The sequence below is a fragment of the Dama dama genome, chromosome 4, assembly GCF_033118175.1.
Source record: "Dama dama isolate Ldn47 chromosome 4, ASM3311817v1, whole genome shotgun sequence".
NCBI classification, from domain to species: domain Eukaryota; kingdom Metazoa; phylum Chordata; class Mammalia; order Artiodactyla; family Cervidae; genus Dama; species Dama dama.
In genome coordinates, this window is record NC_083684.1 from 65305321 (window position 1) to 65370732 (window position 65412).

The window sequence follows — 65412 nt, forward strand, 5'->3', positions numbered from 1 at the left end:
AGGATCAGGAAGCCCTTCCGTACATAGTCCAGCCTGTTAGAAAACATAATATTCTACCAACTGACCTTGAGAAGAGTAGGCAAGATGTTAAAAGGACTGGGCTTTTCATAGGAGGAGAGGGACAGTGACCAGGGACTGATGGTGTGCTAGGAACAATGCATAGGAAAAGGGTCATGTTCTCCATTGGATAGAAATAACTGTTGTATGTATGATCAAAGAAGAGTTACTCTTATCTGTGGAAATTGAAGATAGAGCTGTCACAGTCCTTGTAGACCGGGACCTGGGGACTGGAGTCGATGAGAAGAAGGACGCAGGGGACCCAAGTCTCGAGTGAAACAAGGATGCTTTATTTGCAGAACCACATGTTTATATATCTTCATACAAGGCAGCTTTAGGCAGTAAAAAAATTGAGCAGAAACAAAGCCAAGCAAATAATCTTCAAAGCGCCAGAAAGCATTCCATATCCTGAGTAAGAGGGGCATAACTCAATAGATTACCTTTAAGTGAAAGTTCACTGAAGGGAGTCTCTGAAAGGAATCCAAGGAGGTGCCTTATCTCGTGATCTCAGTCCTGAGAACTGCGTGCAGCTCTGCTCTTTCCTGTTTTCCGGGAACTGATAAGGAATAGAGAGTCCTTGAGAAATTGGCCCACAGAAGAAGAAAATAGCATATTGGATCCCTTAAAGTTGAACGTCCCCTGACAGTTCCCCCTTTTTTATTTTTTCATCATTGGGGATGACTGTAGACACTTTTGTGAAAAAGGCCCTGACGAATTGAGTTTGTGTAGTTTGAACAATTTTAGTTGAAAGGCACCAGTACATTACCAATATAATCACGAGGATAATTGTCAGCGTTATAGTTCCAGATCCAGTACTATGTGTAATGCCTTGAAACCATCCTCGAGGGTCTAACCCAGATAATTGAGCAGCAAGCTGTTCAGCTAAGGTTTCCAAATTGTTGGAAGAGAGTAGACTCTTAGAGAAGGTTTCAAGGATTTCCTTTTGCAACAATTGTACATTTAAGGAAGCATTATTCTGTATATCTCATAAATGAAATTTGATTTGTTCCCACTTGTAAGCACTGTGGTTGAACCGAAGAGGAGTGATACAAAATTGATGTGAATTCCAATCACAATTTAATAATACTTGTTTTTGTAAATCTATTAATTGATCTCCAACCCATTGGATGGCTGTTTTTAATTCCTGAATTTTATCTTCAACTTATTCATCTACCTGTACCTGAGTGACCCATATAGTATGAGCATCTTTAGTCAAATTGTGAATAAAGTTTTGTGTTTGAATTGAAGTTTGTAAAGCAATGGCTGCGATGGCTATTAACCCCGAAATGCCAAGAATCAACCTTCCAGTGAATCGCTTAGATCGTCGGAGTAATTTAGTGAGTAACTGGGAGGCAAGTCTTGCCATGGGACCGTCTTTCCAGGGTTGTTGGCGATCTACTGGCAACCACAGACTATGTCGAGATCAAAGAATCCAAAGGGATTTGTATTTTTAGAGAAATAGAAGAATTAAGACAAGTATACAATTTGCAATCTATACAAGCCACAGAACATAAAGTCTTATTAAATTGTAAGTTCCCTATGGCTATAACAAAAGGAAGGGGAACACAAGCTTGTATGAGATACGAATGATTATAATGAAAGGAATAGCTACTATGACTACGGCTGGTCCCCATGAAATAGCCAGTCCAAGTTCCAAGTTCTTTGGCGCTCACGGCAAGTTTCCAGATGTCCCATTTTTCAGGCCCAATCCATTTATTGAGGACGATTCGAGGTGAAGGGGTGCCATTCCACCGTCAAGCCAGCCGAGAAGTCCTTTGTCATGGTAATGTTCCATCATAATATTAGTAATCTTCTATGCTACTTGAGTAGCATAATCACATATAGTGTTGTTAATATCATCTGAGCAGTTAGACAACCACATACCATGGGTTCCCCAATCAACAATGGTGTAATTGTCCACAAACATTAATTTCCATGTTAGCTTGACATTTATCTCAATACACAGGAGTATATTTAAAATCCTTATAAGTAAACCTCTTACATTCCAACTTTTGTCCTTTTCCTAGAATATTGGTACTATTTACTTGGTTCTCATAAAAGGACAGGGCAATGAACAGTCTAAACAATGTGCAGAAGTTCTTTTTTGGAGGCAGGATGAAAGCCCACGTTTATTGACTAACATTAATACATAATTCTGCTTGGCCCATGCATATAGGAAGGATTTCATAGCCTAGAGAAATGTTAATTAATCTTCCTTCTTCCTTAGGATGAGAGGGCCCCTCCAAGCTCCAAGGAGGAGGCATATGCAGTGAGTCATTACTGGATCCAACCGGTCCTATATCTGTCTGTTCTGCAACCTGCCATAAAGGGGGGTTAGGTATATAAGCCCAGTAAGTGTGATTAATCAAGTCAGCCTGCACGGGGGAAGCAAAAGCAAGCATAGCGACAAAAATCTTTTCTGGATTCCAAGGCATTCCCTGTTGAGAAACCAGGTTTTCAGCTTGATTAGTAAGGGTTTTTATCTGTCCCAAAGCGGGGAGATCATAAGGTCGATGATGTCGAGTGCGGCGTTTGTTGTAAATGTTTAAGGTCGCCATTGCTTGTACTAGAAACTCCTCTTCCTGGGGATTTTGCCATTTCTTCTCTATCTTGAATGCCAGTAGCTCCCCTGGGGCGGATCTTCCGAAGAGGGAGCCAACTGATTTCATTGGTTCCATCTGGAGAAATACAAGCATACCCCTTTCCTTGTAATATTAATTTTCCAGATTTCCATTGTTGAGTGAACCCGTCTTGATAACAGATGGGCAGAGGAAGGAGGGTATCCTTCAATGCTTCAAAATCTTTTTCTGCTTTTATCAAAATATCCCTTTGCAGTAAGTTTAAAAATTTTAAAACAAAGCTGTATTAACAATAGTTATAGGATTAAAGAATATATTGCGTTGGAATCTGTCGGGGTCCTTTAATGGACCAGAACCTGGCAGTCTGGAGTCAACGATAAGAAAGTGAAAGAGAGAGAAAGAAAGAAAGACAGGGGGACCCAAGCTCTGATGGAGCAAAGGTGCTTTAATGATCTTTCTGTTGTATATATAAGCTGTTGTACAAGAAATTTCTTTCGATAATGATAAAGATCAGAAAACCAAACATACAGCAACTGTTACCAAGGGATTAATAATGATCACAAGGTCAGGAGACAATCCATATCTCAAGAAAGAGGATGGAGACTAAGCAGTTTTGTAAGGAGAATGTTTACTGAAGGAGATTCAAGCCTGTCTCATCCAATGACCTCAGTCCTGGGAGCGGGTGCCGTTCCACTGGTTTCTGACAAGAGAAACTGCTAAGGAACAAAGGATTTCTGAGAAGCAGCACGTAGGAATCCTCCTGTTAAACATTCCCTGACAATTCCCCCTTGTTTATTTACAATATTTGTAAAAATGGCTCTGACCATTTGAGTTTGTTTAGTTTTAATTTTTGCATGAAGGCAACGGTCAACGAGAAATATAATTGTCAAGACAGTCACCAAAACTACAGTTCCAGACCTGATGCTGTGAGTAATGCTTTGAAACTATCCGTGTGGCTCCAGCCCAGATAAGCTAGTTATTCAGCTAAAGTTTCCAAATTAGTGGAAGAGGGCAGATTTTTAGAAAAGGTTTCAAAGATGTCTTTTTGTAATACTTGTACATTCAGAGAGGCATTATCATGTATGTTTTGTAAATGAAATTTTATTTGTTCCCAGTTGTAGGTACTATTATTGACTTGAACAGGAGTAACAGAAAATTGAGTAGAATTCCAATCACATTTTAGCATCACCTGTTGTTGTACATCTATTGATTGATCTCCAACCCATTTGATGGCTGTTTTTAGTTCCTGTATTTCATCTTGAATATCCTCATCTCTCTGAGCCTGAGTGGCCCACATAGTATGAGCATCTTTAGTCCAATTTTGGATAAAGTTATGTGTTTGAACTGAGGTCTGTAATGCAACGCCAGTGACGGCAGCAGTGGTGCAAATAGCTGTTAATCCCAGAATGCCAAGAATCAGCCATCCGATGAATCGTTTAGATCGCCGGAGCAGTTTAGTAAGTATCCGGGAAGCAAGTCCAGCCATGGGACCTTCTTCCCAGGGCCACTGGAGATTGATTGGTAACCACAGACTACGTGGAGATCGAAGACTCAAAAGGGATTCATTTCTTAAGGAAGTAGAAGAGTTAAGACAAGTATATAATTTGCAATTTATACAAGTTACAGAATGTAAAGTCTTACTGAATTGTAAACTTCCTATAGCTGGAATACAAGGAAGGGGAACACAGGCTTGTAAGACATATGATTGATTATAACGAAATAAATAGTTTCTATGACTACGATTGGTCCCTGTGAAATGTCCAGTCCAAGTCCCAAGTTCTTCGGAGCTCACAGCAAGTTTCCAGATGTCCCATTGTTCAGGCCCAATCTGTTTATCGAGGATGATTGGAGGACGAGGGGGTGCCATTCCACCGTCAAGCCACCCAAGAAGTCCTTTGTCATGGTGATGTTCCATTGCAGTGTTAGTAACCTTTGGTACTTGAGTAGCACAATCACACACAGTGCTGTTAATATCATCTGAGCAGTTAGATAACCACATACCATGGGGTCCCCAATCGACAATTGTATGATTAGCCACAGACATTAATTTTCCTGATTTGGCCTGACATTTGTTCCAATGAACCAGAGCAAATTGAAAGTTCTTATTAGTAAACACTCTGCATCGTGTTCTTTGTTCGTTCCCTAACTCTTTCCCTAAAGTTTCAGTAGTATAAACATGGTTCACGGACAAAGAAAGGGCAGTAAATAATTTAAGCAACGTCGTAAAGTCCTCTTTTGGAAGCAGGGCAAAAGCCCAAGTTTGTCGGCTAATGTTTATGCATAATTTTGCTGGGCCCATACACAAAGGAAGGACTTCATAACCTAGAGAGATATTAATTAGTTTCCCTTCTTCTTCAGGGTGTGAGGGCCCTTTAAGGCTCCAGGGAGACGGCATATATATGGAGTCATTGGTTAATAATATGCAGTCATTGGTTAATTGGTCCTCTCTCTGTCCATTCTATGACCTGAAGTAAAGGGGTGTTGGGTATGTAAGCTCAGTATGTGTGATTAATTAGTTCAGCTCGAGCGGGGAGGGCTGGCGAGGGTTGGGGGCGAATGAGGGGGTGAGGCCAAAGCAAGCAGGGCAACAAAAATATTTTCAGGACTCCAAGGCATTCTCTGTTGAGAAAGCAGGTGATCACCTTGATTAGTAATGGGTTTTTATTTGTCTTCAAGAGGGGAGATCATAAGTTTGATGCCGCTGAGGGCGGTGCTTTCTGGAGATCTTTAGAGCTGCCATGGCCCATATTGGAATTTCTTCCTGCTGGAGTGTTTGTTGTCTCGCTTCTATCTTGAAGACCAGGGGCCCCCTTGGGTTGGATATTCCGAAGAGGAAGCCATGTGAGTTCGTTGAATCCATCTGGGGAAATACAAGCAGACCCCTTTCCCTGTAAGATTAATTTCCCAGATTTCCATTGTTTATTCAACCTGTCTTGGTACCATATGGGCAGAGGAGGAGAAGAGTCCTTCAATTCCTCAAAATGTTCTGCTCTTGTCAAGATAGCACCTTGCGGTAAGTTTATAAAATTTAAAACAAATAAAGCTATATAACAATAGTTATAGGCTTAAAGAATATATTGCGTTGGAATCTAGTAAAGTCTGCTGGATAAGGAAGATAAAAGTGTTCCTGTGTTTTCCCCCTTATTTAATTTTTTATTTGTAGTTTCAGTGAGTGATGTCTTTGTTTAACTATGTCTTGTGTTTGTGGATTATAAGGAATATCTGTAATCTGTTTAATAGAGAATGGATGTAAAAATTGTTTGAGCTACTTAGAAATATAGGCCATAATCTGTTTTTATAGTATTAGGTGTTCTCATTATTGCAACGTAAGCTCACAGGTGGGTTATAACTTGTCCCGTACTTTCACCTCAGAGAGGTGTGGCCCATATAAAAGAAGAATTTGTATCGATGGAGACATGTAAGAAGGAAGAGGAAGAAAGTTCAGGGCAGTGAGTTACATCCATTTGCCATAAAATTCTCTTTCATTTGTCATAAACCTTTTTTATATATTTGTATTCATCATCTTATTTGCCATTTCTTATATCTTTTTATTAAAAGCATACATCTTTTTTTAGCAACTATGAACTGTTATATTAGCAATTTAGCAATTATGAAGTGTTATATATTAGCATTTTATAGATTGGTGAATATATTTATTATATATATATTTGTTTTATTATATAAATATTTATATTGATATATATTTACTGATAGTCTAAAATCTCCTTAGTTTTCCTGTAAGAGAAACTTTTTGTAAGAGGAAGTTAGTGTTCAGTAATTAATCTTTTAAAATCTTACTTTATTTGGAAATGATCTAGCTATTTAATAAACTTTTATTATTTAGTTTAGTACAATTTTAGGAGTTTAAGTTACCCATCCTAAGAGATTATTTTAGATAGACATTTAAAAAATATAATTATTTTTAATAGACTTTATATAAAATTTTTCATCTCATTTATATATTTATATATATATAGTTACTTTTTTGTTGGCAAATTTAGTTTACCTTAAATCTAGGCACAGTAAAAGTATTATATAATGTTGATGATGTAAGACCTGTCTTAATTAGATTAGCAATTAATTATATTTATATTTAAATAAACATTTAATATTGAATATTTTTCAGTTCATGTGAACTTGAATTTAAATAGAGCTCATTAATTTCATATCCAAAAACAAAGACATACATTGAGACCTAGATAATTTTGCATAGACAGATACAGTTTTCTGCTTGAAATTTAAAATGTCTTTTTGATATATATATATATTTTTTTTTTTTTTTTTTTTTTCTGAGTTCCACCAATTTGTTTATGGCTGGAGTCCCAAATTGAGTGGTCTGTGTATCCCAAGGACATGATAAGGGTTAACTTTAGGTTTTTTCTTAGGTCTATTTTTTTTTCCCGTCCAGAATTGGAGCTCCAAAAATGTATTTTAACAAGTTAACCTTTTCCTAACTGCACGTGTAACAAGAACTTGTTTTGCAATTTGAAAAAAGATTTTATTTTAATCAGTTTTTTGTGGAGTCTAAAGAACATCATGGCCTTTCAGTGTCAAAAATATCATTTTTCCTTTTTGTAGTTACAGTATATTATTAATGATATATGCATGAGAGAATTGCTGTCCCATTGGATGTAAAGCCTTGGCTACAGAATTTTGACACATAGTCGGACTATTAAGCATACCTTGAGGTAACACATTCTATTGAAATCTCTTATGAGGACCGATGTGTTTAGGAAAAGGGAGAGAGAAAGTGAATCTCTCTCGGTCTAAAGGGTGTAACGGTATATTCAAAAAGCAATCTTGTAAATCAGTACTAATAATGTGCCACTTCTGAGGAATAGTAGTAGGTGATGGGATCCCTGGTGGTAGTGCACCCATAGGTTTCATAGATGCATTAACCTTTCTAAGGTCTGTAAAGAGACGTCATTTGTTAGATTTCTTTTTTATTACAAAAATAGGAGAGTTCCAAGGAGAGTAAGATTCCTCAATATGTTTTAATTCTAATTGTGTGTCTATAAGTTCTTTAGTAGCCTGTAATTTTTCTTTTGTAAGGGGCCATTGTTCTGTCCAAATAGGCTCATCATTCTTCCCAGTTATTTTAAGAATTGCTTTGTTTGTTAAATGAGCAGTGGCCCCTAGGAAAAATGTGGAATGTGTATCTGAGTTGTCCCTTCCTATTTGATTAAGGGGTGCATCTATCACATAAGGTCTTAAATGTTGCAGGCTTGCCTTTTGGTCCTTCATATGGGTAGATTTGAACATTTTGATAAATTTCTTGTACTTTGGTTTGAGAAATTCCTGCAACTTGGCAAGAGATTTTTTGTATAGGCCAGGATTTGGGCCATAAATGTTTGGAAATAATATTAATATCAGATTCAGTGTCTAGGAGATCAGGAAATCTTTTTCCATTAATTTTGATATTTATATTTGGTCCGGCATATTCAGATACCAATGATGTCCATAAGGATTGTTTCTGATCTGTACTGCTGAATCCGCCTGTCCGTACATAATTAGAGGAGTTAATAGAAATGTAAGGCAGTAAGCACTGCCGGATGTTGAGGGTTTGAGGGAAAAGATAGAATTTGCCCCTGGTTTTTGTCGTCGGGGACCTGGAGGGGTTCCCTGTTTGGAGTTTCCCGGAATAGGTTTTCCCTCAATATCAAATTTAGATTTACAATCTTTGGCCCAGTGCATTCCTCTATGGCAGTGAGGGCAGATTCTTGAAAGTTTTTTATTAGCCTTCTTATGGTAGTCCCTTTTTAAATGGCTTTTATCTCCACATGTAAAGTATCCTTCATTTCCCATTCTAAAGGCAGCAGCCATTGTCTCAGCGAGCATTTGCATCTCTTGAGTTTCTGATCCTAGATTGTGACAAGCCTTCAAATAATCAATAATAGTCCTAGTCTCAGGAGTTGGAGCGATAGCTCTTTGACATTCCTGATTTGCATTCTCAGAAGCAAGTAATTTCTCTAGCTGATTTTTGGCTTCTTCTCTGATTACAGTATGGGAAATAGCAGTTTGTAATCTAGCTAAAAAAGGCAGGTCAGGTAGTCTGCTATTCTCATCTCTTTCAGAATTTTCCACAGTTTATTGAGAGCCACACAGTCAAAGGTTTGGCATACTCAATAAAACAGAAATAGATGTTTTTCTGGAACTCTCTTGCTTTTTGATGATCTAATGGATGTTGGCAATTTGATCTCTGGTTCCTCTGCCTTTTCTAAAACCAGCTTGAACATCTGGAAGTTCACCGTTCACATATTGCTGAAGCCTGGCTTAGAGAATTTTGAGCATTACTTTACTAGTGTGTGAGATGAGTGCAACTGTGTGGTAGTTTGAGCATTCGTTGGCATTACCTTTCTTTGGGATTGGAATGAAAACTAACTTTTTCCAGTCCTGTGGCCACTGCTGAGTTTTCCAAATTTGCTGACATATTGAGTGCAGCACTTTCACAGCATCATCTTTTAGGATTTGAAACCGCTCAGCTGGAATTCCATTGCTTCCACTAGGTTTGCTCGTAGTAATGCTTCCTAAGGCCCACCTGACTTCACATTCCAGGATGTCTGGCTCCAGGTGAGTGTGAGTGATCACACCTTCTTGACTATCTGGGTCGTGAAGATCTTTTTTGTACAGTTCTTCTGTGTATTCTTGCCACCTCTTCTTAATATCTTCTGCTTCTGTTAGGTCCATACCATTTCTGTCCTTTATTGACCCCATCTTTGCATGAAATGTTCCCTTGGTATCTCTAATTTTCTTGAAGAGATCTCTAGTCTTTTCCATTCTGTTGTTTTCCTCTGTTTCTTTGCATTGATCACTGAGGAAGGCTTTCTTATGTCTCCTTGCTATGCTTTGGAACTCTGCATTCAAATGGGTATATCTTTCGTTTTCTCCTTTGCTTTTCACTTTTTTTTTCACAGCTATTTGTAAGGCCTCCTCAGACAGCCATTTTGCTTTTTTGCATTTCTTTTTCTTGGGGATGGCCTTGATTCCTGTCTCCTGTACAGTGTCACGAATCCCCATCCATAGTTCATCAGGCACTCTGTCTATCAGATCTAGTCCCTTAAATCTATTTCTCACCTCCACTGTATAGTCATAAGGGATTTGATTTAGGTCATACCTGATTGGTCTAGTGGTTTTCCCTACTTTCTTCAATTTCAGTCTGAATTTGGTAATAAGCAGTTCATGATCTGATCCACAGTCCGCCCCTGGTCTTGTTTTTGCTGACTGTATAGAGCTTCTCCATCTTTGGCTGCAAAGGATATAATCAATCTCATTTTGGTGTTGACCATCTGGTGATGTCCGTGTGTAGAGTCTTCTCTTGTGTTGTTGGAAGAGGGTGTTTGCTATGACCAGTGCGTTCTCTTGGCAGAACTCTGTTAGCCTTTGCCCTGCTTCATTCTGTACTCCAAGGCCAAATTTGCCTGTTACTCCAGGTGTTTCTGGATTTCCTACTTTTGCATTCCAGAAGGGTTCAGATAGGGAGAAAAGAGAAACGTTTCTATTTGTGTATAAAATATAATTTTACCAAATTACTGTCATAATTACTTTCAGGGGAAGGTTCTTTTTCCTTACACCTGGAAAACACATATTCAAGCAAGTGATTTTTCAGATGCAAACCATAAAAGTTATAAGCATATTCTTCAGTCCTTCTGTTAAGCTTTGTGAAGTCATCAGGTTTTTCATTAGAATCCTTACCCAGTTCAGAAAGTTGATATTTACCTGAAACTCCTTTCTATAAATCTTCTCGAAGAGCAAGTATTTTTGAGAAACTTGATTAGTGCTATGACAATATTTTGAGGTAGTAATTAGAATTATGCCTGATAACATTTTACCCAAACATATCAAAGTTTTAGGAACACCATGTAGTTTCTATGATATCTGTATTAGTAACATTTACCATACAATAGAACCTGAGACTTATTACTCACTTGACAATACTTCCCATGTCATTATGTATAGAAAATCAGCCTAGTTAGTGTAACATGTCTCTTTGGGGTATTTCAGGGGCCCTCTGAAGCATGGCAAAGTTAGCTAGAAATAAAGTTCTTCATTACAATGACTTAGGAAGTTTTGTCAACAAGTATCAAAAAGGTTTAGAACACTCGGTCAGATAGGATTATAGGTCATTGTGAAACAATCGTTCTTCATATAGCCAAAGTAACAATAAAAGATTTCAGAACAAATCATTTAAGAGATAAAGAAACTTAAATCTGTTATCAAAGGCAGTTCACCATCTGAAGAAAGGTGTCATCTTAATAGACAGAAAAGCTAAAGTCAAGTTTTGCAACAGACAGAAAAGTGAAACTCAAAGCTAAATAAGTTTTACATTATTAAAAGGCAAACTTAATTAAATTTATTTTACACTTATTTTAAACCATGTACAAAGCTCACTTCTCATGGCTCACTTTTCACAAACCTTATCACTTTCTGTACCCATTACTTTGTTTTTCCATCCTAAGAAGCCACCTGTAGGTCAGCCTTACTCCTTTTCCCCTCACAAAATGCAATTCTATTCCCCATAGCTTCTTTACCGAAAACACAGTTCCTACTTACATTAGGAAACCAAGAATTGACTTTTTTTTTTTTTTTTTTTTACAAGTTCGTCCATTTTTAATACTGAATCAGAAGAAGCTGTTTTTGGCCTCCCAAAATGCCCGTCCCTTTTTACTGAGATTAACATATTTCAGAATTTTAAGTAAACAGTTGCTGTAACTGGGTAAAGTTTCCCCAGGTCCATCGTCCAGGAACTGCCGGCATTATCGGCAGTGCCACCCAGTCTTCAAGGGGGATATCAGCCTGGATCTGCTCTGTAATTATTGCAGAGCTCCAATTTGCTTTAGCCGTGTCAACAGTTCCCCTCTCTCATGCATAGTTACTAGATCAGTGCATCCACCTATGCACTCTTTACCGATGAAGACCGGAGGTACCATTCTGGCTCCTGTGAGCTGTTGCAAGTAATCTTGAATCTCATTGGTGTCGCCGTTGGCTGTGATGTTGACAAATTCCAAACGCCCTTGTTTGAAGCAGTTGGCTGAGGAGCTCCTGAGTCCTTCTGCCGTAGGGGCAGGTGGGCTTGATGAACACAACCACCTTCCCAGACTGGATGTTGCTGTTCACGAATGCTTGAGCCATGCTGCCTCCCCCAGGAGGACACCTTGACTGCCAAGGACTGACTTTTATATTAGCATTTTTTAGATTGGTGAGCATAGATACCAGTGATAATTTCTAAAACCTTTGCTTTCTTAGAGAGAACATTTTAGGATGGCATCAAACAAAATGAGGGCAAAATGAGGACTGTAGCCTGGGAGGCGGCATCTCAGATAGCTCTGAGAGACTGCTTCAAAGCGGCAGTGGGGAAGGTCAGTATAGAAGGTTTTGGTGAAGGGGAAGTTCGATAACATGAAGCACTTATTGTACAAAAGGTTTTTTGTTAGCCATGAGGATATGGTGTCACCATAAAAGGATTTAGTGCTTGTCTAGATAGGAGGAGATGCAATGATTGAGACCATAAAATCTGTTCCTAGAAACATTAGGGGAAAAAAACCAGCTATCTAAAGACCTGTCTCACCGGATTCCCTGGAGCATGGAGTGCCTCACTCCACAGTTGTTGAAGGTCAGCAGCTATAGCAGCATGGGGTTCAGTCTCCGTAGAGGCAGGTGGCAAATGCCTTTGTTGCTCAGTCACTGGCATTGCTCTTGGTAAATGCCACTTGTAGCTGACAGGTGTTTGCTATGACCAGTGTGTTCTCTTAACAAAATGTTAGCTTTGCTCTGTTAGTTGGCAACTGTTTGTTGCCTTCTTCAATCTGTACTCCAAGGCCAGACTTGCCTGTTACTCCAGGTATCTCTTGACTTCCTACTTTGGCATTCCAGTCCCCTATGATGAAAAGGACATCTTTTTTTGGTGTTAGTTCTCTGAAATCTGTAGGTCTTCATAGAAATGTTCAACTTCAGCTTCTTTGGCATTAGTGCTTGGGGCATAGACTTGGATTACTGTGGTATTGAATGGTTTGCCTTGGAAACGAACAGAGATCATTGTGTCGTTTTTGAGACTGCATCCAAGTAGTGCATTTTGGACTCTTTTGTTGACTATGATAGCTACTCCATTTCTTCTAAGGGATTCTTGCCCACAGTAGTAAATATGATGATCACCTGGATTAAATTCACCCATTCTGGTCCATTTTAGGTCACTGATTCCTAGAAAGTTGATGTTCACTCTTGCCATCTCCTCTTTGACCACTTCCCATTTACCTTGATTCATGGACCTAACATTCCAGGTTCCTACACAATACTGTTCTTTACAGCATTGGACTTTACTTCCACCACCAGAGACATCCCTAACTGGGCGTTGTTTTTGCTTTGGCTTGGCCTCTTCACACCTTTGGAGGTATTTCTCTGCTCTCTTCCAGTAGCACACTGGGCATCTACCAACCTGGGGAGTTCAGCTTTCAGTGTCATATCTTTCTGCCTTTTCATAGTGTTGCTGCTAGCAAAGTAATGCTCAAAATTCTCCAAGCTAGGCTTCAACAGTACATGAACCAAGAACTTCCAGACATACAAGCTGGATTTAGAAAAGGCAGAGGAGCCAGAGATCAAATTGCTAACATCCAAAAAGCAAGAGAATGTCAGAAAAACATCTATTTCTGCGTCACTGACTGCACTAAAGCCTTTTACTGTGTGGATCACAACAAATTTTGGAAAATTCTTAAAGAGATGGGAATACCAGACCACCTTACCTGCTTCCCAAGAAATCTGTAGGCAGGTCAAGAAGCAACAGTTAGAATGAAACATGGAACAATGGACTGGTTCCAAATTGAGAAAGGAGTACAAAGGAGTATGTCAAGGCTGTATATTGTCACTCTGCTTATTTTCCTTAGCTTCAGAGTACATCATGCAAAATACCAGGCTGGATGAAGCCCAAGCTGGAATCAAGATTGCTGGAAGAAACATCAATAAGTGACACCACCCTTAAGGCAGAAAGTGCAGAGAAACTGAAGTGAAAGAGTAAAAAGCTGGCTTAAAATTCAACATTGAAAAAAAAAATTCAGCATTCAAAAACTAAGATCATGGCATCCGGTCCCATCACTTCATGGCAAATAGATGGGGAAACAATGGAAACTGTGAGAGACTTTATTTTCTTAGGCTCCAGAATCACTGCAGAAGGTGACTGCAGCCATGAAATTAAAAGACACTTGCTCCTTGGAAGAAAAACTATGACCAACATAGACAGCATATTAAAAAGAACAGACACTACTTTGCCCACAAAGTTTGTCTAGTCAAAGCTATGGTTTTTCCAGTACTCATGTATGGATGTGAGAGTTGGGCCATAAAGAAGGCTGAGACTTGAAGAATTGATGCTTTTGAGTGATGGTGTCAGAGAAGACTCTTGAGAGTCCCTAGGACAGCAAGGAGACCAAACCAGTCAATCTTAAAGCAGATCAACCTGGAATATTCATTGGAAAGACTGAAGCTGAAGCTTCAATATTTTGGCCACCTGATGCAAAGAACTGACTCATCATAAAAGACCCTGATGCTGGGAAAGATTGAAGGCAGGAGGAGAAGGGGGCAGAGGATGAGATGGTTGGATGGCATCACTGACTTAATGGACATGAGTTTGAGCAAGCTCTGGGAGATGGTGAAGGACAGGGAAGCCTGGTGTGCTGCAGTCCACGGGGTCGCAAAGAGCAACTTGAGCAACTGAACAACTCAAGAAGAGGAAGCAGAAGAGACAGATAAGGACATTCTCCCCCTCCCCACTTCTCCTTTTATTATAAAACTGTAGCCCACTAATTACTCTGGTCGGCACCCTCTCCCCCTCTGCTTGTAATCCTCACAAGTTTCCTATCTTTTTTTTTTTTTTTTTCAGTCAGCACAGGCTGCCATAGAAAGATGGTATAGATGTCTAGAGACACAGAAAGGATCTTGTTGCTAGCGCAGGAGACAGGGTAGGTGGTATGTGAGAAGGAAGAAATTTTACTGTCTGAGTGCTGCTCACAGGATTTGACAATCTACCTTCTTAATTTGGGGACTTTTCTGCTATGTTCTAAGTCTAACCCTGATTTATTTGGCTTCACTGACTCTTAGTTGTGGCAAGTGGGATTTAGTTTCCTGTCCCGGAAGGAAACCTAGGCCCCCTGCATTGGAAGCATGGAGTCTTAGTTACTGGACCACCAGGGAAGTCCTCAAAGATCTCTAAGCTGGTGAGCTTTGCATTGCAATGCTTGTTTTATGACTAAGCTTTAAAATGGAACTATGAGATCTCTATTGCGATATATGTATTGCTCAGGTTAATTTGTAGGTGAGCTCTATTTAACTGCCTTTTTAAAAAGTGCTTACAAAGTAAACATTTCTAAATATGACAGAAACTAAGCTAAATGGATTTCAGATTCGTATGACTCAAGAAACATTTAGTATTAAATTAACATCTGGCATTAAAGTTTGTTGTTTGCTTGTTATTTAACAGAGACATGTCATTTAAACACATCACTTTTTTTTCATTTATTTTTATTAGTTGGAGGCTAATCACTTTACAGTATTGTAGTGGTTTTTGCCATACATTGACATGAATCAGCCATGGATTTACATGTGTTCCCCATCCTGATGCCCCCTCCCACCTCCCTCCCCATCCCATCCCTCTGGGTCTTCCCAGTGCACCAGCCCTGAGCACTTGTCTCATGCATCCAACCTGGGCTGGGGATCTGTTTCACACTTGATAATATACATGTTTCAATGCTATTCTCTCAGATCATCCCACCCTCGCCTTCTCCCACAGAGTCCAAAAGTCTGTTATATACTTCTGTGTCTCTTTTTCGGTCCTGCATATACGATTATCGCTACCATCTTTTAAAATTCCACACATATCAGTTAGTATTCTGTATTGTTGTTTATGTTTATGGCTTACTTCACTCTGTATAATGGCTCCAGTTTCATCCATCTCATTAGAACTGATTCATATGTATTCTTTTTAATGGCCAAGTAATATTCCACTGTGTATATGTAGCGTAGCTTCCTCATCCATTCGTCTGCTGATGGGCATCTAGGTTGCCTCCATGTCCTGGCTATTATAAACAGTGCTGTGATGAGTACTGGGGTGCACGTGTCTCTTTCAGATCTGGCTTCCTCGGTGTGAAACATCACTATTAAGCACGTTTTTATGGTGCCCAGGTTTACTCAATGTCAGTAAGTATATTTGTTGTAAACTTTGTCAGCAAGAAAATTAACTCATGGACTTTCCTGGACGCCCGGCAGTAAAGAATCCCCTTACCAATGCAGGAGACGTGGGTTCGATCCATGATCTGAGAAGATCCCACATGCTGTGAAGCAAGTAAGCCCCTGCGACCCAACTACTGAGCCTGTGCTCTAGAGCCCAGGAGCCAGGACTACTGAAGCCGGTGCGCCCTAGAGCCCGTGCTCTGCAAAAGAGAAGCCACCGCAGTGAGAAGCCAGGGCACCTCAGCAAACAGTAGCCCCTGCCTGCAGCAAATAGAGAAAGTCCGAGCAGCAGTGCAGACCCAGCACAGCCAAATTAAATAAATACATATTTTTAAAATCTGGTTTTCACTTGGGGTATGCTTTGTACAATTTTTAGTGATCAAGACACTCACTTTCCTGGACAAATTTTACAAGCCTATGTTGTCAATTAATCAGATTCATTTTACAAACAAATTAATCTTATCTTGGCTACATTCGGGAAAATTAGGGTGATTTAAGAAGAAAGGAATAGTGTTTTAATAGATATTAAATTTTAGTTTGGCTGAGATCAGTATCTACTGTCTAAAACTCACTTTTTAAATTGCGCTTTTGTCATATTTTTGTAAAGCTTAATTGAGTTGTTAGGAAGATATTCTAGGCTTGGGTCTGAAGCTCAGCAGTGTAATCTTTCTTTGGATGCAGATCAGATGCCCATAATCTATAACCAGGGGACTATATGTTCTAGAAATAGAAAAAAAACCCACATCATTTAAAGATCTGTGTCCATGCTGGATAAATGCCTCTTATCAGGTATTCTCAGCATCCTGCACAAGGATACTAAAGGGAATCAACTTCCACGATTTTCCCTCCTCCCCTGACCTTTTACTTCCAATTTGCATCTAGACTAGCTCCTGAAAGCTCCCTGTCAATGGCACTGGACACACCCTCTGTACTATTCCACTGGGACAGTTTCTCAGCCACTCACACCTGGCTGAGACTACTCAGAAGGGATAGCATCTAAAGCTGTAAGCACAAATCCTGACTAAACTGCACAGTGAAATGCGACACAGGACCATGACTTCTGGATAGCTAACTACTGCTCTAGAGATGTGAGCAGCAAAGCCTGTCTCAGCCGCTGCTCCAGCCAAGGCCACTAGCCCAGAGTCAAGGGAACCCAAGGGTGAGGAGACTGCCCACTATATTCAGGAGCTGCTTCTCTGTACCCCGAGTTACCCAAGGGGCCAAATCTCAGCCCAGACAGCACCTGCAGCGTGTAAGTTACTGACCAACTGCCCCATGGCTCCGCCTCTGTGAGAAGCACCTTTCTTCATGTCCATCTTTCTCCATGTCCATCTTTCTCCTCCTTTCTCCTTGTCCATCTAAGTCAGCAGAAGATAGATGGACACATTCTTCTGAGAACTGAACTTTCCAGGACCGAGGTTACCCAGTTAATGGGATCTTTTGATCTCATCCAAAGGGAGACTTGCAGACTTTACTCTCCCACAGGCAGCTAGGGTCCGTGCTGACCCAGTGGCAGCCCGAGCCCAAGAGGGCCACACGGCAGGCAGGGGGCACCGCCGCTGTCCCTGAGGCAGACCCGAGACTACATGGTTGATTAACAGAGGTTATGAAGACACTTAGAGTAAAATCTGTCAGTTATGAAGAAGTGCAGGTAGTACAACAGGGGTGAGATGAAGATCGGAAAGCATTTCATGAGAGGTTGATAGAAGCTTTTAAAAAACATAGCAGGGGCTTTTCTGGTGGCTCACTGGGAAAGAATCCACGTGCCATGCAGGGCACATGGGCTCCATCCCTGATCCAGGGAGATCTCATGTGTCATGGAGCAGTTAAGCCCGGGAGCTGAAACTACCGAAGCCCAGGCCCTAGAGCCTGTGTTCTGAAACAAGAGAAGCCACTGCAGTGAGAAGCCCATGCTGAGAAAAGCCCACACAGCAACAAAGAGCATAGACAATATATATATGAGTGTGGATGCCTTCCCCCTCGAGGGACAGGCCCTTTTGGCTATGCATTTCATAGCCTACCCTGCCACAGACATCAGGAGCGAGATTCAAACAGCAACTGCTGGTCCTCAGACCCCTATGAGCGATTTGGTCCAAGTGGCTTATTCAGTTCTTGATAATAGGGACATGGTTGAAAAGGCTGAACGCTCCCAGAGAAATACACAAAGGGCTGAAATGATGGTTGTATCTTTGTCCACTCAGAGACCACTGGAGGGGAGGTCAGCCTTTGCAGGCCTAGCTGGCCATGGTGGACCACAAGGCCCACAGGTACCCAGACCAACCCAGGGTGCCCCGTGTGAGCAGAAGGGTACTGGAGGAGAGATGGTGGTAGACTCGCCCATTTACGGACAGCCAGAGAGTGGAGGAGGGAATGCCCCCGACACCTGAGATCCATGGGTGGAAATCAGTTCTGACTTTTTATTGAACATTTAGAACTAAATGAGCATTCCTTGAAAACTTAAGTGTTTGGGAATGGAACGGAGCATTCATAAAGAGATGTCAGAGCTAGGGAGTGTTTTGTTATACCGTCTAATTTAAACTGTAAAATCAGGTTTACTAATTTTTTTTCTTTCTTTTTTGACCACATGATGCAGCTTCCAGGGTCTCAGTTCGCTGAATAGGGATCGAACCTGAAACCCTGCGGTGGAAGTGAGGGATCTTAACCACTGGCGCATGAGGGAATTCTCCAACTTTACTAATCTTGATGAAAGGTTGTTGGTGAATGAAAAGACGCCGGGATTCATGGCCTCCGGAGGAGAAGAATTCGATCTGGGTCTAGAGACAAGGCTTGATCGCTCAGAACTTTCGTGTCATAAAGTTTTATTAAAGTATAAAGGAGATAGAGAGATCTTCTGCAATAGACATGAGAAGTGGGAAGAAAGAGTACCCGCCTCCTAGTCTTCAGCTGGATGTTATATAGTCACTGAAGTGAAGTCGCTCAGTCGTGTCCAACTCTTTGCGACCCCATGGGCTGTAGCATACCAGGATTCTCAGTCCATGGGATTTTCCAGGCAAGAATATGGAGTGGGTTGCCATTTCCTTCTCCATATAGTCACTAGCAATCTGTTAATGAAAGAAAGGAATGTCTTAAAACTCAGAATGGCACAAGGCCGCTCATCCATAATATGCATTTTGGGGTAATCTCGACACTAGATGATTCATCTCAGGCCAAAAATCTTGACTTGAATCTTGTAGAAGGGCAGATTACCATACAAATAGTTTCATTTGCATAGATTAGGGGAACAATATCTGCGTGTAACATACTGGTTTGTCATATAGGTTCTCAGGCATTAGGGGGAATCTGGGGTAAATGCATAGTACATTAACATAGCTTAAGACAAATATTTCCATAAGAAAAATGCATTGGTTAACTCAAGGTTTGAGAATAGTTAGCTTCAGGTGAAACCAGGTGTTGTTATGGCAACAAAGTATTTTAAGAGAAAGCGCCTTTTAAATTTGTATAGAGAAGGGGGAAAAAATATCCCAAATTTGTTTCCTCCTGCGGTTTAAAAGAGATAAAAATGTCTGACACTTGCAGCCTACTTCCTCCATTTGGAGACCCCTGGCCTTCCTGCCTGTTACCCTCTCACTGATTCAGTATTTTCTTAATGGAATAAAGTAATAAATTTTGGATTTTGTTAATAAGTACACACCTAAAATTGATAAAAATCACATTATGAGTTTTAAAATAGATTTATTTCCTGACTGTATCTGCATTGCTTCCGTGTCCCTTCCCTGGCTCTGGCGAGTGGTGGCCGCTCTCTGGTTGTGGTGCGCACGCTTGTCACTGCAGTGGCTTCCCTTGTCTTGCAGCACAGGGTTTCGAGCGCGCTGGCTTCAGTACTTTTGTTGCAGGAAGGGGGACCCCTTCCAGGGCCTGAAACTGCGCTCTTGTCTAACACTTGGAAATGAATTGTCCAAGGAGACACATGTGCTGACAGAGCAAGAGATTTTATTGGAAAGGGCACCCGGGCGGAGAGCAGGAGGGTCAGGGAAACCAGGAGAACTGCCCTGCTGCGTGGCTTGCAGTCCTGGGTTTTATGGTGATGAGATTTGTTTCCGGGTGGTCTTTGGCCGATCATTCTAATTCAGAGTCTTTCCTGGTGGCACACGCATCGCTCAGCCAAGATGGATGCTAGCGAGAGGGATTCTGGGAACTGGACTGACACGCAGTGTCTCCTTTCAACCTTTCCCGAACTCTTGAGGTTGGTGGTGGCTTATTAGCTCCGTATTCCGTATCAGGATCGCCTGTCATAAAACAACTCATGCAAATAGTTACTATGGTGCCTGGCCAGGGTGGGCGGTTTCAATTAGCATGCTTCCCCTAAAAGTTTCACCTCCTGGGCTCTAGAGCTCTGGCTTAGGAATTGAGACTCAAGGGCTTAGTTGCCCCTCAACATGTGGGATCTCAGACCAGGCAAACAACCCACATCTCTTGCATTGCCCAGTGGATTTTTTACCACTTACCCATAGGGAGGCCCACATATTTTTAAATACAGGTATTTTATAGAGATTGGAAGAAATCTTCTGTATGTTATTTTCTGCTTGTATTACTTTTTATTTTATTTTATTTTTTAACTAGAATACGGTAATGTTGAGGAGTTCACTGGTAGTAAGTACAGTGGCTAAGAATGTGCCTGCCAAGGTACGGTGCACGGGTTCCATCCCAGGTCCGGGAAGATGCCTCAGAGCAGCTAAGCCCATGGGCCACAACTACTGAGCCTGTGATCTAGAGCCCGAGAGCCATAAGTACGGAAGCCCGCACTCTCTAGAGCCTGTGCTCCAAAACAAGAGAAGCCATTGCAGTGAGAAGCCTGGCCACTGCAGCTGCACCTAGAGAAAGCGCACTCACAACAATGAGGACCCAACATAAGCAAAATAAGTAAGCTTTGAAAAAGCTTACTTTGTTGACAAAGGTACTGAATGAAGAAGTAAAATGAAAGAATAGAATGGGAATGCACTCCAACATTCTTGCCTGGAGCATTCCATGGATCGAGGAGCTGGTGGGCTGCTGTCAGCAGGGTTGCAGAGTCTGGCATGAGTAAGCAGGTAAACACAACTTTCACACACAGCAGATTGAGCTCTGAAAAACAAATCTAAGCGTCTAAATTTCCTCTTGCAGATTCTTCAGTGACTTCCAGTAGCTTTTGGAATAAAGTCCTAAATCCATAGCTCTTGCATAAATTAGCTTCTGCCTGGCATCACCACATTTACATTTCCTGTGTTCCCCTCACAGTGGCTGACTTTCTGTTCAGTAAATATATTCCTGCCTCAGAGCTGGCACTCAGGCTATTCTCTCTGCTTGCAACAATCTTCCGTTTCCCACCTTGCCAATCCTAAGTGTTTCTTCCTCACACAGACCTTGACTGATTTCTCAGTGTAGGTTAGGACTTTCTGTTTAATCTTGTCTTAGCACTGGGCCTGTGTCAGAGCACTTATTTTGATAGTAACATTAAAATTGTGGATGAAATTGGTTGGCTGGCTACTAGATTGTAAGCTCTGTCATGTTCACTGCTGTATTTCAAGTTTGAGGCACAAAGCTGACACTGAATAAATTTTGATAGAATGAAAGAAAAAAAAAAGATAACTTCTCTTGTTTCAAGCAATTGTTTGTTTACACATGCATGAATGAATGCATGGATATGTAGCTCCATGGTTTTATTACAAAAACATCATCTCATATGGTGTTTGCTTTGTAGCAGTTTCAGTTGTTATCTTAAGTGTATTTCATGGCATTAAGTTTTTTGTGCATCATCACATGAATGGTGTAAATTGTAGTAAGATTATTGACACTGTGTGGGTTGTGATGGGAGAGGGTATGACCCTATATCGTGACCATTTATGCTCTTATAATGTATTTCAGCTTCCTTGAACTTGTTTCAGGTATCCTCAGGGAACTCTCTGTGGATGCTCTTTCCTTCTCTGGTCGTTAACTGGTTGATTCTTTAGGTTCAGTTGTCTCTGCCAACCACCTGAGCTCTGGTGTTGTTGCCTCATTTCTTAACTGTTTGATCTGAGCGATTTCTTAGTGACAGAGTTTTCTCCCCAGTAAGGTGGACTCTTTTTCTAACGTGCTGTTATGTTGATGACAAGTTCACCCGTGTGACGTCTTTAGAGTAATGCTTAGTATGTAGGACGTGTTGAAACACCTGTCGTCAATGTGATGATGTCATCATCATCACTATGTGTGTTCTTTTAAAGCAACTGTGGACTTTGTGGTCTCTGAAGACACCAGTCTTGCTGTAACTCAACTAGATATTGACACTGTGTCACTCCGTGTGTTGAATGTAACACTTCTGCATACACAACCCAGTGTTGGTTTTGTGTATTTTTCATGTGTTGTCCACATACATGACAAATTCATGTTGATTGCAGGAGATCATAATCTGATGAAAAAGAGTAAATTAGAAATTAGATTAGAGGTCAACAGTTTGCTTCAAGCAGCTTTTAATGGATCTATCAGAATATTACTTCAACTGAATTGAGCTTTACCCCTCTCACCTCTTCTCATTTTGTGTCAAACGAAGAATCCTCCTCAGGGCCCGTTGGTGAAATGTGTTTTCATTTCATTTCATTTCAGTTGACCTTCAAGGATGTGTTCATAGATTTCACTCCTGAGGAGTGGGAATGCCTGGACCCTGCCCAGAGGACCTTGTACAAGGACGTGATGGTGGAGACCCTCAGGAACCTGCTGTCTGTGGGTGAGGATCACTTCACTCTGAAGTGGGGATCTGCCCTGGGGTACCTCTGCATGTTCCCTCTGTACCTTTTAAGATCCTCTGTTTTTCCAGGCAAGAGTACTGGAGAGGGTTGCCATTTCCTTCTCCAGAGGATATTCCTCACCCAGGGATCGAACCCAGGTCTCCCGAGTTGTAAGCAGATGCTTTACCATCTGAGCCACCAGGAAAGTCCTCTGTTTTTTTTGACTAAGCTCAAAACCTTGTTGACTCACACATGTAAAGCTTCGTGATTTGCATCAGGAGTTTAAATTTGTCTTTCCTTCTGGTGACCTGCCAATGTGTGATACACAAGGAGTTTCTCCACAGCTTGAGCATTTATAAAGCTGATTTCAAACTTTGAAATATCCAGTTGCCTGTTTTCTAGCCCTGTGTTCTTGGTTCAGTAGTTCTTAGATAGAAACTATGTCGGGAGCCGCCGGGACGCGCCCAGGCCGTGACAAGGTCACGGCATGAGAGAGGAACCTGCAAGGCAGCCCTTCCCCTCGGGGTTGCCCCGGGGGCCCAATATGTCCCCTTTCTCTTTCTGTCTTACTGATGTTGGGTTTTCTATTAATTCTTGGGAATGTAACATATAGTGATCAGGCCTCCCTGGAAAAGTCCAACCCTATAAGAAGGATCCCGTAAGGCCGAGGCCTACTCTGCCTCCTCAGCATTGGGAACCTTATGACTAACCAGGAATGAAAGGCCTGTTCAGGTTTGTGGCAGACCATCCACCACGCAAGTGGCATTACGCTTGGGAGGGCATCAGAAATGCTCATGATTGCTCCACCCAAGACACGACCATAAACATTGTACCAAGTCAAAAAGGAAAAGGCCACAGGCATAGATTGGCTGCTTGCTTAGAAGATGATAATGTTCTAGATTAAAAAAGCGTAGAGATATTGAGATTCAGAAGTAGATGTACCATAGGTTAATGTTCTTTGGTCAAGAGGATTTTCATTGTTGCTATTTCAGTGCTTCTATTTGTCCACTGTTTCCATTCCCATAATCAACATAGAATATTACGGGTATTTTTGTAGAATTAGAAAATGTGTAGCATAGGATTTCAATAGAAGATTTATATTAACCAGCCACACTGCCAGTACCTCATATTAATAGAGGTGTTTTGTTGCTTCATAGTTAAATATTGTAGACTGAGATTTTGTGATCTCAATAAAGAAAAATATCAGGGTTTTCACATGGTACTATTCTCAGAAATGTCAGACATGTTTTTTTATAACCCTTCCCATGTACTGTGTTATTGTCCAAAGAATTTATATTATGTTTAGATTTTATGGAACATTGTTTTTGGCAGAATGAAAATGTTAGGCCATTGAAGCAGGAAGACTAATGTACGGGGCATTCAAGGAAAAAAACCCTGTAATTTGGAATGTTCCAGATGAATGAATATGGGAAAAACATGGGGAAGAAAAAATATTGACGGAAGCACGAAACCAATATCTGATGTAATACGAGGTGACTTACAGGAGGAGGTAATGTTTATTCTATAAAAGCTGAGCTGTCCAAAAAATAAAGAGCCTTTTCGTCCATGCAACCCTCCTTGTGTGTCCGTCTCCTTCCTCGCTGATGCCACTCATCCCTTGGGTACTCGTGGACCCGCTGGGGCTGGACCCAGGCAGAACTAGATCCCGGCTGCATATTGTAATGTATGTTATACTGTTCCCTGTGCATTCAAAAGGAGGCAGATGGTAAATTCATTGAGAAGTATTTTTCTGTTGGTTTATAATGTCCTCACTCCTTGGCTGAAAAAAGAGCTGGATTCTACATCTGCCAATGCAGGAGACCCGGGTTCGATCGTTGGTCAGGGAAGATCCCACATGTCACAGAGCAGCTACACCTGTGTGCCTCGACTATGAGCCAGCACTCAAGAGCCTGGACGCTGCAACTACTGAGCCCACGTGGGACAACTCCTGAAGCCCGTGCAGCCGGGAGAAGCCGCAGCAAGTGAGGAGCACGAGCGCGGCAATTGCAGCGTAGCCGCTACTACAGTTGTGAAAAACATTTTAGTGCAAATGTCGTGAGTGTGACAAAGCCTTTAGTCAGTGTTCAGGCCTTATAATTCAGAGAATTCATACTGTATGGAAAACATTCAAGTGAAATGAATGTGGCAGAGTTTCTAGTGCATGTTCAGCATGAATTAGACAGAACCCCATAAAAGTTATTTTTGTGGGAAACCCTTCAGTCACAAGGAGAGACGTTGCAGATCATCTGAGAATCCATACTGCAGCGAAAACTTACACATGTAGAAAGTGCAGTAAAATATATCAACTTTTTGACCCTCAGAAAACTCAACCTGGAGGAAAACTATGCAAATGTGTTAAGTGTGGGAAATCTTTGATTCTATGTTCAGGCCTAACTCACCATCAGCTAATTTTTTTTTTTTTTTTTTTTTTACAATATTGTGATCGTTTTTGCTGTACGTCATGAATAGGCCATAGGTGTACATATGTCCCCTCCCTTCTGAACCCATCTCTCTTGCCACTGTATCCCTCCAGATTGTCCCAGAGCACTTGCTCATCCATTAAACTCCCACTGGCTCTTTTACATATGGTAATATATATGTTTCAGTGCTAATCTCTTAAATCCTGCCTTCCTATTTCTTTGGTTTTTTTCAATAGTTTTTCCTTAGCGTTACTTTTTCTATCCACATATTATGACCCAGATTTAATGTTTAATTTACATTTCTTCCCTGCTTTACAGTAACAAATACATAAGTCTGTGGGTTATTTTGAGCCTTTTGTAACATTAAAATGCACGTAGACAATGACAGGGAGCATAGTAGGTGCCCTGTAAGTGTAAAGAAAGACAGTTCCTTTAAGACTGGAGTTCAGTCAGATAATACACATACAAATATTTAAAAATAGGGCCAAGTCGATAATTTGGGGAGAAATAAATTCTAGTGTCTTAAGACTTTATGTTTGACAATGTGCTTTGTTGCCCACAAGTGACAGATCTTTCAGAAACAGACAACAAAGACATGAGAGAAAATGTATTACAGTTTTTCAACAAGAAGTAAATTGCCTAATCACCATCAAGTGATCATGTAGTAACTTGACATTCCATTATATTGAAGTATTTGCTTAAGTATTATATATTATGATGTAAACAAGTTTTTCCATATAAGTCTTTGAAGCTTTGTCATCAACTTTTATAAAGAAGAATGCATTTCCCATTAAAAGTTTTTTCTCTCTTTAATAATCTTTAAAATTTATTTTTGGCTATAAAGTCTTCATTGTGCTGGCTTCTTTCTCCTTTTGCAGCAATCGGGCTGTGAATTCTCCACGTAACCTTGGCTGGGGTATGGTTGGAGACTGGCGTTTTGAAGGTTCTTTTGGTCGGTCCAGAGGACTCAGTGTCTGTCTGTTCTATGGGCTGAGCTGAGCCTCTTTGCTGCACGTGGGCTTTCTCTAGCTGCAGCAGCAGAAGCGCCTTTCTGGTTACTTGTGTGCAGGCTTCTCAGTGCTGGGGCTGCTGCTGTTGCAGAGCACAGGCTTTGGGGCACAGGCTCAGTACTTGTGTTGCTCGGCTTAGTTGCTGCGAGGCACGTGGCATCCTCCCACACCAGGGATCAAACCCGGTCCTGTGCATTGGCAGGTAGATTATTTAGCACTGCACCACCAGGGAGGTTCTACTCGGTGTCTTTTAACTGGGCGCTATGCATGTTAATACACTGCCAAACAAAACTGGGGTCATCAACCAATAACTGGGAGACCTGAAAACCAGGAGAGACTCCCCCAAACTTATCTGGCCTTGCTGAAGACGTGGATCGACCCAAGAGACCCTTTCTGAAATACCAAAGCTAGACTGTCCAAAGTACAGTATGGTGCCTGCTTTTCTCAATCCTGCATTCCCCTCAGGGTGCATTTTCGCTGGGCCACCACAGTGACTAATAAGCTTGATCGTTGAAGAAGTGGAACGTCAAGACATTTTTCTCCTTAGAAGTGTTAGTATGAAGTAGCCCTTTCTAAGAGTTGTGTGTTTCACATTCTAGATTATCATCACTGCACAAAGCCAGTTCTTGTTTACTTAAAATGCTTAAATTAATTCTAATTGTTGGAATGTTCCTTGATTCAGCTAGCACCCCACATCTAGCCCCACCCCACCAGCACCCCACATCAACCCCCACCCATCCCCAACCTGGCCAGCAGACGAGGTTTCAGTTCCCAGGGCTCTGAATCACTTCAGCCTCATCAGCAAGACTCCAAGTACAGTTTGGTTCAGTCGCTCAGTCATGTCCGACTCTTTGTGACCCCGTGGACTGCAGCGCGCCAGGCCTCCCTGTCCATCACCAACTCCCAGGGTTTACTCAAACTCATTGTGTCGCTGATGCCATCCAACCATATCATCTTCTGTCGTCGGACATGCAGGACTCCAAATGTTATGCCAAAAGCTTTTTTCGTTCCATTGCGATTATCCCACAGAAGTTTAAACTTTTATTAAAAGTGTTTACAGTTACTTAAACTAATGAGCAATCAATGGTGCAACACAAGACTTGAGAGACCAAGTACTCCTTAACCCTGACAAGACACCTCTAGAACCAAAGGGAGGAAGAAGCAGGTCGGTGTTCGCTCAGCCTGGCCCCGCCCTTCACAAGTCACTCAGTGCTTGAGCTTGACTTCGGAGACAAAGAGACGCCACTGCGATGCGAAGCCTGGGCACTGCAGATGCACCTCCATGCAGTGCAGCCACAAGCAGAGAGAGCTGGTCACGGCAACGTAGGCCCAGCATAAACAAACCAAAGAAGCTGTGAAAAGGAAACAGCATAACAAACTTACTGAAATACACTTGATTCATTTTTAATGTCCAAAAGATGCCAAAATGCACATGAACAGGAGAAGGGAATGGCCACCCACTCCAGTTTTCTTCCCTGGAGAATCCCATGGACAGAGGAGCCTGGCAGGCTACAGTCCATGGCGTCCCAAAGAGTCTGACATGACTGAGTCAACTGAACAACAACCTCCTCACGTAGCAAAGTGAGTGCTGAAAAACAACCCTAAATCTCTAACTTTCCTCCTACGGATTCTTAAGTGCTGTCCAGTTGCTTTTGAAATAACATCCTCAGTTTATAGGCCTTGCAGAAATCAGCCTCTACCTGGCATCATCCCATCTTCTTTCACTATGTTGCAGTCACACTGGCTGGTTTTCTGTTCAGTAAATATCTTCCTGCCTCAGAGCTGGCACTCAGGCTGTTCTCTCTGCTTACAAAACTCTTCCATTTCCCACCTTGCCATTCCTAATTGTTTCTTCCTCACAGAGACCTTGTCTGATTTATCGATGTAGGTCAAGACATTCTGTTGAATCTTCTCTTGGCACCAGGCCTGTTTCAGAGCACATATAACAATAGTAATGTTAAAATTATGGATCTAATTGGGTGGCTGGCTGCTAGATTGTAAGCTCCGTCATGTTCACTGCTGTATTCCCAGTTCGGGACACAGAGTTGATACTCACTAAATTTTGATTGAATGAAAGAAAAAAAATAAAGACAACTCTTCTTGTTTCAATCAATTGTGTGTTTCCATCTGCATGCATGAGTGCATGGATATATAACTCTATGATTTTATTACAAAACCATCTTATAAATATGGTTTATGCTTAGAGCAGTTGCACTTGTATCTGAACTGTGTATTCCATAGCCTTTAATTTTTTCTACCTCATCACATGAATAATGTAAATAGTAGTCAGATTATTGACATTGTGTGCATTGGGGGGATAGAGGGGATGACCCTGTATAGTGACCATTTATGCTGTTCCATTGCACTTCAGCTCCCTTGAACTTCTTTCAGGTATTCTCAGAGAACTCTCTGTGTATGGTCTTTGATACTGTTACGTAACTCTTTGATTCCTTAGGTTCAGTTGTCTCTCCCAACCACCTGAGCTAAGGTGCTGTTGCCTCATTACTTAACTGTTTGATCAGAGCTATTTCTTAGAGTGACAGAGTTTTCTCCCCAGTAAGATGGACACAGATCTTTCTCTAACATGCTGTTATGTTGATGACAAGTTCATATGGGTAAAGTCTTTAGAGTAATGCTTAGTGTGTATGAAGTGTTGAGACACCTCTCGTCAGTGTGATGATGACATCCTCATCACAGTCTGTGTTCTTTTAAAGCCGCTGTGGACTTTGTCGTCTCTGAAGACTCCAGTCTTGCTGTAGCTCATCTAGACAGTGAACGTCACTCAGGTTGCCGATCTGCATCAACAACCCACTGTTGACTGCAATTTGTATGTTTTTCATGTCTTGTCCACACCCATGATGAATTCATGTTGATTGGAGGATGTCATCATCTTATGAAAAAACAGGAAATTAAATTAGAGAGCAACCATTTGCCCCATATAGATTTGCATGGATCAATGAGAATATTGCTTCAGCTGAATTGACTTTACCTGTCTCACTTCTTCTCCTTCTCTGTGAAAATAAGAATCCTCCTCAGGGCCCATTGGTGAAATGTGTTTTCATTTCAGGCACAGTTGACCTTCAAGGATGTGTTCAAAAATTCCACTCCCGAGGAGTGGGAATGTCTGGACCCTGCCCAGAGGACCTTGTACAAGGACGTGATGGTGGAGACCCTCAGGAACCCGCTGTCGGTAGGTGAGGATCACTTCCCTCTAAAGTAGAAATCTACTTTGGGTTATCTCTGCCTTTTCCCTCCCTGTCTCTTGGGCGCCCTGTTTTTCTTGACTGAGCTGAAAGCCTTGTTCACTCAGATATGGTAAGGCTCCGTGATTGGCATCAGGAGGTTAAACTTGTCTTTTCTTTGGGTGACCTGCCCACTGTGTGATACACAGGGAGTTTTTCCAGAGCTTGAGTGTTTATAACACTGATTTCAAACTTTGAAATATCCAGTTGTCTGTTTTATGCCCCTGTGTTCTTGGTTCAGTAACTCTTGGAAAGGAACTAGATACCTGATACATACTAAATAGTAAAGTAATTTGTAAAATATTTTTCTATCTGTCATAATGTCCTCACTTCTTGACAGACAAAAGAGCCGGGATTTTCCACCTGCCAATGCAGGAGACACGGGTTCGATCCCTGGTCTGTAAGATCCCACGTCAAAGAGCAGCTAAGCCCGTGGGCCAGAACTACTAAAGCAGCATTTTAGAGCCTGGAGCTGCTATTAATGAGCCCATATGGGGCAATTACTGAAGCCTGGGCACCCAGGAGAAGCCACAGCAAGTGAGGAGCCCAAACACTGCAACTGGAGCGAATCCCCTACTTGCCCAATTTGGGGAAAAGTCCAAGCGGCAATGATCACTCACTCCAGCCAAAATAAATGAATAAACAAAATTATTAAAGATAGCAAATGCATTTTTTTTTTCAAAAAAGAAAGTTTGGATTCTTGAAGAAGTCAAGTATGACATTTCTTCTGAGCGGGAATTTGTGATTCTTACCTGAATCATAACTCTATTTTTGTAGCATGAGAAAGATCCCTGGATTGTGGAGAATGAGGTGCTAGTAGCAGAAAATCAGATGAGTGGGAAAGGATCAACAATGTGATCCCAGGTCAGCTGTCACAAGGACAGAGAGGAAGTCACAGCATTCATCATGTTTGGGAAGCTCTCCAAGTGTGAGAGTTCTGTGAGAAAACAGATACTTAGTGTTTGTGAACTCTCAGAGGAGATTTTTCTTCTCCGCAACTTCCTGCTGTGTTCTTTGACGTGTGAAAAGTACATCACCCTCCAGTGGTGCTGTAGTGCCCACAGAGACAAAGGCAAGGACTTTTTTTTTTTTTTTTTGGCTGCGCTGGGTCTGTTTCCTGTGTGGCCATTTCTCTATTTGAGACAAGTGGGGGCTGCTCTCTGCTTGCAGGGTGCATGGCTTCCCGTTGCGGTGGCTCCTTTTGTTGTGGAACACCAGCTCTAGGCACACGGGCTTCAGTAGTTTCACTCCACAGGCTCAATATCTGTCGTTCATCAGCTTAGTTGCTCCCTTGCATGTGAGATCTTCCCAGAACAAGGATCGGACCCATGTCTCCCTCATGGGCAAGCTAACTTTTTACCATGCGTCCACCAGGGTGTTAGGGAAATTAAAAAAATAGTCCTGTTTAGGCTTCAAGACAAAGCTGTACATTCCTCTGTGCTTGCCTCCAACCTGCCTGGACACACCCTGACTGTGAGTACCCTGACTGCCTACTGCGAGTGCAAGGCTTGCAGCACCATAGATAAGTTAGCACACGAATCTTGAGATTGTTCAAAAAGGCTCTGACCAACCCAGCCCCAGGCTTAGGAACATCCAGGTTTCATAAGACAAAACAAACAGCATTAAGATGAAACCAGAGCTGCTGTTTGCTCACAGATTGATGACATCAGTTTGCATCCTGGGATGATAACGAGGAACCCCGAACTGCAATGTTAAAGCCTCACCCATGGGTGGACATGCTGCCTGGGACCTTTACCCATTTGAGACTCCAGATGTGCTGTGTCCTGGGACTTCCCAGGGCTGTTCCAGTCTGGATGTTGGTCAGAAGCCAATTCGGTGATGTATCCTCTGCTGTTTCTATTTCCTTGTCTTTTCAGTTCAGTTCACTCACTCGGTCATGTCCGACTCTTTGCAACCCCATGAACCCCAGCACGCCTGGTCTCCCTGTCCATCACCAGCTTCCAGAGTTTACCCCAACTCATGTCCATTGAGTCAGTGATTCCATCCAACCATCTCATCCTCTGTCCTCACCTTCTTGTCCTGCCCTCAATCTCTCCCAGCATCAGGGTCTTTTCAAATGAGTTAGCTCTTTGCACCAGGTGGCCAAAGTACTGGAGCTTCAGCTTCAGCATCAGTCCTTCCAGTGAACACCCAGGACTGATCTCCTTTAGGATGGACTGGTTGGATTAATATATTGAAAGTCAGCTAGATAATTCTGTAATAAATATTGGAATATTTCTTTGTATAGAATGAGTGACTTATTTTCTTAAGAAATCCTTGGAATATGAAACGAAAGTTAAAACTTTTGGCAAGGCATTAATTGGCGCTGTGAGCAGGATTTGTGAGACAAAACGCCACTCTTTAAGAAGCTAGAGATTAAGGTTGATGACGTTTTTATTCCCAGATGGGAAGATTCACCTTATTACTCATGAGCTAATACATGGGACATCTTCTGTGGATTGTGTGACAATTGGAACCGTAAATTAAACAGAGCTGAACCCTTAGAAGTTACTGAATGTTCGTGACTCTTGCCCCTTGAGAAAGGATAAGAATCTGCCCTGCTGGATGAGAGGCTGTATCCTCCTCTCTCCTACCGTGAGGTACATAAAGCGAACTTAAAACTGTCTCAGAGAAGTTACTGGAAAAATAATTATGCAATTAGTGAGGATGTTTGTCCATGTTACAGTGTCAGAATTATATTTTGGTTGATCAAACCCTCACTTTTTAGGTCGGCTCTCTAGTGAGCCGGCCCACAGCTCCAATAGTGTCCCCCACTGCCCTTTCTGTCTCCATTCTCTGTCCTGTGTGTCCTTAAACCCCTCCCAACCCCTCTGTCTCCCTCTCCATGAGCTGGTCCCCTTCTAACTGCCCCTGTCTCTTGGGGGGAGAGTGAGCCCAGCTTCTCCCACTCTAGCAAGTTTTCTTTACCCCTTCAGATTCTTCTGAACAATCCGAGACCCCCATCTGCCCAGAGGGACAATCCAAGATTTTTATCAGCCCATCTGCCCTTGTTTTCACAGTCAATTTGAGCACTCTTTGATCTCTATTTTAGCTACAAAGCTATGACTATAGAAAGGAAAGGTAACTTTTTTGACATAGGATAGCTGTGATGTTCTCTAGACTCTGGAGAAAACTGGTTAAAATGAATTTTTTTTTTTCTCTTTGAAAGTGCACAACCAGTTCTTTTTGCATATGGAGTTAAAAGCAACTAACTCATTGAGACAACTAGTCTAGGAAAACTTGAGTTAACCTTTCCCAGGCATCCCAGATGACTCTAATGGTACAGAACCTGCCTGCAAGTGTGGAAACAGTGGGTTTGATCCCTGGGTTAGGAAGATCCCTTGGAGGAGGGAATAGCCACCCACCAGAGTGTTCTTGCCTGGAGAATCCCATGGAAAGAGCAGCCTGGCGGGATACAGTCCAGTGGATCGCAGATAGTTGGGCGCAACTGAGGCAGCTTAGCACAGCGTGCAACCTTTACCAAGTCCTTGAAATACACAACCCGCTTTGCCTGAGGCCTCAACCTTGGGCAAACTAGAATCTCAATCCAAGGGGAAAGAAAAAGGTCAAAGAGACATTTTAAATCTCAAGCAGAAAACTATGGTCTCTGTCTGTCCATCTGTGTGTCTGGATTTCTGCATGTCTCACTGTGTGTCTTTGTGTTTGGATAATATTGCTGAGGTCAGTTTGTAAGTGAGATCTAATTCACTTGGCTTTCCAAAAGAAAAAGTAAGCACTTACAAATCAAACAGTTATGAGAAATTAAATGAATTTCAGATGCACATGAACTGGGAAATACTCAACATTAAATATCTAGTAAAAACATGTGTTTGCTCATCTAAGTAAGACATGAGTTGAGTCATCAAATTGTGTAATGCTTTTATTGTATTACAGTGATTACTGAGAGTTCAATCCCTGCATCAGAAAGATCCCTGGAGAAGTAAATGGCAACCCACTTCAGTATTCTTGCCTGGAGAATCCCATGGATGGAGGAGCTGGCAGGCTACAGTCCATGGGTTTACAAAGAGTCATACATGCCTGAAGCGACTTAGCACACACATAGGCACTGATTACTGATAATTTCCTCTCATAGAGAAACTAAAGAGATTTTGGATTATTAATGAATATGGTTGCTGCTACCCTGAGATGTTCTCCATAAGAAAGCAAGTGTTTTTAGAAGTTATCAGTGGTATTTATGGTCACCAGTCCAAAAAATGCTAATATAAAGGACAGTTCATGGTTGCTTAAGGAAAGTAGGATCCGTGTTTTAGTAACAAAAGCTATGAGAAAGGAAATTGATTTGGAATGCTCAAAGAAGTGAGTGGGAGCGAGTGGAAGCTGGAAGCAGGTTCTTAATTTCCCAGAGCGAGACTCCTAACCCCTGGACCACAGGAGCCAACATTTAGGGCTACGGGCCCTAGTCTGGCCTGCCTCGTCAAAAACAAATTCAGATGATGAGGCAGAAAATAAAGAGTAAAGAAAAAAGTTTATTGAAAGGAAAAGTACATGTGACAAGGCACATGGGCAACCTAAGGGAGAGAGAGAGACGCCTTTGGGAAGTGTAAATTCTTTACAAAGGTGCAGTTTTCCAGGTCTTCATCTTCCCTCAGGCCAGTCACCTTGTTTATTTGCTCTGGTTCATTAGTCTCAGGACCCTCCCTGGAGTGTGCATGCACACCTTAGCCAAGTTGGATCTCAAAGTGAAGGCTTCTGGGAGGAGCAAGACTCATTATGGCCTGGAATAATCCTGTGAGTTTTGGCTCCAAACAGCCTTTCTGGGCGTGTATAGTGTCTCCCTTAACAAACAGGGTTTTATCCTTTCTTTGTCCTTGCCATAATTATTCCCTGAGATTAGAGAATGACTGTCTATTTACCCTGTTTTTGTTGGGTGTAAATTCCTCAACTGGAGCCCACATATCTCTTATCTCAGGGAATGCAAAGGGGAAGATGACACCATTCAAGACATTTAACATGGAGCCCATCAGTCTCCTCCCAGAAAATTACATTTTATTATATCATGAGAAACACTGGGCTGGAAGAAGCACAAGCTGGAATCAAGATTGCTGGGAGAAATATCAATAACCTCAGATATGCAGATGATACCACCCTTATGGCAGAAAGTGAAGAGGAACTAAAAACCTACTGATGAAAGTGAAAGAGGAGAGTGAGAAAGTTGGCTTAAAGCTTAACATTCAGAAAACTAAGAACATGGCATCTGGTCGCATCACCTCATGGGAAATAGATGGGGAGACAGTGGGAACAGTGTCAGACTTTATTTTTTTGGGCTCCAAAATCACTGCAGGTGGTGACTGCAGCCATGAAATTAAAAGATGCTTACTCCTTGGAAGGAAACTTATGACCAACCTAGAGAGCATGTTAAAAAGCAGAGACATTACTTTGCCGACAAAGGTCCATCTGGTCAAGGCCATGGTTTTTCCAGTGGTCATGTATGGATGTGAGAGTTGGACTGTGAAGAAAGCTGAGCACCGAAAAATTGATGCTTATGAACTGTGGTGTTGGAGAAGACTCTTGAGAGTCCCTTGGACTTCAACTAGATCCAACCAGTCCATCCTAAAGATCAGTGCTGGGTGTTCATTGGAAGGACTGATGCTGAAGCTGAAACTCCAGTACTTTGGCCACCTCATGCAAAGAGTTGACTTGTTGGAAAAGACCCTGATACTGGGAGGGGCTGGGGGCAGGAGGAGAAGCGGACGACAGAGCATGAGATGGCTGGATGGCACCACCGACTGATGGGCATGAGTTTGAGTAAATCCGGGAATTTGTGGTGGATAGGGAGGCCTGGCGTGCTGCAATTCATGGGGTTGCAAAGAGTCGGACATGACTAGTGACTGAACTGAGTGACTGAGGGAGAAAGAAAGTAGGTCTGACTTACAGGTGACTGTTTCTCAATGAGGACAATGATTTGATTAGGAGAAAAAAAGAAAGCGTTTTTATTCAAAGTGGACCCCCAAGAAAAGAGGTCCCAAAAGGCAAAGTCTTTATGTGATCTGTAACAATCTGTCATTTGACTCCTGTCAGTGTTGTTGCTTGACTATGGGAAGCATGTGATGAGGTATTTCAAAGGGATCTATTTCCTCTTTGTCCCCTTTCTGGTCTGGATTCCATTGGATGCCTGCTTTTTGGTCCACGTGTAAGAGCGCTGACACCTCCAGAGATTATTTCGGACCCAGCCTGGTTCTCTTCCTATTTGCTGCACTTGAAAGACCTCATTGGAAGAAGGGGAAAGACTGGCAGCTCTTCGATTGCATTTGGTGTCTCAGATCCTACACAGAGCTGTCTTCAGCCTGTCTTCTTGTTCAGAGCCCTCAGCTGTTCCTGTTGTGACTTCTTTTGCCACATCCTTCAGGGGTGTGTGTAACAGGAATGTGGTTTGGATCTTCTGTGATTGTAACTCAGGGAACCTGTAAGGACAGTGGACATTGAGGTCCTCTCTTGGACAGGACCTGAATTGATGTGTTGTTGGTGCCTTGGAAATCATTTCCGGGAGTAAGACAGTTACACAGGTCAGTTCTGCATCTGATCTGAAGTTTCCTTTTTACTCTCCTGGAGTTCACTGTAGCTTTTACTCCTCTGTTCTGCCCTGGTGGGCCCTGGTGGTTCAGAGCATGTATGCATCTGTAAGTCTCGGTTTCAGTCCTGCTTTTGCTCATTTACTTTCATGTTCTATGGAGCTGTGTTCAGGAACCCTGTGCATCCACTACCTTTATTTATAAAATTGAGGTAATTAGTGCTGTTAGGTGGCATAGAATGTTGCCTGTTTTACAGAAAAGGGCTGAAGTTACTGTTTGGGGGTTTTTTTTTTGCTGAGCCATGAGGCAGGTGGTATCTTAGTTCCCCATTCCTGGATGGAATCTGTGCCCCCTCCAGTGTATGTACATAGTCCTAACGACTGGACCACCAAGGAATTTGCCTCAAAGATTACTTTTGCTTGAAGAATGTATTTACTTCCTGTCTTGCTTATTGTGACATCTCTTTGTCTACTTTACATCTTGTATGTTTTTATTTTACTTTTCATTTTTATGAGTGTTGTCTCTGACTCTGATTAATATGTTTTCAACTAATATTGGTTTTTCTTCATACGAATACATTACATTTTTAAAGTGTTTTTTTTTGTTGTTGTTGTTGTTGTTTGTTTGCACTGAGTCTTTGTTGTTTCAGGGGCTTTTCACTCCTTGTGGCAAGCAAAGGCTACTCTCTACTTGCAGTGCACGGGCTTCTCATTCTAATGCCTTCTCTTGTTACAGTGTACGGGCTCTCTGCCTGTGCTCAGTAGTTGTGACTCCCGAACTCTGGAACACGGAGTTGTGGCCTACAGGCTTAGCTCCTCCAAGGTATGTGGGAACTTCCCGGATGAGGGATGGAACCCTTGTGCCCTGCGTTAATTACCAGGTGGATTCTTTACCTCTGAGCCAGAAGGGAGGCCCCAAAGCTTGTTCCTTGACATGTATCTTGGAACCAATGCACTGAGTAAGTTAAAGTTGCTGTATAGATAGGGACTTGATGTACTGAATGACTGTCCTTTAAGTAGAGAATGTTTCATTTATGAATATTTTGTTATTTAAAGATGATGGTCTTTATGTATTACACAATGTAACTGACATGAACCACTTGTCAATGTCGTAAAATGCCCATATGTTTATCTACTGATAGATTTATAAGAGGTATTTAGAAAAGTTTTCTTTTCTTCCCCCCATTATTGTAGGGAATTTCCTGAACAGTTGTCAACTGCTATTTATGTTTTCCATTATTCATTAAAGTGCTTCTTTTGGATTATTTACTATTGCAGTGTATTGCCTGTTAGTGAATGCTTGTTCAGTCGACCGTTCTGTCTGACTCTTTGTGATCTCATGTGCTGGGAGCCAACACACGAGACCCTACCCCTAACAAGGCCACAAGGGAGAAAACCTGACGGGCAAGGTGGATCAGGTTTTCAGGGGTTTCGAAAAAGTCACCTCACGAGACCCTACCCCTAACAAGTCCGTAAGGGAAAAAACCTGACGGGCAAGGCGGATCAGGTTTTCAGGGATTTTCGAAAAGGCCAGCTCACGAGATCCCACCCATGACAAGGTCACGAGGAGAAAGCCTGACAGGCAAGGCAGATCAAGTTTTCAGGGATTTCGAAAAGCTGCCCCCGGCTCTCACCTTAAAGATGATATCTGTCTTTCTGATGCCTGCCTCAATGGACTACTCCCTAATTTCTCTGACACAGGCAGGAAGGCCTTCCCCGATCTCTTCCCAAATAAGAGTCAATTTAGAACTTTAATCAATAAGTTTCCCAGGCGGTGGTATTTTATGAGATTATTCAGGGTGAAAGGAGTGTTTTAACTTAAACTCCTTTGCTGGTAGTTTGTTAGCCAAATGCATTTATGCGCTTGGTACTAATATGCATGATTGCTTATAGTATCTTAATCATAAAATAGCATAAAGAACCTGATTATATAAAAGCCCTAATAGATATAGAGCCCTTTTAAGGGGTAAAGGAGTCCTATTAGAAAACATAAGAAAAATTATTCTATAGGTGGTTATTGGGTTGTGATTTGCTTGCTGTGTTTTTGCTTGCTGTATTTTTGCCTTTAATGTGCTAAGGTTGTGTTAGAGAAACCATTGTTAATATAGTTAAAGATGTAGAGAAATAAGAACTTAGCCCTAGTGTGGTAACAATGAGATGGTTGTTAATTGTCAGTCAGGAGTGCTAGGCAGAAGCTGCCTCACCAAAGTTGCAGAGTCAGTATGGGGTAAACTTCTTAGATAAATGCAACTGACAACTTTTGCAGAAAGATTCATTTTTGTATTAACAAGAATATAATTCTACTCTGTACTATTTCCCTATGACACTGTTACCTTTCAGTTAAGGTCACCATAAAAACAGAAAATAGATTTACAATCATCTGACCTGCATAAAATGTTAATAGCCCCAAGGCCAGAAGATCATGGGCTAAGAATTACTATAAAATTAAAAAGCAAAAAAATCCTGCTTTTCCTAAAAATCAAAATGATGTAATGCTAATCCTGTGTAATCATGAGTAAGCATCTTGTACCTTGTAACCGTTCTGTGAAAGGGTATAAAGCCAGTTGTCAAAAAGTAAAACATAGACTTGGCCCTATCAAGGCTGGTCTCACGTGTCTTCTCTCTCTCTGTCTCTCTATCTCTCGCTGATGCCATTCATCCTGAGGGTATCCCCCGGATCCTGCCAAGGCTGGATCCTGGCACTCATGGACAGTAGCCTGCTAAGCTCCTCATCCATGGAACATTTTTCAGGCAAGAATAGTTCAGTGGGTGGCATTTCCTCCTCCAGGGGATCTTCCCCACCTATGGGTTGAAGCTCCCTATCCTACGTCTCCTGCATTGGCAGGCTAATTCTTTACTACCAAGTCACCTACGTAGCCGTGTCTGTCCTGTACCGTTTACTTACATATAAGTATGTATAAAGTGTGTACAATATGCTATATTTTCTCCTCAATTATGGGACAGCAGTGTGTTTACTACTAAGGAGAATGAGTTTAGAAGTCATGGTGTGAAAATACCCTTTTCTTTGAGAACTGACATGAGTTTCGAAGAAATGAATATGTTCTGACTGTATCTTTGAAGCTAGGCTACCCTAAAATTAATTTGGATGACATGTGATTGGTCTTTCATTTTTATTTTTTATTTTTTTATTTATTTTTTTCCTCTTTCATTTCTAAACAGTTCTATTTGTTTAGCGTTTCAAATATTTTTAAGATCATGATTGGGAAGATGCGTAATTCTGTTCAGCATGGATATGCCATTTGGTATAATACCATGTATTCAGCATGAAACAATTTATATATGAATGTCAATTGATAGAATGCATACGGTTTTTATATTTTGTAGATGTGTCTCAAACACGTATGATCAAGAAATTACAGGCAAAAGGAAACAGTGGTAAAGAAGAAATTTTTCAAAGAGTGGTGTTTCAAAGAGCCAAAAGCCATGAAATCTAAGATTTTTTCCTCAGAAAGATAGAGGAAAATATGCATGATTTTCAATGTCTGTGGACAGTTGATGAAAGAAATGACAGAGGAACCTCTATATCCCACAACAAAAATCTCACCGATAGTAGATCATGATAGTAGAAGTGATGAAGGAAATAAGCCTGTTGAAAGGCATGGATCAAGCTTTCAAGATCAGTTGCAGATACTTGAATCTGAAGGGACAGTTTCTGAATGTAGTCAGGTCGTGGCGAATATCAACAGCAGCACCTCAGATTTGCCACCTCTGAGAACTCGTAGTGTCCGTAAAGGCAATTCTCATAAACGTGAGAGTGCTGTTATGCATCCCTCAGAACTGGGACCAGACCAGGAAGCACACGGGAAAAAAACTTACAGTTGTAAGAAGTGTAACATGACTTTTCTTCAGGACTCAGAACTCACTAGACATCAAAGAATCCATACAGGAAGAAAAGCATATAAATGTAACATATGTTGTAAGGCTTTTAATGATAAATTGACCTTGTAGTTCATCAGAGAAATCATCCTGGAGAGAAACCATATAAATGTGATGTCTGTGGCCACTGCTTTAAACAGCATACACAGCTTCAACATCATCGGCGAATTCATACCGGAGATAAACCATATAAATGTGATGTGTGTGGAAAGGCCTTTAGTCACAAAGCAAGGCGTACAGTTCATCAGACCCTTCATAGTGGAGAGAAACCTTATACATGTGAAGTATGTGGCCGTGGCTATACTCGAAAGTCACACCTTGGAATTCATTGGAGAGTTCATACCGGAGAGAAACCATATAAATGTGATGTATGTGGCAAGGCTTTTAGTGTAAATGCAAGGCTTGTAGTTCATTGGAGAGTTCATACTGGAGAGAAACCATGTAAAATGTGATGTGTGGCAAGGCCTTTAGTGTAAATGCAAGGCTTGTAGTTCATTGGCGAGTTCATACTGAAGAGAAACCATATAAATGTGATGTGTGTGGAAAGGCCTTAGTTGAAAAGCAAGGCGTACAGTTCTTCAGACCCTTCATTCTGGAGCGAAACCAAATACATGTGAAGTATGTGGCCGTGGCTATACTCGAAAGTCAATACCTGTAATTCATTCGAGAATGCATACCAGAGAGAAACCATATAAATGTGATCTATGTGGCAAAGCCTTTAGTCTAAATTCAAGGCTTGTAGTTCATCGGAGAGTGCATACTGTAGAGAAGCCATATAAATGTGATATGTGTGGAAAGGCCTTTGGTCGAAATTCAGGCCTTGTAGTTCATCAGAGTTCATACTGGAGAGAAACCATGTAAATGTGATGTATGTGGACAGGCCTTTAGTAGAAATTCAGTCCTTGCAATTCATCAGAGAATTCATACTGGAGAGAATCCTTATAAATATCACAATTGGGATAAACATTTTACTGCACAGTCATCCTTAAATTGCCATCAGGCAGTTCATACAGGAGGAAAAGTATAGAAAGGTAATTTATGTGGTAAAGTCTTCAGTTCCAGGTCTTTGCAGTTCATGGAAACATATTGGAGAGAAGCCATATAAACAATGAGCAATGTGGCAAGGCCTTTAGTCAAACTGCAAACCTTGCATTTCATCAGAGAATTAATACAGGAGGGAAACCGTGTAAATCTGTTGTGTGTGGCTGATGCTTTACTGGAAACGCACAGCTTGGAATTCATCAGAGAATTCATACTGGAGAGAAACCATGTAAATGTGATCTCAGTGGCAAGGCCTTTAAATGCAAACCTTGCAGTTCGTTGGAGAATTCATACTGGAGAGAAACCTTACAAACGTAACCATTCTGACAAACGTTTTACTGCACAGCTAGCCTCACCATTGTGCAGTTCATACAGGACAGACAGCATAGAAATGTCACGTATGTGGGCAGTGCTTGAAATGACCATCTAAGAAATCAGATAATTCATAGTGGAGAAAAACGTTACAAAGACAGCAATGATGAGAAACATTTCAGTGCAGATGTAATGAGTGTAGCAAAGCCTTTAGTCAGAGTTCAGGCCTTATAATTAATCAAAGAATTCATACTGTATAGAAACCATACCAATGAAAGAAATCTGGTAAAGCTTCTAGTGCATGTTCAGCCTCAACTGACCGTTGGGCAGCTCATACAGGAGGGAAGCCACATAAATGGAATTTATATGACAAACCCTTCAGTCATAAAATATATCAACTTTTTGACCCTCAGAAAAGTCAAACTAGAGGAAACCGCAGGGATGTGGTAGGTGGGGCAAAGCTTTGGTTCTGTGTTCAGACATACCTAACCATCATGTAGTTAATTCTGAATGGAAATCTTACCCACATAGTGTGTGTGGTAAGTCTTTTGGAAGGCATTCAGTTATTTACAAAACATGAGAAAATTCATACTGGTGAGAATCCATACATTTATAGCACAGTCTGTCCCTCCAATCTTAACATTAAGATTGGAGGAAATCATGTAAATATACTGTGTGTGGCCAGGGCTTCAATAACAGGTCTCATCTTTCCCATCAGCAGAGAATTCATAATGCAGAGACACAAATGTAAGAGTGTGGCAAATCCTTCAGGTGGCATTCAGGCCTCAAAATACATCAGGTGATGGACTGGAGAGACTATCCGAATGTAATCAGTGTGTCCAGGCTTTTGTCAGGTGTTTACACCTTAGGCTTCTTGAGAATATTCACACTGGATAGAAACTATGTTGCCGGGGTCCAGCCCCAGTAGGATCCAGGGGTAACCTCAGGATGAAGGGTCTCAGCGAGAGACAGAGAGAGAAAGAGAGAGAGCGACCAGACTGGAGGTGTGCAGCAGAGTCTGGCCATGCTTTATTTTTTACTGTAGCTTTTATACCCTAAATTTGTACATTTCTAAGAGGAAGATAGTTTATCATGACATCAGCTTGTCCTTCACGTAACCAGGGTGTATTCTGCATACGTTTTTGTTTATGAGATTCTTGTACATTATGTTCTGGCGTTGGGGTCTATTAACATTTTATGCAAGTCAGGTGAATGTAAACCTATTTTCCATTTCTGTGGTGATCTTAACAGAAAAGTTACAGTCTCATATGGCAACAGTACAGCATGTCACAACATAGTAGAAGTTTAACCTTGTTAACACAAAAGTCAATTCTTCTGCAGAAGTTGTCAGTTGAATTCATCTAAGAGGTTTAACCCACACAGACTCAGTTTCAGCATCAGTTTCACTGTGAATATTCACAGTTGGTCTCCTTTCAGATTGACTGGCTTGATATCCTTGCTCTCCCAGGGACTCTCAAGACTGATCTCCAGCACCACAATCCAAAAGCATTGATTTTTCTATGCTCAGCCTTCTTTATGGACCAACTCTGACATCACTTTTTAAATCACATCGGGGGGAGGAGTCAAGATGGCGGAGGAATAGGACGGGGAGACCACTTTCTCTCCTACAAATTCATCAAAAGAATAACTGAATGCAGAGCAAACTTCACAAAACAACTTCTGATTGCTAGCTGAGATCATCAGGCGCCCAGAAAAGCAACCCATTGTCTTCTAAAGGAGGTAGGACAAAATATAAAAGAAAAAAAGAGAGACAAAAGAGCTAAGGACAGAGATCCGTCCCGGGGAGGGAGTCTTAATAGAGGAAGTTTCCAGATACCAGGAACCCCTCGCACTGGCGGGTCAGGGGGAAGTGTTTGAATCTCGGAGGGCAACCTGACTGGGAGGGGAACAATAAATATAACCCACAGATTATGAGCCTAAAAGCAACTCCCAGCAGAAAAGTACCCCAGATGCCCGCATCCGCCACCAGCAAGTGGGGGCGGAACGGAGAGGAGCGGGCAGCATTGCTTAGGGTAAGGACCGGGCCTGAGTGCCTGAGGACAATCAGAGGGAGCTTTTGTGAGTTACCAACTGAAACTGTGGGATAGCAAAAGAGAGAGAGAAAATTAACCGGCCCGAACACACTGCCGGCCATGCGCAGAACAAAGGGCCATGCGCAGAACAAAGGGACCGAGCAAGTCCAGAGAAGAGCTCGCAGGCTTCGGGCCGGCCCAGCCCCCCCGGAGGCTGGAGGCAGTGGGGAGGGGAAAGGGGCAGGCTCGGCCCCAAGGACCGCATCCCCTACCGCACTGCAAACAGACCTCCAGTTTCTAATCAAAGACCTCCTGAGATTCTGATGGTCGGTGTCCACCGGGAGGGTCGCGGCAAGACAGAGAGCGCAGGCACCCGACTGGCGCGGGCGGAGGCTGGGGCTGGGGACGCGGAGGGCAGAAGGCGCACGCACCCGACTGGCACTGGCGGAAACTGAGGCTGCCACCGCGGAAGGGAGTAGGCGCGCCACACCCGGGGACAGTGCGCCTGTCAAGCCCCTGGCTGCCTGAACCGCTCTGACGGGGAAGACACAAAAAGCAGGCGCAGCTTTGTGTTCCGCGCTTTTGTGGAACACCCGAGGGCTGGAACCGCGCGCAGCGCAGGGCACGCTCCATATAGAGCAGCCGGGAGCCCGAGCAGCGCAGACAGAGAAGGCAGTGCCAGCCCCTCCCCGCAGCGCGACGGAACTAGCTACCTGAATAAGAGACCACCTCCGCCCGCCTGTGTCAGGGCGGAAATGAGGCACTGAAGAGACCGGCAAACAGAAGCCAAATAAACAAAAGGAACCACTTCAGAAGGGACTGGTGCAACAGATTAAAATTCCTGTAGAAAACACCGACTACACCGGAAGGGGCCTGTAGATACCGAGAAGTGTAAGCTGGATCGAGGAGGTATCTGAAACTGAGCCGAACCCACACTGACCGCAACAGCTCCAGAGAAATTCCTAGATATATTTTTACTATTTTTTTTTTAAGTAAGGAAAAAAATTTTTTTTTTAATTTTTTCTTTTTTATTTTTTCTCTTTTATTTTCTTTTAAAATTCCCTATTATGCCCCCATTACTCCTTAACTTTCATTTTCATAGATTTTTATGATTTTTTTAATTAGGGAAAATTTTTTTCTTCTTTTTTTTTCCTTTTTCTCTTCTATTTTCTATTTGTCTTTTTCTCTTATTTCTTTCTAAAGTCCTCTGTTACTCCTCTACTACTCCTTAATTTTCATTTTCAATAGACTATATACCTTGAAAAAAAAAGAAGAAGAAGAGAAGCCCTATTTTTAAACTGAGCTTCATATATATTTCTAAAATTTTTTTGTGTGTTTTGGTTTTTGTTTTTAATATAGTATTTTTAAGAGTCTAACCTCTACTCTAGATTTTTAATTTTTGTTTTTCAGTATATGATATAAATTGTGAACATTTAAGAATCCAATATTCCGTTCCCATTTTTATTCAGGAGTGTGTTGATTATTCTCTCCCAATCTTGACTCTCTGTTTTCTATCTCAGAACACCTCTATTTCCTCCTTTCCCCTTCTCTTCCCAATCCAATTCTGTGAATCTTTGTGGGTGTCTGGCCTATGGAGAACACTCTGGGAACAGACAACTGCGTAGATCTGTCTCTCTCCTCTTGAGTCCCCCTTTTTCTCCTCCTGCTCATCTCTATCTCCCTCCTCCCTCTCCTCTTCTTCATGTAACTCTGTGAACCTCTCTGGGTGTCCCTAATGGGGGAGAATCTTTTTGCCATTAACCTAGAAGTTTTATTATCAGTGCCGTATAGTTGGAGAAGTCATGAGACTACTGGAAGAATAAAATTGAAATCCAGAGGCAGGAGACTTAAGCCCAAAACCTGAGAACACCAGAAAACTCCTGACTACATGGAACTTTAAGTAATAAGAGACTGTCCAAAAGCCTCCATACCTACACTGAAACCAACCACCACCCAAGAGCCAATAAGTTTTAGAGCAAAACATACCACGCAAATTCTCCAGCAAAGCAGGAACATAGCCCTGAACGTCAACATACAGGCTGCCCAAGGTCACACCTAACACATAGACCCATCTCAAAACTCATTACTGGGCACTCCATTGCTCTCCAGAGAGAAGAAATCAAGTTCCATGCACCAGAACACCGACACAAGCTTCCCTGACCAGAAAACCTTGACAAGCCAATCGTTCAACCCCACCCACTGGGTAAATCCTCCACAATAAAAAGGAACCACAGACATCCAGAATACAGAAAGCCCACTCCAGACACAGCAATCTAAACAAGATGAAAAGGCAGAGAAATACCCAACAGGTAAAGGAACATGAAAAATGCCCACCAAGTCAAACAAAAGAGGAGGAGAGAGGGAATCTACCTGAAAAAGAATTTAGAATAATGATAATAAAAATGATCCAAAATCTTGAAAACACAATGGAGTTACAGATAAATAGCCTGGAGACAAAGATTGAAAAGATGCAAGAAATGTTTAATAAAGACCTAGAAGAAATTCTGGAGAAGGAAATGGCAACCCACTCCAGTACTCTTGCCTGAAGAATCCCATGGACGGAGGAGTGTGGTGGGCTACCGTCCATAGGGTCGCAAAGAGTTGGACACAATTGAGCGACTTCACTTTATACTTTATATATGTGGTTATATTTATAAACTTGTTAACTCTTAAATAAAATCCATAGCCTCAATGATTTTATGTTTAAGAAAAGGTTAAAAGATTCGCAATTATTTATAACCCTTTAGATCATTGTAAACTGGACAATTCATTTTAATCTTATCAGTGGAGAATTTCTCTTAGATTTCCTATTACTATCAGACACTGATCATGTTGGTTAAATTGGTATCTTTTTCTTTCCCAGTGCACATTCTGGTTGTTTTTGCTTTTGTTTTAGAATTTACTTCATAAGCCTGTGATAAGAATTAAATAAAATAATCTATATCCAATGCTTAACCAAGTGCCTGACACATTGCAATCTCTCAGCAAGTGCAATCTTAACACACAGAAACAAACACACACATCCACAGGATATGGTGATGCTGTTTGGCTTCAGATAGAAAGGCATCCCAGAGGGATTATACAAGGCAGTGAATTATTCACTGGGCAAAGCATATTAACATCAGTTCTTTATTTTTCAGTTTCTCCTGACTCATTGATCAAATATTTGTTGACTCCCTATAATGTGTACAGAACTTACCAGGGTGCTTAGAAAGATACACATGGTATAAAGTAATTTCTTTCAAGAAATTACAACCTAACCACAGAGACCACATCACTCAAGAATAAGTATTATTAGGCTATGTGTATATGGGAGTTTAGGGGGGAAAAAAAAAAAAAGACCTAGAAGAAATAAAAAAGAGTCAATTAAAAATGAATAATGCAATGAATGAGATCAAAACACTCTGGAGGGAACCAAGAGTAGAATAACGGAGGCAGAAGATAGGATAAGTGAGGTAGAAGATAAAATGGTGGAAATAAATGAAGCAGACAGGAAAAAAGAAAAAAGAATCAAAAGAAATGAGGACAACCTCAGGGACCTCTGGGACAATGTGAAATGCCCCAACATTCAAATCATAGGAGGCCCAGAAGAAGAAGACAAAAAGAAAGGCCATGAGAAGATACTCGAGGAGATAATAGCTGAAAACTTCCCTAAAATGGGGAAGGAAATAGCCACCCAAGTCCAAGAAACCCAGAGAGTCCGCAACAGGATAAACCCAAGGCGAAACACCCCAAGACACATATTAATCAAACTAACAAAGATCAAACACAAAGAACAAATATTAAAAGCAGCAAGGGAGAAACAACAAATAACACACAAAGGGATTCCCATAAGGATAACAGCTGATCTATCAATAGAAACCCTCCAGGCCAGAAGGGAATGGCAGGACATACTGAAGGTAATGAAACAGAATAACCTACAACCTAGATTACTGTACCCAGCAAGGATCTCATTCAGATATGAAGGAGAATTCAAAAGTTTACAGACAAGCAAAAGCTGAGAGAATTCAGCACCACCAAACCAGCTCTTCAACAAATGCTAAAGGATCTTCTCTAGACAAGAAATGCAGAAAGGTTGTATAAACGTGAACCCAAAACAACAAAGTAAATGGCAACGGGACCACACCTATCAATAATTACCTTAAATGTAAATGGGTTGAATGCCCCAACCAAAAGACAAAGACTGGCTGAATGGATACAAAAACAAGACCCCTATATATGCTGTCTACAAGAGATCCACTTCAAAACAAGGGACACATACAGACTAAAAGTGAAGGGCTGGAAAAAAAAACATTTCACGCAAACGGAGACCAAAAGAAAGCAGGAGTTGCAATACTCATATCAGATAAAATAGACTTTCAAATAAAGGATGTGAAAAGAGACAAAGAAGGACACTACATAATGATCAAAGGATCAATCCAAGAAGAAGATATAACAATTACAAATATATATGCACCCAACATAGGAGCACCGCAATATGTACAGCAAACGCTAACGAGTATGAAAGAGGAAATTAATAGTAACACAATAATAGTGGGAGACTTTAATACCCCACTCACAACTATGGATAGATCAACTAAACAGAAAATTAAGAAGGAAACACAAACCTTAAATGACACAATGGACCAGCTAGACCTAATTGATATCTATAGGACATTTCACCCCAAAACAATCAACTTCACCTTTTTCTCAAGTGCACACGGAACCTTCTCCAGAATAGATCACATCCTGGGCCATAAATCTGGTCTTCGAAAATTCAAAAAAGTTGGAATCATTCCAGTCATCTTTTCTGACCACAGTGCAGTAAGATTAGATCTCAATTACAGGAAAAAAATTGTTAAAAATTCAAACATATGGAGGCTAAATAACACGCTTCTGAATAACCAACAAATCATAGAAGAAATCAAAGAAGAAATCAAAATATGTATAGGAATGAATGAAAATGAAAACACAACAACCCAAAACCTATGGGACACTGTAAAAGCAGTGCTAAGGGGAAGGTTCATCGCATTACAGGCTTACATCAAGAAACAAGAAAAAAGCCAAATACATAACCTAACTCTACACCTAAAGCAATTAGAGAAGGAAGAAATGAAGAACCCCAGGGTTAGCAGAAGGAAAGAAATCTTAAAAATTAGGGCAGAAATAAATGCAATAGAAACTAAAGAGACCATAGCAAAAATCAACAAAGCTAAAAGCTGGTTTTTCGAAAAAATAAACAAAATTGACAAACCATTAGCAAGACTCATTAAGAAACAAAGAGAGAAGAACCAAATTAACAACATTAGAAATGAAAATGGAGAGATCACAACAGACAACGCTGAAATACAAAGGATCATAAGAGACTACTACCAGCAGCTCTATGCCAATAAACTGGACAACTTGGATGAAATGGACAAATTATTAGAAAAGTATAACTTTCCAAAACTGAACCAGGAAGAAATAGAAAATCTTAACAGACCCATCACAAGCAAGGAAATTGAAACTGTAATCAGAAATCTTCCAGCAAACAAAAGCCCAGGACCAGATGGCTTCACAGCTGAATTCTACCAAAAATTTAGAGACGAGCTAATACCTATCTTACCCAAACTTTTCCAGAAAATTGCAGAAGAAGGTAAACTTCCAAACTCATTCTATGAGGCCACCATCACCCTAATTCCAAAACCAGACAAAGATGCCACAAAAAAAGAAAACTACAGGCCAATATCACTGATGAACATAGATGCAAAAATCCTTAACAAAATTCTAGCAAACAGAATCCAATAACATATTAAAAAAAAATCATACACCATGACCAAGTGGGCTTTATCCCAGGAATGCAAGGATTCTTTAATATCTGCAAATCAATCAATGTAATACACCACGTTAACAAATTGAAAGAGAAAAACCATATGATTATCTCAATAGATGCAGAGAAAGCCTTTGACAAAATTCAACACTCATTTATGATTAAAACTCTCCAGAAAGCAGGAATAGAAGGAACATACCTCAACATAATAAAAGCTATATATGACAAACCCACAGCAAGCATCACCCTCAATGGTGAAAAATTGAAAGCATTTCCCCTGAAATCAGGAACAAGACAAGGGTGCCCACTCTCACCACTACTATTCAACATAGTGTTGGAAGTTTTGGCTACAGCAATCAGAGCAGAAAAAGAAGTAAAAGGAATCCAGATAGGAAAAGAAGAAGTGAAACTCTCACTGTTTGCAGATGACATGATCCTCTACATAGAAAACCCTAAAGACTCTTCCAGGAAATTACTAGAGCTAATCAATGAATATAGTAAAGTTGCAGGATATAAAATTAACACACAGAAATCCCTTGCATTCCTATATACTAACAATGAAAAAACAGAAAGAGAAATTAAGGAAACAATACCATTCACCATTGCAACAAAAAGAATAAAATACTTAGGAGTATATCTACCTAAAGAAACAAAAGACCTATACATAGAAAACTATAAAACACTGATGAAAGAAATCAAAGAGGACACAAACAGATGGAAAAACATACCGTGTTCATGGATTGGAAGAATCAATATTGTCAAAATGGCTATTCTATCCAAAGCAATCTATAGATTCAATGCAATCCCTATCAAGCTACCAACGGTATTTTTCACAGAACTAGAACAAATAATTTCACAATTTGTATGGAAATACAAAAAACCTCGAATAGCCAAAGTAATCTTGAGAAAGAAGAATGGAACTGGAGGAATCAACCTGCCTGACTTCAGAATCTACTACAAAGCCACAGTCATCAAGACAGTATGGTACTGGCACAAAGACAGAAATATAGATCAATGGAAGAGAATAGAAAGCCCAGAGATAAATCCACGAACCTATGGACACCTTATCTTTGACAAAGGAGGCAAGGATATACAATGGAAAAAAGACAACCTCTTTAACAAGTGGTGCTGGGAAAACTGGTCAACCACTTGTAAAAGAATGAAACTAGAACACTTTCTAACACCATACACAAAGATAAACTCAAAATGGATTAAAGATCTAAATGTAAGACCAGAAACTATAAATCTCCTAGAGGAGAACATAGGCAAAACACTCTCCGACATAAATCACAGCAAGATCCTCTATGACCCACCTCCCAGAATATTGGAAATAAAAGCAAAACTAAACAAATGGGACCTAATGAAACTTAAAAGCTTTTGCACAACAAAGGAAACTATAAGTAAGGTGAAAAGACAGCCCTCAGATTTGGGAGGAAATAATAACAAATGAAGCAACAGACAAAGGATTAATCTCAAAAATATACAAGCAACTCCTGAAGCTCAATTCCAGAAAAATAAATGACCCAATCAAAAAATGGGCCAAAGAACTAAACAGACATTTCTCCAAAGAAGACATACAGATGGCTAACAAACACATGAAAAGATGCTCAACGTCACTCATTATTAGAGAAATGCAAATCAAAACCACAATGAGGTACCATTACATACCAGTCAGGATGGCTGCTATCCAAAAGTCTACAAGCAATAAATGCTGGAGAGGGTGTGGAGAAAAGGGAACCCTCTTACACTGTTGGTGGGAATGCAAACGAGTACAGCCACTGTGGAAAACAGTGTGGAGATTTCTTTAAAAACTGGAAATAGAACTGCCATATGACCCAGCAATACTACTTCTGGGCATACACACTGAGGAAACCAGATCTGAAAGAGACACGTGCACCCCAATGTTCATCGCAGCACTGTTTATAATAGCCAGGACATGGAAGCAACCTAGATGCCCATCAGCAGATGAATGGATAAGGAAGCTGTGGTACATATACACCATGGAATATTACTCAGCTGTTAAAAAGAATTCATTTGAATCAGTCCTAATGAGATGGATGAAACTGGAGCCCATTATACAGAGTGAAGTAAGCCAGAAAGATAAAGAACATTACAGCATACTAACACATATATATGGAATTTAGAAAGATGGTAACGATAACCCTATATACAAAACAGAAAAAGAGACACAGAAATACAGAACAGACTTTTGAACTCTGTGGCAGAAGGTGAGGGTGGGATGTTTCAAAAGAACAGCATGTATACTATCTATGGTGAAACAGATCACCAGCCCAGGTGGGATGCATGAGACAAGTGCTCGGGCCTGGTGCACTGGGAAGACCCAGAGGAATCGGGTGGAGAGGGAGGGGGGAGGGGGGATCGGGATGAGGAATACGTGTAAATCTATGACTGATTCATATCAATGTATGACAAAACCCAGTGAAATGTTGTGACGTAATTAGCCTCCAACTAATAAAAAAAAAAAAAAAATAAATTAAAAAAAAAAAAAAAAAGCTTAACCGTTAGTACCTGCGCCTGTGCCTTGTAAAGTCCCCGGGCGCGAGGTGGATTCGGGCACGCCCACCTCCACCGCCTCACCCTGTCGGCCCCTGGAGGTCGCGTCGACAGCCCGGCTCCGGGAGAAGCCACGTCCTCTCCCCGGTCCTGGGATTCTGGAGAGCCCGCCCGGCCCCCGAGACCCCCTCGCTCCCAGCCTCTCAGCCCTCGCGTCTCCTCAGGCCTATCGTTATGCCCCGCAGGCCTCCCTAGTCAGTCCGTTTTCCTCAGCCCTGGGCTGGACGTGTGACACCCAGTGTTTTTCCGTCACAAGTCCGTCTCGTTGGAACCTGTGCTCTTTTGATAGGCGGGCATTTCATTTACTTATCATTTCTGTAGATACATGGGCGAGGGGGATCAGAGGAAGCAGTGACTGAGAGTGAAAGGCAAACTCAGAAGTGGAAAACGAGAGAACCGACGGGGTCGCCGAGGATGGCTGAGGCAGTTGAAAGGGATGGCAAAATGAAATAGATTTAGCCCTTAAAGTAGCGGGTGGGTGAAAGAGAAATGGACAAAGGCGTGGGAATTCCAGGAGTTGGAGACAAGGAGACAGCGGCCCTGCGCCTGCGGTAGGAGGGCTGACAGGGGTGATCCTAGGAGAGAAACAGGGCTAGGTGCTGACTAGAAGAGAAGAGGAAGTAAGGATAGACACCTGGAGTGCCCCAGAGTGGGAGTGTAAGAGGGAGAGAAGCGGTGTGACTAGAAGGCAGAGAGGGAGCAGAGTTGGAGAAAGAGATTTATAGATGTTTAGGACAATTGGAAGGGTGGGGGTGGGGAGAAGAGCAGCAAGAGGAGAAACAAGTTGCAGAGGGGGCAGGACAGGTGTGAGGGAAGAAATAGGAGGGCAGAAATCCCACCTGAGACAGTGGACGTTAAAGGACTGTTCCACGTAGTGAGGTCTTCCTGTTTTTGTGGTTGCGGCAAACGGAGGAGGGATGTTGATCCTAAGCCTTAAGCAGCCTGTTTTCCACTTGCAAGATCAACTTCTAAAAGCTTACACTGTCTGAGGAAGAAGCTGGGAAGAGGAGGAAAAAAGGAAAGAAAACAGGAATGGCTCTTTCTCAGGTAAAGTCATATTCTCAGTTGATTCTGTTTGTCCTTCCTGAAATGCCCTTCTTTGGACTTACTAATTATCTCTGACTCTGAAGTATCCTTCCTGACACCTGTACATGCACACTCACCAGGGAACTTCCCTCAGGGCCTGTCGTCTCCACTTAGATCCCATCTCCCCATCACCCAGTGGCCTGGACCTTGTGTGGAGGGCACCATCCTGGGCAGGGCTTCACACCCACAGGTTTGAGAAGGGGTCTCAGTGCTCTTGGGCAGCAGGGATTGCCTCGGGCTCTTCTGGGTGTGCAGTCTGCTCTCTGTCAACCAGGATTAAGAAGCTGTGCAAGGAAGTCAGGTACTAACATGCACAGTACATGGTAAAATCTGGAAGTAGACCTAAAAAGGGAAATTTGTTCTAAGGTAATTGAAGCTAAGTGAGTGAGGCACTGACTTCAAAATCTTGATTAGAAATGGGAAGGAAAGTTCAGAATCAGGTATCAGTGATAGAGGGTGTGCTATTCCATCATCTGTTTGAAACTGTGACATGAGTCTCAATCTCTGAGAGTTGGAAATTCACTTTCATTGCCTTCATTCTTCAGATTTTGTCTTTTCACTGTGTTCATTTTGTGGTTTGGCATAGAGATGTTTTTACTTTTGATGCAGGTGATGTTTCCTCTTCATTGTTTAACCCATAGATTCACCATTTGTTATGGCAACTGTATTTTTTTCCACTGGGTTTTCTTAGCATTCTTGTCATTAGATATTAAATACATGTAAATGGTTATTTCTGAGTATTCTTTTCTCTTCCCTTGGTATATAAATCCTTGTTTATACCAGTACTACCCCATCTGGATTATATTGTGATATGGCTTGAAATTTTAAAAATGGTGGCCTTCATCTTTCTTCTTTCTACTTACTGAAGAGTATTTTTTCAGTTTGTGGTCCTTGAGAGTCACTATGACTTCTTACAAGTTTTTTTCTATTTCTGCGAACAGTTCCGTTCAGTTCAGTTCAGTTCCTCAGTCGTGTCCGACTCCCTGCAACACATGAATCGCAGCATGCCAGGCCTCCCTGTCCATCACCAACTCCCGGAGTTTACTCAAACTCAAGTCCTTCGAGTCGGTGATGCCATCCAGCCATCTCATCCTCTGTTGTCCCCTTCTCCTCCTGCCCCCAATCCGTCCCAGCATCAGGGTCTTTTCCAGTGAGTCAGCTCTTCGCATGAGGTGGCCAAAGTATTGGAGTTTCAGCTTCAACATCAGTCCTTCCAGTGAGCACTGAGGACTGATCTCTTTTAGGATGGACTGGTTGGATCTCCTTGCAGTCCAAGGGACTCTCAAGAGGCTTCTCCAACACCACAGTTGAAAAGCATCAATTCTTCGGCGCTCAGCTTTTTTTGCCGTCCAACTCTCACATCCATACATGACCACTGGACAAACCATAGCCTTGACTAGACGGACCTTTGTTGGCAAGGTAATGTCTCTGCTTTTAAATACGCTATCTTAGTTGGTTATAACTTTCCTTCCAAGGAGTAAGTGTCTTTGAATTTCATGGCTGCAATCGCCATCTGAAGTGATTTTGAAGCCCAGAAAAATAAAGTCTGACACTGTTTCCACTGTTTCCCCATCTGTTTGCCATGAAGTGATGGGACCAGATGCCATGACCTTAGTTTTCTGAATGTTGAACTTTAAGCTAACTTTTTCACTCTCCTTCTTTACTTTCATCAAGAGACTTTTTATTTCCTCTTCACTTTCTGCCATAAGGGTGGTGTCCTCTGCATATGTGAGGTTATTGATATTTCTCTCAGCAATCATGATTCCAGCTTCTGCTTCTTCCAGCCCAGCATTTCTCATGATGTACTCTGCATAAAAATTAAATAAGCAGGGTGACAATACACAAACACTTCTCTTGTAATTTTCATAATGAATTCATTAAATCTGTGGAACACTTTGGGTAACTTCGAAATTTAAAGAGTACTGAGATTTCCAGTCCAGGCCTCCTAGATTTATTTGTTTTGTTTTGATTTCTTTTAGAAGCGGTTAGGTAGTTTTCAGTGTATATGTTTTACCTCCTTGGTGAATTATTCCTAAATATTTCATCCATTTTTAATACAATAGTAAATAAAATTGTTCTGTGATTTTCTTTTGACAGTTTTCATTGTGTAGAGAAATGCAGCTGATTTGCATGTTGACTTTTGTATTCTGCCAGTTTGGTAAAATTGTTATTTGATGTGACAGCGTTTTTTTTGTGTCTGTGTGGAATCTTTACACTTTATATATAAAAGACCTTGTCCTCTAGGAAAGAAGGTAACTTTCTAATTTTTCAATTTGGGCAGCTTTGATTTCTTTTTCTTGTCTAATTGCTTTTGTTGGGGGTTTCAGTCCTTTGTTGAACAGTGGTGCAGAGTGGGCGTCCTTGCCTTCTTCCTGATCTCAGAAGAAAAGTTTTCAGTCTTTCACCATTGAGAACAATGTGTGCTCTTTTCATACATGGTATATTTTACTTTGAGATACTTTATCTTTTCTAGTTTGTGTATATATATTTAAAGATTGTTGAATTTTGTAAAATGCTTTTTTTCTGTATCAATTGAGGTGGTTATGTGTTGTTTTTTCCCTTTATTCTGTTACTGTGATGTATACATTGATTTTTGTTTGCTGAGTCCTCTTTGCCTTATATGAATAAAATTCATGTGGTCATGAAGTCAGATCTTTTTACTGTGGTGTTGAAGTTGGTTTGCCGGCGTTTTGTTACAGATTTTGCATAATAGTCATCAGGGAGTATTGGATTTTATTTTTCTGTTCTTTTGTCTGCTTGGGTCAATTTCAGAATCATGTTGGCTCCATTCAGTGAGTTTGTCAGTGTTGCATCTTCAACTCTTTGTAATATTTTTGTCAGGATTAGAGGTCCTTCTTTTGTAAAGGTTTAGTATAATTTCACAGATGGCATCTGAGCCTAGTTTTTTCTTAGTTTGAGGATTTTAATTACTGCTTGAATCTTTCTAGTTATAATATGGTTCCCATTTTTGTTTGCTTTATGATTAAGGATTAGATAGTATGTTTCTACAAATTTACCTGTTTATTTTATGATGTGTCATTTGTAGGTATTATTACTTAGGAATTTTTTATTGAAGTATGTTGATTTACAATGTTCAGTTAATTTTGGGTATACAGCAAGCTGATTCAGTTTTATTTACATATATTCTTCGACACATCCTTTTCACTTACAGGTTATTTCAAACTATGAAGTATAGTTCCCTGTGCTATGTAGTAGGTCCTTGTTGGGTATCTGTTTTATACCTAGGAGTGTGTCTGTATTAATCCCAAATCATGATTTATCCCTCCTACCTTCTGCTTTGGTCACCTGTGTGTGTGTTTTATATGTCTCTGGGTCTGTTTGTGTTTCGTGTGTAAGTTCAATTGGATTTTTTTTTTTTTAATTTCACAGATAAGTGATAATTTATTTTTCTCTGTCTGGCTTATTCACTTAGTATGATAATCTCTCAGTCAGTTCAGTCGCTTAGTCGTGTCTGACTCTTTATGACCCCATGAACCACGGCACACCAGGCCTCCCTATCCATCACCAACTCCCAGATTCCACCCAAACCTATGTCCATCGAGTCGATGATACCATCCAACCATCTCATCCTCTGTTGTCCCCTTCTCCTCCTGCCCCCAATCCGTCCCAGCATCAGGGTCTTTTCCAGTGAGTCAGCTCTTCGCATGAGGTGGCCAAAGTATTGGAGTTTCAGCTTCAACATCAGTCCTTCCAGTGAGCACCGAGGACTGATCTCTTTTAGGATGGACTGGTTGGATCTCCTTGCAGTCCAAGGGACTCTCAAGAGGCTTCTCCAACACCACAGTTCAAAAACATCAATTCTTCGGTGCTCAGCTTTCTTTGTAGTCCAACTCTCACATCCATTCATGACCACTGGAAAAACCATAGCCTTGACTAGATGGAACTTCGTTGGCAAAGTAATGTCTCTGGTTTTCAATATGCTATCTAAATTGGTCATAACATGATAATCTCTAGTTCCATGCTGCTGCTGCTAAGTCACGTCAGTCATGTCCGACTCTGTGTGACCCCATAGACGGCAACCCACCAGGCTCCCCCATCCCTGGGATTCTCCAGGCAAGAACACTGGAGTGGGCTGCCATTTCCTTCTCCAGTGCATGAAACTGAAGTTGCTCAGTCATGTCCGACTCTTTGCGTTCTTATGGACTGTAGCCCATGAGGCTCCTCCGTCCATGGGATTTGCCAGGCAAGAGTATTGGAGTGGGTTGCCATTGCCGCCTCCTCTAGTTCCATGCATGTAGCTGCAAATGGCATTCTTTCATTCCTTTTTTTTTTTTTTTTTTTTACTGCAGGAGTTAATATTTCATTCGGGCGTCCCTGATAGCTCATTTGGTAAAGAATCTGCCTGCAATGCAGGAGACCTGGGTTTGATCCCTGAATTGGGAAAATCCCCTGGAGAAGGGAAAGGCTACCCACTCCAGTATTCTGGCCTGGAGAATTCCATGGAGTGTATAGTCTGTGGCATCACAAAGAGTCAAACAGTCTGATATTCTTGTACATATGTACCACGTATTCTTTATCCATTCCTCTGTTGCTGGGCATTTAGATTGTTTCCATGCCGTGCCTATTGTAAATAGTGCTGCAGTGAACATTAGGGTGCACTGTCTTTTTGAATTATGGTTTTCTTCAGATAAATGCCCAGGAGTGGATTTGCAGGATCTGAATCTTTCTTATTTTAATTCTTTTCTGCCAAAGCTGAATTTAGTTTGTTCTCTTTCTCCTTCCTTACGATGTAAAAATAGTTTCTGATTGGACTTCTTTTTCCTTTTTGTGGTAACCATTTAGCCACGTGCGTGTGTGTGTGTGCTCTATGATGTCTGACTCTGCATCCCAGGGACTGTAGCCCATTCGGCTCTTCTGTTCATGGGATTTCCCAAGAAAGAATACTTAAGTGAGTCGTCATTTCCTTCTCCAGGGATCTTCCCAACCCAGGGATCAAACCTAAATCTCCTGGGTCTCCTGCATTGGCAAGCATGTTGTTTACTACTGAACCACCTGAGAAGTTTCTTAGCCATGTAGACTTCTGTTTTATTATAACCTTCACTGCATGTTATAAATTCTGGAATGTTGTACTTTCAGTTTCATGTAGATGTTCAAAAATTTTCTTGATTTCTTTGAGGCATAAGTGTCATTACTTAGCTTCTTGACTTAAAGTATTCAAACAGTTTCAGTCATTGCTATTTCTATCATTACCATAATTGATGATTTTGATTTTTCTTTAAAGCCATTGCTGGACTTTGTCATCTCTGAAGCCACAACTCAGAGTGCAACTCATTTAGGTATTGAATATCTCTCAATGTGTAGAACATAGTATGTGACACTTCTGCATAGACAACCTTTTGTTATTAGATATTTTTCATGGATTCTTCACAAAAAATGAAAAAAAACATATTTATTGAAAGATATATTTATGAAAATGCATAAGAATTTAAGGGACACAATGTGTGTTAGTCTCTCTGCTTAGTTGTGTTCAACTCTTTGTTACCCCATGGACTGTAGCCCGCCAGTTCCTCTGTCCATGAAATTCTCCAGGCAAGAATATTGGAATGGGTAGCCATTCCCTTCTCCAGGAGATCTTCCTGACCCAGGGATTGAACCCAGGTCTCCTGTACTGCAGGTAGATTCTTTACCTTCTGAGCCACCAGGGAAGCCTTCCAAATACCTTAACACAACTCTTTCAGAACATATCCGAATAAATCCTTACCCCTGTCATCATCTTTTCACTTTTTATGAAGATAAGAACTCTTGTCATGATCCATTGGTGAAACATATTTTCATTTCAGGGATGGTTAACCTTCAAGGATGTGGTGATTAAATTCTCTCAGGAGAAGTGGGAATGCCTGGACCCTGTTCAGAGGGCCTTGTACAGGGACATGATGCTGGAGACCTAGAAGAACCTGCTCTCTGTGGGTGAGGATAGCTTCTCTTTGGATGTTGGAATCTCCCCTTGTGTATTTTGCATTTTTCCCTATGTGTGTCTTGGGAGGCCTGTTTTCATTGCATGATCTTAGAGCCCTGTTGACACAGACATGATGTGATGTGGCATCACAAATTTAAAATGACCCTTTTTTCCAATGATCTGCCCACTTCATGTTACATCAGAGATTTTCCCAGAGCTTAATTATGTATAAAACTGAATGCCAAATTTTAAAAAATATCCAATTTTCTGTTTTCTGTCCTTTGGTTTTGACTCACTATTTCTTGGAAGGGTGTTAGATACATATATTACACTCTTCCCTGTGTATATAGAAGGAGGCAAAGCAGTGGAAGAATTTGTGGAATATTTTTCCAGACCCACCTGTACTGTTCTCACTCCTCAGCTGAACAAAGAGCTGTGGTTTTTCCAAAATCACTTTACATTTTCCAAAATCAGTTTACATTTCTTTGTTCTGATAAGCAGGATTTTCTATGATAAGCAGGATTTTCTATTTCTAATCTAAACATCATCTCCATATTGGAGCAAGAGAAAGAGCCTAGTATTGTGATGAGTGGTGTGAAAATAGCAAAACAAAACAAAACAAAAACCCCAAATGGACGGGAATGTATCAAAAGTGTGAACAGAGATCAGATCTCAGGACAGAGAGGAAAGCACATTAATAGTGGTTGGAAACCTCTTGTAATGGTACTTAGAGATGATAGTTTACGGTGAATTATGTCAGATTCGTGATCTCTGAAGAAGATATAGCTTTGGGACCGGGAACTAGGCTTGATTACTCAAGAGTGTTTGTGTAGCAGAGTTTTATTAAAGTATGAAAGGTGACAGAGAAAGCTTCTGACATAGACATCAGAAGGGGGAGAATGCCCCCTCTCACTAGTCTTAGCAAGGGAACTATATACTTTTTCAATTAGTTATTACAGTAAGTAAAAAGAATGTCTCAAGGTTGTAAAGGTCTTACCAGACCCACTCCCACAATTTACATTTTAAAATGACAGGATTAGTCAGAAGGTTCTCAAGAAGGAGAAACATGTCCTCAAGCAGGATACATTGTTGTTGTATAATCTTAGTACAGAGTTTAGGCTGAGTTGTTTTGTTGTGTAATCATCAGCTCTGGGCTTAAAGAAGAAAACCTTTGTCCTTTTCTCCTCCTTGAGAATTCCAGACCCCTATCTCCTCCTCGAGAGCCCCAGAACCCTTTCTCCTCCTCGGGTACCCCAGACTTATCAACCCACCTAGGAATTGACTCTCTCAGATCTTTGGCAAAAGAGAAGTTTGTTTATTAAACTCTCAGAGGAAACTTAACTTTTCCCGAGTTATCAGTCTGTCCTTCAACATGTATCATGTATTCTTTCACCCTCCAGTGGTGCTGCAGCTCCATCAGACACAAAGGCAAGGTTTCTATCACGATCCATAACCCTCGCCATCTCCCTGCTGTGAGCTGGTTGTGGCTTGAGTTTGAGGAGCATGAGGTGGGCTGCCTTACTGGGTTCTCTTGCCCCCTCTTCTCTCTTTGTGGGCTTGGATCTATTGGCTACTCAATTCTTAGTCCATACAGATCAGAGCTGATGCCCCAAGCGTCTAACCCCTGATCCTGTGCTGCTTTCATCACAGTTGTCATATTTGGAAGATATAATCGGAAAGTGGGAAAACACTGGCTGCTCTTTTAACTTTATCTGGCACCTCAGAACCTGTATGGAACTGTCTCAGTCCCTGTCTGCTTCTTGAGATCCCTCAGCCATTTCTGCTGTTCTCCTTTTTGCGGCCATACCATGTCAGGGTGTGTGGAGTAGCTTGGTGGATTGGATCTTCTGTGACTGTTACTTAGGAAACCTGTGAGGACAGCAGTCCAACAAAGGGAACATGTGTGAATCTTTCAGGCTTTTAGCTTGGCATCTCTGGGTGGACCAAGTAGTCCCATCTCAAGGTCTTATGATGTGAGACCCCCACATCTTGTAGTTTTCCGCTCTTGTACTGGTCTATTTAGTCTGGGAGTGTAGACTCTTCCTGACTTTGCTTTCTCCTTAGTTTGTATAATTTTTCCTTCTAAATTTGATTTTGAAGTGTGTGGTTCTAGTGTCTGAAGTCATGTCCAGTTTCTTTGCTGTGGTAATCCGCCTGTGTTTAAGGGGCAGCTCCTCATGGACTCTCTGTGGTTTGGGTTTACTGGGTAAGAGAAATTTTTTTTTTTTTTTAAGAGAAAATTTTTAAAGGAGAATACTTTCCCTTATTGGTTGTAATATTTTCCTGCTGCATACAGAATTGCCACTTGAAGCTTCTTAGTATAGTGGTCAGCGTGTTCTGTGATATGAGAAAGTATCTGAAGACCTTGACCTGTACATCTTTTTCTGGCTTTGAGTGATGTAAGAAAAGCCTGTGTGAAGGGCACTGTGATAGTGTTGTTAACATGTACCATCACCATCCCCTTTGAGCCTCACCAAGAGGTGTAGGAACTTCTCCTAACAACGGTATTGTCCAGGTTCAAACCCTCATGTTTGTGAGGCTGTTGACTAAACTATTGCTGATGCTGCATGCTTGTCACCTGTGTGCTATTGATCATTCTGCCTCCACACTTAATTTTGTAGCAACTTAATGATAGAGCTTATATAGTGGATTGATAACTTCAGTGATGAACCATCATTTTTTTTCAATGCATTGCTACTTTCCTTTTTTTATATTTTTATGCATTATAAATGATTGTCTCTTATTTTTATCATTAAGTTTCTATTTTATGTTACTCTTTGTATTTTATTTGCAATACATCGGATGGTTGGTTGAGAAAGTTCCCCCACCCCTTTGGTGGAATTGGTGATCAGTACTTTTTAAAGGTCTTTATGTATTCTTGATGTTAAACTATTATTGAATATATGATTGGCAAATTTTTTGTGTTATAGTGTACTTTGTTTTTTCATTGCTGAGGATGGTTTACTGCACAATATTTGATAATTAGGATGTGTGCAATTTATCTCTTTATTTTGTTGGCATCATCTTTTGGTGTTGTATCTGATAAATCATTAGTGAATCCACTGTCAAGAATCATTTTCTGTTCATTTACTTATAGAAGCCTTATACACTAGGGACTGAGTTTTAGGTCTTTGAAGCATTTTGAGTTAATTTTTGTCTATAGTGTATAATAATGCCCCAGCTAAATTCTATATGTGAATATCCAGTTTTCACAACACCTTTTGTTCCGTAGGTTGCCCTTCCCCCGTTACTTGGTCTTGACACTGTTGTGGAATATCCTGTGACCTCACAGGCAGAAGTGGTTTTTGGAGTCCGTTGTGCCCCAGGTGTCTGTCTTCACATCAGCACCATACTGCTTTGGTTAGTGTAGTTTCAGAATCAGGTTTGAAATTAAGAAATGTGAGATGTCTGACTTTGCTTTCCAGTTTGTTTTTGCTATTCATTGTCTTCTGTGATTCCATAGGAATTGTAGGATTCATTCATCTGTTTCTTAAGCAAAGCAGTGTTGGGATTTCACTAGGGATTGTTTTGAATCTTTTGTTAACTTTGACTAGTATTGACATCTTGACAATATCAACTTTATATCCGTGAAGCATGGGTATTCACATTTATTTGATTCTTCTCTAATATTTTTCAGAAGTCTTTAGTTTGCAGGATAAAAATTCTTCCCTTCTTCTATAGTGTTATGATTAAGTATTCTTTTTTAATTTTCTTGTCAATTGAATTACTTTGATTGTTCATTTTTAATGTTTAGAAACCCAATTGGGTTTGCATGCTGATGTTGTATCTTGTAATTTCTTTGAAGTCTTTAATTATTTCTATACTTTTTTTTTTACTTGTTAATGTTGCAAAATGCCTATTATGAGTGTGTCATTTTATAGGACATTTAGAAAGATATTTTGTTTCATAAAAACTGTACTATTGAATTTTTTCTCTATGGTATATATATTATAATTTGTAAATAGCAACATATTATTAGATAAACTCATTTTGGATTTTTTAGCATTACAATATATTTATTGTGTGTTCATTAGCACTTATTTGTGTACAGTAAGTATGCAGAATATATCTATAGTAGAATACAGTTTTCTCCTCCATTATGAGACTGCAGTATGTTTACTGTTAATTCGTACATGCTTTGAAGTCATGGTGGAAAAATTGTGGGTTTTTTTGTGAGCTGACATGTTTTTCTAGTATTAGTGTTTTTGTCGTAGGCTGTGTGCAAGTATTCGTCCCTGAAATCAATTTGGATTATCTTTTACAACTGTTATTTTTAGTAAACAAGTTTATTGCTCTAGTGTTTCTCAGAATTTTAAGTTCATATTTGGAAAGTTTCAAAATGTTTTGAAAATGAAAAACATTGCATAGTTGGAAAAAGTTTTATAACTGTGATATAAGTATTACTTTTGGTGTAATAGATACTGAGACACTTATTGATGAATTTTAGTGAATGGATTCTTTATGTCTTGTACATATCTATCCAATACACGTGGTCAACCAATTACAAACCAAAGCAGACAGTGATACAGGAGAAGTATTCCAAACAGCAATCTTGGGAAGACCTAAAAGTCATGAAATCAAACATTTTTACCTCAGGGAAATCCAGGAAGACATGTATGACTTTGAGTGTCGTTGCAGAAGTGGTGGAAGAAGAGCTGAAAGCCTTGAAATCAAAGATTTTCACCTCAGAAAGATCTAGGAAAATATACATGACTTTGATTGTCTGTGGGCGGATGATGAAAGAAATGACAAAGGAATGTCTACATCCCATAACAAAAACCTCACTGATGGAAGAAATCATCATAGTAGAATTGATGCAGGAAATAGATCTTTTGAAAGGCACGGATCAAGCTTTCAGGATAAATTGCAGATGGTACAATCTGAAGGGATAATTTTTGAATGTAGTCAAGTTGTGACAAACGTCAGTGCCTCAGGTTTACCACCTCAGAGAACTCGTAATGTCTGCAAAGGCTTTTCTCATAAACATGAGAAAGCTGTTATGCATCCTTCAGAACTGTTACCAGACCATGAAATACAAAAGAAAAGATCTTACAAATATAATGAGTGTGACATAACCTTTCTTCAGGACTCAGAACTCACTGGACATCAAAGAATCCATACAGGAGGAAAACCATATAAATGCGACGTGTGTAGCAAGGCTTTTAACCAAACTAGAAAACTAGGAATTCATTGGAGAATTCATACTGGAGAGAAACCATATAAATGGGATGTATGTGGCAAGGCTTTTAATCAGACTGCAAAACTTGGACTTCATTGGAGAATTCATACTGGAGTGAAACCTTATAAATGTGGTGTGTTTGGCAAGGCTTTTAGTCGTACTGGAAACCTTGCTGTTCATTGGAGAGATCATACTGGAGAGAAACTATATAAATGTGATGTATGTGGCAAGGCGTTTGTTTGTACTGGAAACCTTGGTATTCATCAGATAGTTCATACTGGCGAGAAACCATATAAATGAGGTATCATATACTTCATGTGGCAGGGCTTTTAGTGTGAATGCAAACCTTGCAGTTCATCAGATAATTCATAGAGGAGAGAACCTTAGAAATATAAAAATTGTGACAAACCATTTAGGCACAGTCGTCATCCATAACTCATCATCAGGCAGTTCAGACAGGAGAGAAACCATATAAATATGATGTATATGGCTGGTGCTTTACTTGAAATGATGAACTTAGAAACCATCAGAGAATTCACACTAGAGAGAAACATTAGAAATATGATAGTTGTAAGAAACATTTTAGTGCAAATGTCGTGAGTGGTACAAAGCCTTTAGTCAGTGTTCAGGCCTTATAATTCAGAGAATCCATGCTGTATAGAAAATATACAAGTGAAATGAATGTGGCAGAGTTTCTAGTGCATGTTCAGCATGAACTGCCCATTAGGCAGTTCATACAGGAGAGGAACCACATACATGTTATTTATGTGGCAAACCCTTCAGTCACAAGGAATGATGCTGCAGATCATCTGAGAATCCATATTGCAGTGAAAACTTACACATGTAGAGAATGCAATAAAATATATCAACTTTTTGACCATCAGAAAATTCAAACTGGAGGAAAACTACACAAATGTGTTAGGTGTGGGAAAGCTTTGATTCTGTGTTCAGGCCTAACTCACCATCGGTTAATTTTTTTTTTTTTTTTTTTTTGCAATATTGTGATGGTTTTTGCTGTACATTAACAGGAATAGGCCATAGGCATGCATATGTCCCCTCTCTCCTGAACCCACCTCTCTCGCCACCGTATCCCTCCAGATTGTCCCAGAGCACTCTTTCATACATCAAACTCTACTGACTCTTTTACATATGGTAATATATATGTTTCAGTGCTAATCTCTTAAATCCTGCCATCCTCTATGTTTTGTTTTTTTCAATAGCTTTTCCTTAGCATTATTTTTCCTATCCACATATTATGACCCAGATTTAATGTTTAATTTACAATTCTTTCCTGTCTTACACTCACAAATACATATGTCAGTGGGTTATTTTGAGACTTTTGTAACATTAAAATGCACATAGACAATGACGGGGGACATAGTAGGTGCCCTGTGCATGTAAAGAAAGACAGTTCCTTTAGGACTTGAGTTCAGTCAGATAATACACATAGAAATATTTATAAATAGTGCCAAGTTGATAATTTTGGTGAAAATCAATTCTAATGACTTCTTAAGGCTTTATATTTTACATCGTGCTTTGATGTCCACAACTGACAGATCTTTCAGAAACAGACAACAAAGAAATGAGAGAAAATATATTACAGTTTTTCAACAAGAAGTAAATTGCCTAATTACCATCAAGTGATCATATAGTAATCTACTCAGAGTGGGGGATACAGATTTTTACTGTGGTTAGAGTGGCCAGAAGCTTTGGAATCTAAGGGGCTATGAGGGAGGCCCGCCCTCCTTAAAGAGCTGGGGTATCTTCCAGTTAGCTCAGTCAGGGACAGCAGGCGGCAGTGAGATTGGGGCCTTTCTCTATGACTTCTTCACTGAGCT

At 41.0% G+C, this 65412-nt stretch overlaps 1 protein-coding gene and 1 pseudogene across 1 annotated transcript; one reads left to right on the forward strand and one right to left on the reverse strand.

The window, feature by feature from the left end:
* Positions 1–11446: 11446 nt before the first annotated feature.
* LOC133054769 (glutaredoxin-1-like) lies at positions 11447–11765 on the reverse strand (annotated as a pseudogene).
* A 6206-nt stretch (positions 11766–17971) lies between these two features.
* On the forward strand, positions 17972–40096 carry LOC133055170 (zinc finger protein 135-like). Its single transcript, XM_061140607.1, is given in 11 exon segments — positions 17972–18112; positions 22425–22545; positions 24266–24272; positions 24607–24626; positions 25583–25596; positions 29996–30030; positions 34196–34353; positions 34356–34699; positions 36484–36570; positions 39261–39588; positions 39717–40096. Coding segments are annotated over 11 exon segments (1635 nt in total).
* Positions 40097–65412: the final 25316 nt, after the last annotated feature.